General features: G+C 44.2%; 2 protein-coding genes across 2 annotated transcripts in view; both read left to right on the top strand.

Annotated features, from left to right (window-relative positions):
* Positions 1-11632: 11632 nt before the first annotated feature.
* On the top strand, positions 11633-38609 carry LOC129387568 (uncharacterized). The gene is made up of 4 exons (XM_055076644.1): positions 11633-11967; positions 26681-26748; positions 36450-36536; positions 38405-38609. The coding sequence occupies exons 1-4, from the start codon at positions 11714-11716 to the stop codon at positions 38539-38541; spliced, it is 546 nt and encodes a 181-aa protein (XP_054932619.1). The 5' UTR covers positions 11633-11713; the 3' UTR covers positions 38542-38609.
* A 17011-nt stretch (positions 38610-55620) lies between these two features.
* LOC126541289 (uncharacterized) overlaps positions 55621-72089 on the top strand; it is a 22258-nt gene continuing 5789 nt past the window's right edge. Inside the window, exons 1-3 of the mRNA XM_055076645.2 lie at positions 55621-56306; positions 57960-58111; positions 67634-67701. Coding sequence (XP_054932620.1) covers positions 56190-56306; positions 57960-58111; positions 67634-67701 — 337 coding nt within the window. The 5' untranslated portion in view covers positions 55621-56189. The remainder of the gene's footprint in view (positions 56307-57959; positions 58112-67633; positions 67702-72089) is intronic.

Raw genomic sequence — 72089 nt, 5'->3', positions numbered from 1 at the left:
AGAGTTGCCAAATGCGCTTTATTGCGCATGTCTGTTGCACTGTCGTGCCAAGAATACTTTGAATAGACAAACCTAAGGGCTCTATTCTGTAATCTTTCAAGTTTATCGCGAAGGTACTGTTGATGAGGGTCCCCCACTATACTTCCGTATACTAAAATAGGTCGGACCAGAGTTTTATAGGCAGTTAATTTTACGGCCTGAGGTGCTTTACTCAGTCTTCTGCGTAGATACCCTAATGGCATGAATGCCTTGGCGCATGTATCGGTGATGTGCTTATCCCATTTTAAGTCTTGCGAGAATGTGACACCCAAGTATTTTACTTTGCGAACTTCTGTAATATTCAAGCCTATAAAATTGTACGTAAATGATAAAGGTCGTTTTTTCTTGGTTAGGCTGATGAACACTGTTTAGAGACATTTATTTCCGTTCCCCACGTATTGCACCATTGGGCAATGTTTTGTAAAGAAGAATTAAGTTTTAGTTGGTCGTCAGTACTGCGAATTTCAGTATAAATGACACAATCATCTGCGAAAAGTCGCAATGTTACACCTGGTTCTGCACAAGAAGAGATGCCCTTAACGCATATAAAAAACAATGTCGGCCCTAAAACAGACCCTTGGGGTACACCGGACAGAACGCTTAGACAGTCAGAATCTACATTGTTTAAACTGACATTCTGGGTACGATTTGTAAGGTAAGCCGAAATCCATCCTATTAATTTGCTATTAATACCAATCGATTCAAGTTTTGCTATTAATTTAGAATGAGGTACGCGATCAAATGCTTTCGCAAAGTCTATGAGTATTGTGTCAGCTTGAAGTTTACAATCAATTATGCCAGAGAAGTCATTAGTTATTTCCGCAAGTTGCGTTACCGTGGACAGCCCTCTACGGAAGCCGTGCTGTTTAGGGTACAGTATATTGTTAGGCTCTAGGTAGTCCATAATAGCTTTGTTGAGGGTATGCTCCATCAATTTGCAACAACAAGTAGTTAGTGATATGGGTCGATACGTTTCCACGGAAAGTTTATTACCGCTTTTATGAATTGGGATTATTCTAGCGCGAAGCCCGTGTCGGAACTGCACCATTTTTCAGGGAAAGCGTAAATATTTTATGCAAAAAGGGGGTAAGTTGTTCTGCATAACGCTTAAGAAACGCATTTGGGATTTTATCTGGGCCCGGGGATTTTTTTAACATCTAGTTGTAGAAGCAGGATCAAGATATCTCGTTCAGTTATCTCGATTTCCGGCATAGCCGAGTCACGTTGAACGAGCGGTACTTGGACCGGGCACGGTTGGGTGAATACGGATTGGAAAAAAGAATTGAATGAGTTAACTATTGTGTGCCTATTTTCAGTAACGATGCTGTTGATTTCCATCTTACGGATTGGACTGTCCGGCTTAGCAAGGTAACGCCAAAATTTTTTCGGTTGCTTTGTCATGAAACCTGTTAAAGTGTGTGAAAAAAAAGTTATTTCTTGCTTGCCGTAACAAGCTTTTAAATTCGTGCTAATACTTATTTATTACTGTTGGATTGCATTTATGCATCCGGATTCTTTTCAGCCTCCGTTTCATATGAATAATTTCTCGCGTTATCCAAGGATTTCTTCGCCTTGTCCGCTACGTTTCGTAGGAATATGTTTTTTCACAGTAAAATATTTCCGCTTTAAATTTTAGCCACAAGTTCTCAACATCATCGGAAGGTTTAGCGTAAAAATCGCCTAAATTCATTTCCAGGTAATCAATAATGCTTTCATCATTTGCTCTGCAATAATCTATAATAACTACATGTGAATTTTCAGTGTTACTTTTTACCAGGCTAAGATTGGGAAAATAAATTAGAATCAATTTATGGTCAGATATTCCATCTTCCACCTTAACTTCAGTATCTGCTGTGCAGGAAATCAAAGCAAGGTCTAAAATATTAGAAACAAGCCATTGGACGCGTGTCGCTTGCGTTACACGTTGGGATAAAGAAAAACTTAGCATAGCATCAAAAAGTCGTTCGCTGCTGTTTACTTCCCTATTCCTGGCGGTCAGGTTATCCCAGTCAATTCCTGCCAAGTTGAAGTCGCCAACAAGTGCTAGCTTCGTCCAATCATGCATTTTCTCGAGGAGGTAGTTGTGTAATTCCGTAAGGTAAGTAAGTTTCAGGTGCCCCAGGCTGTCTGTATACTCCACCTATTAGTAAATGTGTGGTTTGAAATGTGACAGTGCACCAGAGACTCTCGTGGTTAGGTAGGCCTTGTTCCTCTTGGAACTTTAGACCATTCTTTATAGCGATGGCCACTCCGCCTCCACGACTATCACGATCTTTGCGAATTAAGCTACAGTCTTCTGGAATTATTTCTGAATCGTGGATAGAGGGATGAAGCCATGTCTCTGTAATCACTAAAACGTCAGGCTCGTAATCCAATAAAATCTCCTCTAGTTTATCTGTTTTGTTTACTATACTTCGAGCGTTGAAACACGATAAAGAAAACGACGGCTTACTTTCTTGGCATCGGATAATTGGATAATTATCGGCATTGGACAATTCACGAAAGAGAAAGCGATATCGGAACGCGCGCCACATTTTTTATCTCGCCATGGGTGACAGAGCAGCCTTATGAATGTATTTTTTTTTCGAGTCCGCCTGCAACTTCTGTCGTCAACAGAACCGAATAACCCTTTGATAAACTGAAGCTAAAGTACTGAATTTAATGTATCAAACAGTTTCACGCATGATAATTCACCCATATTTCGTACCCTTTGGTTCCAGATGTGCTTGCTGTGCAGTTTGGTTTACCTGAGGACATTTATTTTTGTAGTAGTGAAGCGGTGCATCACATTCATGCCGAAAAAGAATGCATAATTTTTATTAGCTTCATGTCGTTCATGCATTTGCTTGTGAAACCAGCAGAGTGATCTTTTCTAGTGCATAAATGAGCGTACAAATGTTCTCATATGTGATATTAATAATACTTAAGCTGTTGACATGCATTGTAGTTAGGCAGACATCAATTTTATGGAGAGTAGCAATATTTACTTACCATGCTGCTAAGCACCCTAGAACAAACAGCGTACATTTGCATGTGCTCTGTAGTCACAAACCATTACAAGGTATATGTCACACCTTTTCGCATATCATATTGCAAAATTGTGCTTATTCAATTTCTGATGCAGCCAAAATTTCTGTTCCAGACATGCAGTAATGATGACGGCACCAGCATAAAGCAACAAACTCCACGCACTAAAGAGAAGTTGCTGTCTGCTACAACAAGGTCATTGTGTAGACTTTGGATGCTACCACAAGGTAAACAACACCTGGTTCGGGAATAAATATGCTAGATATATGCTGTATTGGCTTGCTAGTCCTTAGATACATGTAATTTGTGTGTAGCAGATCATATGAACGTTTGTTCGTATTTACAGTTCAGTATGATTTGTTCGAAAATAAGAGAAAACACTACATGACTTTGAATAATCTGCTGTATCTCATGTGTCACTGTTCTGCCCCAACAGAGTCTGTGCCAAGCCCATCTTGGTCATCGCGGGATCCCCCATCGACATCAACAGAAAGGGGCTGAAGCCGAATTCGCAAGGCTTTACACCACGAACAAAGAAGTCGTTCCAGAAGTATTTGGATGAGATATCAAGTCTACAGACGACTGTGTCAAGAGTGAAAACAGCCTCTGCCATCATTCCACCCGCACAGATATTGGCCGAGTCATCCAGGTACCTCAAAAACAAAAATTATGTATCTCCAGATGTACCTGCAAACTCTGAACAAGCACAGACGACGCTGGCTAAGCGAGTTCCGTCAGCTTGCCCTTCCTTAATGAGCTTCCTGGCCTTGTCAAATACCATTTGTGCCAAGTATATTTTTTTCCAATGAATGCGAGCTTTTTCATTCCACATTCTTGTTAAAGATCATTCCTCTTCTTCATCCAAACATTAAAGGTACACTAAATCATTGCTCATACTTAATACCAGTCACTGTCTAGTAGCGTAACATATGTGTAGCAGTATATTATAGTGTACGTAGCCATGTGCAATTCCTCTCCTGAAATAGATGATGTGGCATTGACGTGTGTCTTGCATTAACAGTTGCACTGTGTGCTATGTAGCACTAAACTTTGCTTAATGTTTTTGGCTTTCAGTGCTTGCAAGGTAAAGTGGCTTCTTTCTTGAATGCAAGCTTTCTCATTCCTGTATTTAATTCCTAGCCTCACTCAGAACTGCTATTCTTGCTCGGCAGCCTGTGTTTTTGCGCAAGCTCAATTGAAGTGATCTATTGCGGAATCTTGTTTCGCTGCTGTCCGACTTGGTACTCGTCACCGTGTTATGTTTCTCATATGTGGGAGCCTGGTCAGTTGCACTGGGAAACCGTCTCTCGAGGTGAGTGCCTGCTCCTGCAGTCAGCGCAGCGACATAGACTCCGAATTTACACACACCGTGATTGGTGCGCCCCATTCCGTCCTTTCCTGCTGCTGCCGTGTGCAAATTTTGCTTGTGGCCTTCCTCGGCCATGATTTGGCGTCAACGGACACTATCATACGTGATTATATGGGCCGAAGTGTATGAAGTTGATATCCACAAGGGTGTAAAGGCCTACAAAAGTGGCTGCAAAATGGGGATGCCCACAAAACCGACCATGTCCATATTTGGAGAATGTGGGGCACCGAGTGTGAGTTACACATTAGCGGCCCGCGAAAGAACAAAAAGAAATGTGCAGGTTACAAAGGAGGTAACGCTGGAATGCCGGCTACTTCATGTCGCTATGTTGGCTGCGGCAGCAGATGCTTCCGTCACCCGATTGCTTTGCAATGCAAGTTGTTCATCTTCAGTGGCGACGGTCAGTGCAAACAGGTAGGACACACTGTTCAATCTGCTTGCGCTGCTGGTTGTTGCTTGTTACCAGACCACCATGTGCGACGCAGGCAAGCACTATGCCTGCAGTCGGACGGTTGAATGTGCCGTAATTGACCAGTGTGCGTGTATGCTCAATGTTGTCATGTGGATAATAGCCAATGTATTGTGTACAGTCTCGATGCGTTATGTTAGAGGTATGCTGAAGTGATTTGATTGCATAGCCTTATTTTAATACTGTACCAATTGATCATGGTTGCCGTGTTACATTTCTCGGATGTGGCGGCCTGGTCAGTTGCAATGGGCAACAGCCTCTCAGGATAAGCATCTGCTCCTGCAGTCCGCACAGCGACATAGACTCCCTCTTTACGCGCACCGTGATTGATGCTCCCCGTTCTGTCTTTTCCTGCTGCAGCCGTCTGCAAATTTTGCTTGTGGCCTTCCTCGGCCATGATTTGGCGTCAATGGGGGCTATCACACATGATTACATGGTCCGACATCGTCCGACTTGGTAAGGTGGGCGGATGAAATTAAGAAGTTTGCAGGCAGAACATGGCCACAATTAGTACATGACAGGAGTAGTTGGAGAAGTATGGGAGAGGCCTTTGGTCTGCAGTGGGCGTAATCAGGATGATGATGATAATAATAATAATGATGATGATGATTCTATTACACTGACAACGACTGTTGTCGTCATCGACGACAGACGAGGAGGAGGACGAGGAATAAACGTTTATTTTGGAAACAGTATCCCGGGGTAAACCCCGGTTCTACTGAAGGTGGGAGGTGTCCTCATTCCAGGAACCCTCTGGCCTTCGCTGCCTCCTTGGTCCTGGCGATGAGGTGTCGTTGTTCCAGGGCGCTGGAGACGAGCTTGTCCTTCCACGTTTCGATGAGGTCTTCGCTTTTTTTCTGGCGTGAGTCTTTCGGTGAAGACGATGCTTCTGCGTCTAGATGCCATGGACACTCGAGGTTCAGGTGCGCCAAGGTGTCCGGTACGCCACACATGGGTTGTCGTGTCCTTGTAGAATTGGATAGAGTCTGTGCATGAGTATTCCGTGGGTGTAAGTGTTACTCTGTAGTCTTGTGAATGTGGTACTTTCCTCTTTGTTGAACTTTCGGTGAGGTGGTGGGTACACCTTGCGTTCCAGCCTCTGATGTTGAAGGATCGCTGAGTAAGTGATGGGTACGGCCTCTGCCCCCGCTGACGCAGACCTGGCATATCGAGAGTAGGAAGGGTCCGGCAAGTGTGGCCTCAGGCCGCGGCGAGTGCCGCTTCGTTCCCCTCCAGCCCCTCGTGTCCAGGAACACGGGTCACGCAGGTGTAAGCGATCGGAGTGCTGCGGTGCTTCAATATCTTTAGTGATTCCGTTGACACGCGACCCTTAGGGCAGTTCCTGACAGCTGCTTCAGAACCGGAAAAGTCGACATCTGCGTCTATGCCCATGGTAATCGCTAAGGCGATCGCCCTCTCTGCTGCAGTATATGGGTTTTGTGCACGGACTGTGGCAGACGCTAGCGCTCTGCCCTTAGAATGTACGACACTCAGGGCTTAAGCGTTTCTTCGCAGGCATTTGGCAGCGTCGGTGAATCTGGCACCAGGATCTTGTCTGTTTATTCGCCGTAGGGCGTCCACTCGGGCTTGTCTTCTTTCCTTATGGTACGTGGGGTGCATGTTGCGTGGAACTGGTGCTATGCAAAACGATTCGCGGATGTTTAGAATAATTATTTCTTTTCGATCCGTGGTGGCTATGAAGGTTTTGCCGTAGCTCAGCCGTTGCGGCACTGATCTTCCGCTGGGCGTGAGCTGCAGTCGTTTTAACTGACTGGGTTTATGAGCTTAAGCTAGTTCTTGTCAGGTGTTGTGTGCGCCCATATTGAGAATTCTTGCAGTCGAATCTGTGGATAGTAGGCCAGTATGATTTTGATAGCTTTGCACATTTGAATGTTAAGTTTTTCTAGCTCTGCATTGTTCAGCGCGAGGTAGGGCGTGCCATATGTTATTCGACTGGTGAAGAATGCTTGCATCACGCGTAGCGTGTCTGGTTCTTTAGGCCGTCTTCTATGGCTTGCAACTATCCTGACGAGATGCGTGACCTGTGATAGAATTCGCAGTAGTCGCGGCAGGGTGGCCGCCCAGGACCCGTCTTTGTGTATGTGTAGCCCTAGAACTTATAGGGTTTTGACTCTAGGAATGGGTGTTCCATAGAGAGTGACGTTGGGATTGGGTTCATCGTAGCCGGGCTCTTGACCTGAGAACGAGGTGTTCCGACTTCTCGGGAGCACAGCTGAGGCCGCATTTTTGCAAGTAGCTCTCGATGGTATCTACTGCTTCCTGTTGGCGCGTTTCTTGCGTTCGGGTGTTTGAGTCCCTTGTCCACAACGTGATATCGTCTGCATAAAAAGCGTGTTTTACGTCTGGTATTGCGTCGCGGAGGCTGTGAAGTTTGATCATGGCGTCGTTGGAAGAGCAACGGTGATATGACCGGACCCTGCGGGGTGCCTTTTCTCGGTAGTCGGAAGCTGCCACTGCGCAGGTTATGTATTCCAACTGTGGCCGCGCGGCCCGTGAGGAAATTCTTGACATAGCCGTATGCCCGAAACCCGCAGTCCAGGTCTTCGAGATTGCAGACGATAGCTTCGTGACTGACGTTGTCAAAAACTCCCTTCATTTCCATGGCTAAAATCGATGATTCTTCTACGACACACATAGACAATTTTGCGTCGTCGTCAGGCAACCTCCGCATTTCCAGCGTTATCACTGCCACAGCGTGAAGAGAAATAAAGCTTTTCGAAAACTGGCTCCACTAGGATTCGAGCCCATGGCAATATGGCAATATGCATTCGTGAAACCAGCGCGCTAACCACGCGCTATCGCCCTACAACAGTGCTATGCAATTAGGGCACGACTTTGCGCACCACGCAGACTATATGGGGGCAGTAGAATCTGTGCATCTATTTTGGTGTACATAACGAGCAATGCAGTACTAGCCGTGGTTTTCATTGTTTCGCATTTACATTGTTCTTTACATTGCTCCCATTCCCTACAATTACTAACAGCCAGTATTCATATTCCACGTCTACCCGTTTCGCTTCTACCAACAGCTATTTACTACCAAAACCTAGAACTAATTATGGTAAATTTACTACTAATTTCTCAGCCACACTACTTTGGAACTCATTACCGTGTCATATTAAGATGTTCTCTCATTTTTACGCATTCGAATCAAACCTTCCTAAATTTTTCCACTCAATGTAACAATTTGATCGTTATCATTATATTATTAAGTGCTTTGTGTCGTTAAATATTTTACAGCGTAAGCTAGTGACTAAGTGTCTTTTGTGTTTGCATATAGCTGCTTTGTATTTACATATCCTACTCATTTGTAATGGGAAGTCCCCTGTACAGTCTGTTGACTGTGGGACCCCTATCTGTATGTACGTATAATCCCCATTTGTAACCTTATTATTATGCACAATAAAGAACTCTCAAACTATCAAACTCTCATAAGATGGTGGTGTGTTTACGAGAGAATCGTATGTGTCATCCTACTGAAATCAGCGTTCGGTGGCACAAACAGGCTACATGACAATGATGACTTAAAGCTTCAAACATGGCACAAACCCACATAGAGCAAGCACCGAGAATAAGGTTGTAAGTTGAAAGTTACTTCAAATGTATCGACAACGTCAATGACAACCATTGTATGAAAAGAGCAACTTTGTTTATGCCATAATACACAGAAGTCACATGCACCAAGTGCTTAATGGCAGTATTGCAATTGCACAGAAAGATATGGAGGAAGTGAGAGAGAGAAAAGACTAAATGAAAGGCCGGAAAGAAATGCAACTGTTCAAACATGTAGGTACTTTGAAGTTGTCTTACTGCACAAGGGAAGAAAGAAAGCAAATAAATATAAACCAGCTTTACCAAAATTATCGGAATGAAACACATTTAACTTGTAAAAGGTTCTAATAGCGCGGAAAATGAAACATTGGAGTGAAGATTTGGTTAAACAATTGAGAATAAAACATCTGAAAGGCTGTGCGTTTTGAGTAAAAAAATATAGCCCACTTAGACACGGGGAGTCTCAGAATAATAAAAAATATCCCTGCACTTATGTTGGATTTTCACAATACAGATTACTATGCAATACTGAAAGGAGGCTGCATACATTGCAAGGAAGAAACGTGAGGCCTTACTTATTGCACGCAACCCTTTTTGTAATATCACAAATTCTAATTAACTTTCAGAAGTTATAATATATATATTTTTTATCTGCAGCCTTCCTCCCTTAAAACTCCCTGACCACAGAAATTTCTTAATGTTCCACGTAGAGGGTGGACGAAATAGTTTAAGAAATAAGCAGTCAATAAAAAAATAAGCAAATAAGATGCTTGTCTTCCCAGCGGGAGAATGCTGCTGTCGAAGTCATCAATGAAGTCTGCTGTCTTCTTTGCACTCTCTCTTCTTGATCATGCTTTAGTGTGCGTGTTCGAGACTACTGAAATTGAAATCTGGCATTCTCAAGGAACTTCATTAGTGCCTTAACAGGAACACTTGTCTCTTGTGAACTACCGAGTCAGTGCTTTTTGTACTCGTGGTTATGAACTTCTGAATTGGTCTTGCTCTGATCTTTACTCTTATCCTTGTGAGATTCGGATTAATCGGTGCGCATCGAAGCAGTACCCGATTTTACCTACGCGTGGCACTACCGCTTTCAGTTCAAAGAATAACAAAATAATAAGCGAGAGAAAATTTCAGTCACAACTGACAACTCCCAAAAGGGTGCACCACCACTTTTTATCACTGCCATTCGCCAACTTCGGCTAGGGTTTTTCTTTAATGCAATAGAAGTCCCCCCCCCCCCCCCCCACCCCCTTGCACGTCTGTTTGAACAATAAGAATAATACAATCAACTAAAATGAAGCGCAGCACCCATTACACACAATAAACAATGTCGTTTCAAGTGTCAAAGACACAACTTTAACTTATCTCTGCAGTTGGGAATTTATGTCCCTCATTCTCTGCCGAATCCAATTATGACTGCAATCTACTGAATCCAAGTGCAGGCTTCCAATTTGGCAGACGGCTAACTAAATCAAATACAGTATTTAGCGCACAGGATCAAAAGAGTGAAAACTTAGATGTAGAGGAAAGCTATGAAATAAATTATCACTGTGACGTCCAGGAGGCGTATGAGAAATAGAGAGCTTGTAATTGAAACTGCATTTGTTATTGAAACTCACTGCAGAAAGAAGGAAAACGCTTCGCTGTGAAAGTGTATGTAAGCACTTCTACTATTTAAAAGGGGCTAAACATGGTAGTTTGTTGTTCGCCGGTGAAGCGAAAGAGCCAAAGGAATGCACGTTTTCAGTGGAAACATGCAGTCGCCGTTTTCTTATATCTTAGTGGTAATTTCAGCTTTATTGATAGAAAAACCTATCGCTTCAGGAAAAGCAAAACACCAGCTAAAACACAATGTCACGGATGCATTTAAGGTGAGTACACAGGAAACAGGGCTACCGTAAGATTTTCAGATATCAGTGGCAAACTGACCATCTGTGCTTGAATTAGGGAACTAAATTAACCAGAGCATATATTTTGTTTTTGTTTGAGCCTTTCTATCCGCGTAAAACACGGCAAGCGCTCCGTTACCCAAAGGCCCTCCTATTTTAGCCAAAATGCTGAATGTTTATATTTCCTGCCTAGAAATGCTTCCAACCAAGCGTTTCACGCTTCGCTGCTTAGGTGATCAATTGACCCGACTCTATTGGGCAGTGAAATAAATGCAATTCCTTTGGCGTAATTGATCAATGGTAAAAGATAGGGCTGATGGGTAATTCCCCCCTAAATGCTAACGTTAGTGCTGGAATTTATGCTGGAAAATATGCGCTCTTAAACGTGGATGTTTAAACAGGTTACGGATTCTGTCAATTCTGCCCCATCCTGCATAACAAGCATCAAATACCAGATGATGTCTTAGTAAAAGTCGAGGTTTTCCACCCAAATTCCAAACACTTGCACACTTTATGAACGGAAGTAGTGTCAAAAGTGCAGAAACATTCCGAAGTGTGAGAAAGCTTCCCGACAATGAGGAACACTGCCGCCAATGTGTTTTTTTTAAATGCACTGTGACTGTAAGTGATTTACTCAGAGACAAGACATCCCAATTATATTTGTGGCCCGTGGACCTATGACCTGCATTGAATCATATATACTACTACGCATGCTGCCATTAAATCAATGAAAACCGAAGTTTTGAGCCTAGAAAGGTAAGCGATGTTCAGCTACCGGCTGTGTATATTAAAAGGTAAATAGGTAGCCTTCTAAAGAAATCGGCTTTTTGGTTGACTGTTTAGGTCTCAGTACAAGAGTAAATATTGCTTGGAAGGTAATTTTAGTACTCTGGCTGCAATGGTTGAAAATGAAAAGTTGGTTTGCATTTCCAGGAAATGAACAAACCGTGATTTTTAGGTCCAGTCTTGGCAAGTACAGGAACTGAATTAGAATTTTATGCCAAAATAGCACAGGACATTCACCGTGAAAACATGGGTTTCTACGTGCAAGAAAAAAAATCCTATTCCCTGCACATACAATTAGGAACTGCTTAGTGGAACTCATACCTTCATTTCATGTCGTGAGGTACACGGTAATACAGCAGAACATTAGATCAGTACTGCTATCTACATGCTATTTGCAAGAGCTAAATAATGTGAGTACTCGCAGGTAGTTTTGGTGCTCTATATAAATTTCTAGCAAGCAGCTGGGGGCAACAACGCAGTTTGATATCTGTAAGAACTTATATAAGCATCTAGGCCTTTTCAAAACTCCGAATAACATACACAAAACAGTTTGGTACAATGCATCTGCATTTCTGCTCCGCCACAAAATACAGAATAATACTACTAATAGTACCAGTAGATTCGGTTCAATGGCACATTTGTCTTCGCTTGATATTGCAGATGTTTGAGGTCTTCCCTTACGCCATTGCCGCGTTTGAGGCGGATGACGATGGAGATTTGGACTGTGGGATGGTGGTGCGGCAAGATGTCGATCAGAACCGTAAGACTGCTGTCTACGTGCTCGTGCTGCCATCCTTGAATGGACGTCAAGCGTGAGTTCACATATGCTGTAAATGGCAAGCACCTGGAATGGTGCTTATATATATATATGCATGCGTGCACATGCATATATATATATATATATATATATATATATATGCATGTGTGTGTGTGCGTGTGTGTGTACGGGAGGGAGCGAAAAGAACTGTGAGACACATGCATTGTTAGATTCCGCAACACCAAGTACGCGAGTTTGACATGAAAATCTTTTATGTAAAACCGAATTGCAATACATGAGAAAAACGACCACGGTAAATTGGATGAAATACTAAGTATTTCCAATTCTATTCAAATTGAAAAATGCTGTTGCAGTGGATTCTGTATGGCAACAAAGCACTTATTTACTTTATTTTTTGCATCTTTTGTCCTTTTGAACTAAACTCCATTTCCGCCCTAAAGCTCGCTAGCGAGAAAATGAAAACGTACACGTATTTTGTGCACCCCAAAATAACAGCAATAAAACAAACAGAATGCCAGCAACCACATGAATGCAGTAGAGCTTAGTGCTCGATGAAAGAACTAAGCGCAGTAGTACAACCCCACACAATGGTTTAAGGGAATTGAAGCATAGTCACGCTGACCAAAGGATCAACGGCTATGCCTAACTCAAGACAGAGAATTCGCAAGGTGCCAAATTTCAGACATGATTATTGAAAAATTGGTAACTACTCTGCTTAAGGTATTTGCTCCGTGTACTTAGGAATTGGTGCACCTGCACAACAACCGCTTTTCTCGTACATTAGAATCATTCGCAAGAGTTCTCACTTGCGTCAGTCTTTGTGCCTGTAGATAGCAAGAAGTTATGTTGTCACTTATAGCACTCGAACGCAACGAGTATGGGGCAAATTGAATTTTTTATTTTGAACTATTTGATTTGTGTTCAAAAATTTATATAATCACATATCTCTAATGCCTGCCAGCAATGAAATTACTTATCTTTATTTAAATGTAGCAATGCCAGCGGACAGCTTCGCTCGAAGGCTCAGCATTGAAAGTGGCAGCAGGGTGAATTCTTGTGATGAAGGCCTCTCATAACGCTGGCGTTATGAGAGGCCTTAATGTATGTCCGTTAATGTATGTCCGCATACCATTCATGGCATGAGCGGATGCATTTGGATCACTTTGCCGAGTGCTTTGCACTCTTACGTTGGCTCCCACAGAGCTGATTCAGTGCGTATACTAGGGGCCCTATAACGTAAAGCTATTCCAAGCTTTTCTATTCCAATTCTGTAATCAGCACTCCGCGATTGGGCGAAAACTATTTTGGAACACCCCAAATTCGCCTGTCACGCGACATCACGAAAACCGTGTTAGCTCTCCATCTGATATGACGCGTGCACACTGATTATGCATGAGTTGATCGAACAAAAGAAAAATAGTTATTTCTGATTCGACGACTTTTCCTCATTAGTCCTCGGCTATAGGTCAAGAGTTTTCGGGCTGCACCCACTTCAACTGCCCTGTCACGCGACGCCACAAAACCGCGAAAACTCACCGCGTCAAAGTGACTTGCACGCGTTAAAGATGCATTAATTTGCCGAAGAAAACTGAATTTTCTTCTGAATAGCCGCAGGCTGCTCCGTTCCGAAATGAATAAAAGATGGCTGCCGCTGATCACTCAGATACTGGCTGTTCGCACCTGCCGTAGAGCATGAGTATATTTGCGCATAATAAAGCTTTCTGCGTGGTCGTGCAACGTTTTCGAGCCCTTTCGGCACGTTTACAACCTCGTTCTACCAGCGTTTCTTGGCGGAGGATCCGTTTTAGTGTCATTCTTAAGCTTCCGTTGCATGTCGCCATGGTTTTCGACCAGCCACCGCAAGCTAATTAAGGGGGAGCGGACCAATCGCAGATTCGCAGTCGATTTTCAGTGCACTGGCTCGGCCCCATCGAATTCCTCTAGATTTGAGTGTGCTCCTCGCCTCTTGTCAGCGAATTAGACAAGACAAGCCACTCAGTGTAGGCAATGTTATTCGTTTTTCAATCAAACAAAAGTGACCTCCTATGATCAAGGAGAGCATTTGATTGGTCTGTTCAGACAAGCCTGCGGGCCACTGCCTGATGCTTGCATCGGCGGTTACGCAAATTTGACGTCAGGAGATTGAAATAAAATGATATTAGAATAGTTTTACGTTATAGCGCCCTAGGCTTCTTAACTTTTGCTAACAAACGAATTCCACATCCAGGAAGGCCTTGTAACCCTCCTCGCGCTATCGCCGCATGCGCTGTCGATAGCAGAACAGGAAAACGGCGCCAACGCCAATGAGCACGCTTCGTGCATCCGTATTATTGCAGTCGCAATTATAAAGAAAAAGGAACCGAAAGTGGACGTAAAGGCAAGTTGCAGCAATGTTAGCAAGCTGTATTTTCGGCAATCTTTATTTACATTTCGTTAATATTTATGCTTTCATTATTATACCAGTTAATTTCTCATGTATCCTCTTCTTAGCTTCAAAACCAAATGACGTGATGTGGTTGTGTATACGTGCTGCTATTGAAAACAGTTGGATATGATAGGCTGTGGGTCTGAAATTTGCGCAACTTCAAAACCTCGATGACAACAAATTGATTGGCTCCCCAAATGGATCTTCTTTTTATTCACGATAGAAATGAAAACTAAAAAAGGACGCCAGACTTGTGTGACGTTGCAAAAAAACAACCCAATTTCCTGCGAAGCAGGTTGTATCGAGAAGTTGGTATTGAAATTTCAGTTATCTGTAACTCACGCACTCAATTTAGACTTTTGCGCCTATGCGCCTTACCCTTGTGAAACCTTTCCCGTATGCGATGCTCTCGAGCATTCATGAGTGATTTTCTGAAGGAATTCATCCACACACTTTTCAATTCACCAAAACATTCGCCGATAGGTACCTGCCAGCGGCGCCTCTTTTTAGCGAACGTTGATTGAACGGTGTTCATAGTTCTCCGAAGACAGCATTGTCACTTCATCATTGTTCGTAAAACACACTTGTGGTTATCCTGATCACTCGCACATAAAATATTCTGATGAAGCCGTAATTACTCCCCACACTTTGAACTTAGCCTGCACATTAACCACAACTTGTCACTTATTTTGAAAAAAAAATATGAACATGATACTTTGTTTAGCTCACCGAGGGTGCCGGGGAAACGTGTTCTAACGTATAAAAACAGGAAAAGGACGACTCAGGAAATACTTGCAATGCTTCTGGTTTTACCAATAAGATAAAATGTTCGCCACGCATTGCACTGAATATGAGACTCGATCTTACCACTAAATATAAACTTGTTGTAACGTACAAGTCTCCCGCGACATGGGGAAGCATAGCTTATCATAGTTGCATGACACTTCGAACTCTTGATTAAGAAAGTGTTCTCAAACTTCGCCCATTGATCTGTCATAGCGTTGTTTCCAGCTACACTATATTTGATCTTGGCGGCACTTGTTCTGCCCCCGGGATAAATTGTGCGCTGGTCCTAAGAGAGGGTCCTAAGAGAGAACGCCGGCTCTTCCAGCTCTACTCATTTTGTGAATTTCTTAGACTTTGCTAGTGGACTGCTATTTCCTCCTTAACTGCGATGGAGATGGAGCCTCACGCGCGTCTGCCGGGCTCGGCAGTGCCCGCGGCGGCTGCCTCCAGGAAGCGCAACGGCACCGAGAGCGACACTGACAGCGACGACACCATGCAGTACTATGTCAGCAGTGAAGATTCTTGCGACGACACCTTCGAGCTGGTGCGGAGTCGTAAAGCAAAGCGAAGATTTCTCAGCGCATCATCGAATTCAACTGCGTCCACCGTGAGATCTTCGCGGGATACCGAGGAGCTCACCATCCTGTTCTCGCCAGTTCTCGCCAGTGACAACCTGAGACGCCTCAACAGACAAGCCGTGTCTTCTCATCTAGAGGCGCTGGTTCCAAACGAAATCAAAGACATCAGGGTGAACTAGCTATTGACGTAGAACACGCGGCTGCGTTGGATTCCTTGCGCAAGGTCACGGAACTTGGCGGGATGAAAGTCCGCCCTTATATTGCGCTCGGCAAACAAGTCCGTACTGGCGTAATTTACGATGTTGATGAGACCATCGTCGACTCCGATCTGTCAATCTTAATCAAGCCAGCTACGGAAAACACCATCATCACAAACGCGTTTCGTCTCGGCACGTCACGGTGTGTGAAGATCATATTTAAGGGCGAATCCCTCCCATCGCACGTAAAAGTGGGCCACTTCCGACACGCAGTTCGCCCCTTTATACCAAAACCGCTGCAGTGCTGGAAGTGCAAGAAGCTTGGCCATGTGAGTAGTGTGTGCAATAACACTACCATCTGTTCTCGCTACACTGGGCCCCACACCACAAACACGTGCGAGGCCAGTGTGCTGAAGTGCACAAACTGCAGCGGCCCTCACGATGCATCTTCGAAGGAATGCCCTTTGATTCAAAAGGAAATGCAAATATTGAAGAAAATGGTTAGAGACCACTCGTCTCACCGAGAAGCAGCAGCATCTATTAAGCGACGACGATCACGTCGCCGACGTCGATCAAGAGCCTCCAAAGCCTCTACAGAACGCCACACACGTATATTGCCACCCACTCTTCCGCCCAGGCCAAACGCAGTCAGCTCAAAGGACAAGGGTGCATCGAACAGCACGGCTGCTGACGCGTGGCCTGCACTCCCGAAGCTACATGCCCCTACTGAGCGAAATGATGCTTCTACAGTAGGGGACACTTCGTCTGTTCCTGATAAATTGTCGGACCAAGATCAACAAATTGTTGTTATGATCAGCTCTCTGGTGAGTGCTATTCGTGTTCTACTGGACAAGCTACAGACACCAACAGCTCGAAGTGCATTGCAAGTGCTGGATGCCATCAGTCCGGTTCTGGCGAGCCTTCAGAAGTCCAGTGCTTGAGAACTTCTACAGCAGAACCATGGCTCATCGACAACAACAAAGATCGTTCCGGGATGATGTGAGAAGTGCCTTCATATTCCAATGGAATGCGAGAGGCCTGAGGTCTCGTATTTCGGATTTCCGACAGTTCGTATTTGCAAACCATTTTCCTATACTGGTCATCTGTGAACCGAACTTATCAGCCTCCATAAGACTATCGGGATATGAATCTTTTCTTTCAAACACGTGTGTCCGTAGTAGTAAGGTTCTGGTTTACATTCGCAAGGACCCTACGTATATTTCCCAACACGTAGCGCCACACGACGGTAACCAATACGTCTGTGTTACTGTGAAAAAGAAGAAGCTGTCTTTTACTCTTATTGGCGTCTACCTTTCCCCAACAAGTCAGTTTGATAGAAAAAGACTGGAAGATATTATGGCTCATACTCCCGGTCCTTGTATAATAACAGGGGACTTCAACGCTCACCACCATATATGGGGAAGCTCCAGCATAAATTCGAGGGGCAGGTCACTAGTATCCTTTGCATCAGGCCACAACCTGTGTCTTCTAAATGACGCAAGCCCGACATTTCTGCGAGGAACTACATACAGTAGCTGCCTTGACTTGACTTTGGTGTCACGTTGCCTGACTTTGAGCGTGCAGTGGTTCACTGACATTGAAACCCATGGAAGTGATCATATTCCGACCTATGTGAGAATCGATGGACTAGACGCCACATTACCGGTAGTCTCTCGCCAAATCGACTGGTCAGTCTTTCAAAATCGCGTAGAAGACACATGCAAGACACATATTGCACGCAGATTAGAAGACATAATTGCAGACGCTATGCAAGATTGTACACGCTGCTTCACACATCCATCAAAGCGTACAGAGAATGACATTGAATTGGAAAGGCTTCGTGCACTACGTCGCCAAGCTGAAAGGAGGTACAGGCGCACGAAGTCAATTCTTGACCTCAGAGAAGCTCAGCGCATGCAAAAGAAGATCAAACGCCGAATGGATAAGCTAGCGGATCAGAAATGGAAATGTTTTTGCGACTCACTAGACCCCCGCAAGCCATTGTCCGGTGTGTGGCGTACCTTACGGGGTCTTTGCTCAAGTCCCCAGCAACGACACCCATTCAACGCCCTTGCTCTCTATCAAAACCGCCGCGAGATAGACGTCGCAGAGGAATTTTGTGCGAACGTCGCCGGCGGCACGGTTTTAGTCCCTGACATGGCTCTAGGCAACATCCCCAGCCCACGAGATGCAAGTATGGACGCTCCATTCTCTATGGAAGAGTTAGAAGCTGCTATGGCGCTATGTAGGTGTTCGTCTTCACCAGGACCCGATGGCATAACATATACTGCTTTGTGCCACCTAGGCAGAGAAGCACGAAGAGAACTCCTCAGCCTTTTTAATAGTTCATGGCAAGATGGTGTCGTCCCACAGGAATGGAAACGCAGCCGCCTGGTACCGCTTCTAAAAGCAGGAAAGTCACCGCTCGAACTGGCATCCTATCGGCCTATAGCTCTTGCCAGCTGCGTCGGGAAGCTCATGGAACGTATGATCCTCATGCGTCTCGAATGGTACCTTGAACACCATAAAATTTACCCTGACTCAATGGCGGGATTTCGACGCGGTCGTTCATCGATTGACAGTGTCATCGATCTAGTATCATCTGTGGAACAACAAAAATCTCGGAAGCGATTATCAGTAGCGCTCTTTCTTGACGTGAAAGGCGCTTACGACAACGTTTCCCATCAAACCATTCTAGACGCACTTCTGACAATTGAACTTGGAGGGCGAGTATATCGATGGGTCAGTAACTATACTTGACACAAAGGTCCTTGTTCGTACGAACGGAAGATGGTCCGACTACCGACCACTACACATGCCGAGGCGTTCCCCAAGGCGGTGTTCTAAGCCCTATTCTTTTCAACCTCGCGCTTCTTGGGCTGGCCGAATCCCTACCGGAAACAGTGAGTGTTTCAATCTACGCCGACGACATCTGCATCTGGACATCAGCGGTCACTCGCCTGCAGGTTCGCGCACGGCTACAGAAAGCAGCAACACAGGCATCTGACTACCTTCACACACAAGGCCTTACCATCTCAACAGAAAAATGTGCATTAGTCGCTTTTACGCGAAAAACGATGACTCCTTATCCAGTATGCATCAATGGTCAGCCTATCTCCTACAAGAGAAATCACCGGTTTTTGGGCGTCATTGTAGACCGGGACCTCACTTGGAGCCCTCATGTTGCCCACTTAAAGAAGAAGCTCACATCTATTGTTCACGTCTTCAAGTTCATCGCCGGCAAAACATGGGGATCGTCAGTGGGCTCCATGCTACAGTTATATCGAGCACTGTTCATCGGATTCCTACGCTATAGCTCCCCCGTGCTTGCTAAAACATGCAAGTCAAATCTTCGAGAACTTCAGAGCGTGCAGGCGCAGGCACTACGTGTTTGCCTAGGCCTTCCGCGCAGCGCCTCGACAGCTGGAACCATTATAATGGCTCAAGGCCATCCGATCACGACTTACATTAGCACCGAAACGCTTAGAGCCCATGTTCGTCATGTTTCACGGATGCAGTCAAGCTGTCTTGCGTGCCTGCCAGAACGACGACCACAGGCGTCCTTCTCCAACAAGGTCAACATCCATCGTGCCTCCTTACCATCGGCTTTCACACCCTCTGCACGTTCAACCTCAGCTTTGTGGTGTTTAAAACAACCTCAAGTGCGTCTTACGATTCCAGGGATAAGAAAGAAGACCGACCTGCCTACCTGGGCCTTGAAGCAAGCAGCTCTGGATTGTTTGCACACTTCCTACTTTGATCGAGTACATATATATACGGATGGCTCTTCCACTCAGACCAGCTCCACCAGCGCAGTGGTTATACCATCCCGTTCACTAAGCATCCAATACAAGATTTCTCACTTGACAACATCGACTAGTTCGGAGCTTGTTGCCCTCCGAGGTGCCGTTGATTATATTAATAACCAACCGGCTAATCGGTGGGCTATATTCTGCGATTCGAAGGCGGCCTTACAATGTCTTCTGGCATCTCTTCGTCGCGGGTCATGTGAACAACTCGTGTCGGAGATACGAGAAATGCACCATCACATGATCGCGAAAGGACACGACGTCGTGTTTCAGTGGCTGCCTGGTCATTGCGGTATCTCCGGCAACGACCTCGCTGACGAAGCTGCTAGAAAAGCTCACGAGGGAGCAACCCTTGTTTCAATACCTTTATCGCGGACCGACGCAGCCCAACACTTAGGCAAGCTAGCGCACTCTTTGACATTGGAGAAGTGGCACACACCTGAATTCACTCACCATCGCTTGCATTCCCTCGATCCCTTTATGCAACTGCGGCTGCTACCAGGTCTTCCGCGAAATGAGGAAACAGTGCTGTGCCGCTTACGTTTGGGCGTCGCATTCACAAATGCTTATGCATTTCTGATTGGAATGGCTGATAGCGCCGAGTGCAATGCCTGCGGTGTCGAGGAAACCATAGAACACCTACTGTGCTACTGCCCATCCTATGACAATGAAAGGCAAGACCTCTGCACAGCTCTCAATCAGCTAGATGGAAAGCCGTTCACCTTGAACAAGATCTTGGGATCATGGCCTCGCATATCACAGCTACAAAAGGCCACAAAAGCGCTGCTGCGATATTTGAAAGCGACCGGATTGAGTCAGCGTCTGTGATCCGGACTGAGTGACCAACTGATGTCTCCAGTGGACTTTCCCTCTCTTTTTTTTAAATCTTTCCGTCCCCCTTTCCCTTTCCCCAGTGTAGGGTAGCCAACCGGGCTCAGTCCTGGTTAACCTCCCTACCTTTCATTTATCATTTTCTCTCTCTCTTGAAGGTGTAACTTAGTAGTTGAGACCATGGCAGAGTAGCTAGCGTGGATGTCATGTGGTGGCGACGCGGTGAGCCCATCCGCCCAGCATCACTTGGAATTCGGTGTCATCCTGAGAGTGTGTGATCAAGATGGTCCTAAAACATATTCATAACACTCAGTAGTGCTTGAAAACGTAATTTATTTCAAGTGCCGTCAATTAACCATCCACTTTGCACTTTGCCTACACATAACCTGTAACGTGACCTATATTTTAACCAAATATAAGCTTAGTGTAACGTAGAGCTTCCATAGAACACTGGGAAAGGCAGCATGAAATGGCTGTGCGACACTTTCTAGCACTTGCTGCAGGTATTTTTTATGGAGGCTGTGTTTGATGCACACGCATTTACCTTGGCAACCAAATTTGCTGTTTATTTCCGCAAAGCTTGCTAAATTTCATGCCTGTAATATTTGTGGTTATGAAAGGGCAGCGGAATAAACTTCACGCTACTTGTAAAATACAAACACAATGGTCCAGAGCACTTGCACACGTAATTTATTGCAAAAGACACAATTAATCCACAGAATTCGAACCGTGTGTACATATTATTCATAACGTCACCCTTAGTGGTGTGAAATATAAATGAAATGGCTTCTTTAATTCTCCTACTGCACCATGGAAACCAACTACAAACTTCGTATACCAAATAACGACAGAGAAATAACGGGCGTTCTGGAATGATTTTAACGCTCCGAATTAAGCGACAGATGTGAACGTTTTGCCATGCATTATAGTTAACGACTACCCTTTTCTAGGTAAAGTAAAACTGTGTGTTTTGAGCTGTTGTTTTAGGACTCTGGGGAACATTGCGGATGACGGCAGTAAGAGTACCTCGAATGCTTGAATAAGTAATTTTCCACAAAGACTATAAATGATTTACCCAGAATGAACGATCATGGGCCTTATAAAGTAAAACTATTCGAATGATTTTTCATACAAATTTCCCGACGTGAAATTTACCCAGCTGCCGACTCAAGCATCGGTTGGTCACCCGCAGCGTTGTATGAACAGCCCAATAAAGAGTTACCCTCGTTTAAAGGTGGTCTTTATTGTTGGCTTTCAAAACTAATAACATTGCCTACACTCAGCGGTTTGTCTTGTCTATTTGTCTGGTAAAAGGCGTGGAGCACGCTCAAATCGAGAGGGTTTTGATGGGGCCGAGCCACTGTAGCTAGAATACATAACAAGATGGAGACAGCAGTGCCCACGTCTGCGATTGGTCCCCTTCCCCTTACTTAGCTTGCGGTGGTTGGTCGAACATTTCGGCGGCGGGCAACGAATGGTTAGAAATGCAACCAAAGGGGATCCCCAGCGAAGAAGAGCTGGTACAGCGATGTCACAAACGGGCTGAAAGGGCCCGATATTATTACACCGGCGAAGGAAAAAGCTTCATTATACGCAAATAAATCCATGCTCTATGGCAGGTGCGAGCTGTCAGTGCCTGAGCGATCGGCCGGCAGCCACCTTCTATTCCTTTCAAAATGAGGCAGTCTGCGGCTATTCAGATATAAATTAAGTCTTGTTCGGCATATTAATGAATTTTAACGCATACATGTCAATTTGACGCGGTGAGTTTTCGCTGTTTAGTGACGTCGCATGATAGACAGGCAAAGTAGGCGCCGCCCGAGAACTTTTGACCAATAGACAATTTTAACCAATGAGCCCATGCCCTACCAGATGGCTCATGGCCAAAAGGCGTCAAATCAGAAATAATGTTTTTTTTGTTTTTATTCAATCAATCAACCAATCAATCAAACAGTGAGCTTTATTTAAACAAGTCAAGGAATGTGTAGAAAAATAGTTGTACCAATAGCCTATGCGGCTAGTAGCTGGTCCAATACACAAACGTACATATACAGGTCAACCAAATACATATCTGTCAATGAGCAAGAACCTTATTTACATGAACAAGTACTTTTTTTTAAGGAAGAGCTATTACGTTTGGCTAGACAAGAAGAAGCGTTTACATCTTTTGTTTGGTCTAGTCATGCATAATCATTCTGTACATGTCATATCAGATGTGGAGCTACCGCGGTTTTTGTTATGTCGCGTTTTGACCAATCGCAGAGGGCTGATTGCAGATATGGAATAGAAAAGTTTGGAATAGTTTTACGTTGTAGCGCCCATGGTTCGTGATTCACATGTTTCCTATTATAACGAGCAAACAATAACGATCCTCATGCATATCACCGTAAAAGACCTTCAAAATCAACCACGCTCCTCATATAAAGCATGATAATTGAGCGAAAACGATTGATCAGTAATTATTTTCGAAGCATGTCCTGCCCAAAGAAATGGGCATGGGCAGGACATGTAATGAGGAGGGAAGATAACCGATGGTCATTAAGGGTTACGGACTGGATTCCGAGGGAAGGGAAGCGTAGCAGGGGGCGACAGAAAGTTAGGTGGGCAGATGAGATTAGGAAGTTTGGAGGGTCAACATGGCCACAATTAGTACATGACCGGGGTAGTTGGAGAAGTATGGGAGAGGCCTTTGCCCTGCAGTGGGCGTAATCAGGCTGATGATGATGATGATGATTTTCGAAGCCCATAATTGATCTAGCCAATTCAATGTTTTCGTTGGCGTTAAGCATACAGTCGCAACATTTTCTCTAAATATGAAATCTATGCCATACCGAACCTCCCATGGAAGCGGAGAAACTTTGGACGCATTTCAGACAACGCCTTTAAACGACCAAGAAAGAGATTTCAGCGATTTTCATTCAAACCTTTCGGCCTCAGTCGTATCAACTTAACCCAGCACACAATTCATGAAACAAAGTAAATAGAAAAAAATTAAACTTTCAACGTGTAGCCAGCGAAGTGGTGAGGCAGCGCTAGAAATTCATGTTGAATGGTGCAAGAGAACGATTGTTCTGCAGAAAAATCAAACTAAGAAAATCACTAATAGCAGTAACACTCTTCGTATCGCTTTAGGACGTCGTCAGCACCAAACAACTTGGGCATCTGGCTTCCTGAATTTATTGTGCAATAAAGATATGTTGAATAGCAGCTCAAGAAAAAAAATAGAGCAAAGTGATTTTCACTACTGGTTTAACCGTTCATTTTGCGGTTTGCGAATTTGACGCCACCAGGACTCAGTAGTTGTCAAATTGAGGTCAGGAGTAGTCCATTCGTTTTATTTCAAGTTTACCAAAGCACTTTCTAGAAGCATCATGGGCTATCTTTGTTATTTTCGACATATTTACTCATTCGGGAACGTCATTTGTTTGAACCATTTATTTGAAAAGCTATAAAAATCACGACTTTACGCCGCATGTGGATGATTCGTCAATAAAAACAACGAAGACTCATTGAAATCTTGTGCCTAACCCGTTCGCTAAATAAAAGATAAACTTCACATGGGCTCGAGGAGCTTGGCTTAGGGATACCAAGTACTCAGTGCGAACTGTGACTTGGTGCGAACTGTGACCTGGACGTCTCAGCACCTGCGATAAGTTTATTTTCATTTAGCACAGTTTTTCCCTAGTTTGAACATTACACGAGCCAGCATTATGTTTTGAGGTACTGAAATCCAAATTTTATCCAACTTTGTCAGCCCCTGCAATACAAAATACAAAAAAGCTGTACGTTTTTCAAAGGATGCATCACGTGTTGATTTACAACATTTGAGCCCTGGTGGTGTCATTTGATATAATGTCCGTAAATTGGCTAAAAATTTTAAATTTTTTTTTTTATTTATGTATCATGCTTCTAAGAGCTTTGGCACACTAAATATGTGAAACAAAAAGATATCTGCCTAAAGGAAAAAATGGCTGTGGCTTAGCTAAGGTTAAGCCCAAGATGCGAAGCATACTAGCCTTTATTTTAGTTGTTGAACCACTGTTTAGCCTGGTGAACTGCTGTTGCTTGGCTATATTTGGTTCGGCTAGTAGAAGAAACAACTCATGCGTTACTCTGCTTCGCCTTCAAGAGTGGAACGCGACAGCGTTCCCGTCGACCCGCCAAGAGGTGTAAGACAATGGGCTACGGCGCAGCGACTACGCGCCCCGCATTGGACGCGGTGAGCGTCGAGCAACGCAGCGTTCGGCGCGGCAACGAAATGTGCGCCTGAGCAAGCGACGCACGCCTGAGCCTTAGAAACAGCTCGTTTCTAAGGCAACACCGCATTCACTAGAGGCGCTTTTGTACCGCTTCGAAGCATCGTACTCGTGGCTCAGTGGTAGCGTCTCCGTCTCACACTCCGGAGACCCTGGTTCGATTCCCACCCAGCCCATCTTGCAAGAGTTGAGCCAAAGCCACCTAGAAACAAGCGCAGCTGCTTATATACCGCCGCGACGCCGCGAGCGACGGCGCGAGTTAGAGCCCCGTTTCTCCTCTGTCGTGACGTCACGGTGTCACGGGGTCAGCTTTGAGGGCGACGCCGCGAGCGACGGCGCGAGTTAGAGCCCCGTTTCTCCTCTGTCGTGACGTCACGGTGTCACGGGGTATTGAAGGCGACACCGCCGCGCCTGAGGAGCTGGGTTGAGCTCTAGTAATATGCTTCGCATAAAAAATTCAGGGCTGAGAGGGTTGACCCCTATTTAACACGCACATTTCAAAATCTGCCGGCATATGGAATATCCACACAACCACAACAAAGGCTAAGGCGTGAGATGCTCGTAGTCCTTTAGCAGATGCATCGAGGCAGCCTTGACACAATGCGGGGTGACCTGGAGCCCGTTATGATTATGCCTGGTGTGCAAAGCCTAACGCTTCAATCTACAATTTAAAACATAGGTTTCGTGCAGTTGCACGCAACATACTAGGTGGCTAGCCTTGGGCGAAGCAGGTCAGAGGCTTGTATGAGAGCAATTTGCGGTAATTGTGTTTGTATGAATGCGACAGCAATGCGTCACATCGCCTTTAGCGTAAGAAATTCGTGCAGCAGAGACAGCCTCGTTTAGAATGCACATCACGTATTTGCACGATGTTGCGGTAGATAGAGGTACAGTATTCGTACAAATAGCTAGAGCATAGCTTGCAAAGAGGCACATGAATAGAGTTACTATTGCTCTGGATGAAAACGGGTAGTTCATGTCGAATACTGACATTTAATGTCAAAGGCCAAATGACTAAACTCAGTCATATGCTTACGTATGATATACCCGACACCACGTGCGCTCTTCAGAAAAAGAAAGAAAGCAAAGTGCACTTCTGAAGCATCGTCCTCCCGAACAAAGCATAACGGATCGCAATGGCGTATTTGAAATTGTTGTGTTGGAGCGCCAGAGCGAAATTATTATTTGCTGTGTCATATAACTTGTACAAAGTATTACCAAAACACACGCAAAGATAGCATAACGGATCGCAAGGGGCTCATTTACAATTGTAGCTTTGGAGCGCCAGAGCCAAATTATTTATTGCTGTGTCATATAGCTTATACAAAGCATTAGCAATACACACTGCAGTAATTACTATGATAAATGAACATGTAGTTGTTCCGAATGGAAGTTCCGGTACTCAAAACATCTGTGAAGGCCGACGGCACCTTTATCGCCATTTAAATTTTGCTATATAGAACACAAAGTTCCTGAGTGTTCTTTCATTAGTAAAAACTATCCTCGAAGGGTCTTTTCCTTAATGCCCAAATTATGTACGATTAAGAAAGGGGGCTGCGACTTCAGTGTCTTCTATAACACCCTCTGATGCGCTAGCATCGGAAAACGGGTGGGGACAAGTTGGCACCTCTAGTCAGGTGCACATGGAATTGTCACAATATGTGCAATGTGCTCAACACTTCGCAACTGGCAGTACCTGCATGAAACTTTCCTTGGGAATAATGAAAGGAGCGAAATGCACAACAATTTCAGAAGTGTGAATGATTGAGTGCTTCGAAAACAAAAGAATTATACTGCGCCTTAAACACACTTGGTTTCGTTTTGCCTTGGAGATGCATGAGGCAGAAATTTTCTACATCTTTCAGAGAGAACCAAACCATGTATATAAAGGAAGGACCAACAACTGACAGACTTGTCTTCACAACGGATGACGGTAAATATGTAATGAAGATTAAAATAAGACCAAGAATATTTTTCTATAACTGGAGTGACCTGGAAGGTGTAGCGCTCAATATCGCTGATATCCTCTTGAACACTTGTTAACGACGTAAACGCACCCTTATCGATACGAAGTTTTAGTGGTTGCTGTGAATAGTATACTTTACGCAGATATAGATATGGCCATGCATTTGACTACGTGGTTTGACGTGTCATATGTTTTCGCGCAGAATTTCAGAGAAATTCATTTTACAGCAAAGCTGTTAAGGGGAGCACTGCAACAGTTTTCATAAGGTGGTGGTGAAGTCCGACGGCGTCATTCAATGGCGGGACCCACATTAGCTGTCAATCAAATAACAGCCAGCAACGCAGCCTGCTTCGCAGCCGAGATTCGCAGCCCAGATTCGCTTTGGAAATTAATTATAAAGAGTTGAAAATAAGGGCGACCTTGCGTATACCTCACAGAAATGAACAGCAACTTCCTTGCACAATTTATCTCAGTACGTAAACTGTAATTTCGGTTTCGCACGTCGGGTTTTACCACCTCCCCGTTGAAGATTAGCTAGGAGGAGCTGAAGTCGACCATTGTTCATTTATTGTTTGTCGCGTCTTGGCCATTTGGCTAAGATAATTTTTGGCACATCTCCAAACTAGGAACTCAGGCCACTTTTCCTGATTTTGTCGTTTTTAAAGTGAAGCTTTCTTGCTTGTTTCGATAGAATTTTTCATACGCATCTTGATCCTAGCGCTTAACGCGTTTAACGGGATAATGCTGCCATCTCGGAACGCTGAAGCGAAGTAATTTGCAGTTTCAAGCATAGAGTTTAATACAATAATTACTAGAGCAAGCTGTGGCACTAAAGTGTGAACGGTAGCTGCAAGCAGGGCAATTAAGCCACCATGGGAATGTTTATTACATGGATTTGCAACACGTTAGTCGTTTGTGCTTCAAACGGATTTCCGACTTTGGAAGCTCATCATTGCGGTACTACAAAAAACTTAATAAACCTTAATAAATTAACACTAATAAAATTATCCGACAGCGTAATTCAAACGTTGGATCTATGGCGCAGAAGCCTGATATTGAAAGCATTAGGCCACGAACGCTTATTTTTGTTTATTGTCTTATTTGCATGTTCACTCATTATCAGTATCCGTGTTCAGAGAACAAGCGCGTGAAAGGCACATGTAAAATTTGCAGGACGCTTAAACTTCGCCTTTAAGAGTGAGACGCGATAGCATTCAAAGATTCCTGACTGCTTTTCAAGCTTCCCGGCAACTGCAGCTTATGTAACCCTAATATTTACCGGGAGAGATACAGAGATAATTTATTTGAATGAAGGCAAAGAGGTCGGCCTGAGCTAACGCACCCTAGCCTGCTACTCTGCACAGGGGGAGGAGAAATAAGGGCATAAAGGGGTGATGAGGGATGATGATGACATAGCTGGCGATGAACCCTATTCACGAAGGCAATATTTCAGGCATAAACGCGGCCTCTTGTGTGAGAGGATGTTGTGCTATTGTTTTGCACTTTTAATATTTCAATGTGAGTAGATTATAAGGGCATGTGCTTTCGGTGTTTTGTTTCATGACATTTGTTTGTGAGCTGTCATTCTCAAAATTCTCAAGAATAATTTTATAAAGAATGTAAAACAAGATATGAGCAACTTTAGTGATAGAAGAGCAACACCAGAGCCGACGCCAGACGCCGACGCCGAATTTTCTACGACACGTTAAGGGGGGATGGTACCCGGACAGACGTCTTTAAAGTTTCTGGCAAATATCTCAGCTTCTACTCCCTACAAACAATTCAAAATTTGCACAGCTATTTATATGTGTATCTAATTATATGTGTATTTAAAAAAAGAATTCATTGAAAAATTATGTTTTTAGTTCAGTCGCAGTAGCGACGATTCAGCAATTATTGGTTGAAATTTCAAAGAAAAACGTTTATTCAATACAGAGAAAATGTTCGTTATACAAGTCCAAACAGTATTTTGAGATATATTGTTTTACATTTTAGCGGTACGATCATCCTAGTTGCACATGGGGCATAGTCTGCCGCATCATCTGCGTCTGATTTCTTTACGATACCTTTTCTGGCACTTGCCATAGCCTGCCTTCGTTTTTCGAATTAATGTTACATTACTTTATAGTGAAAATTGCAACATCAGCATGCTTTTTAGAAGTCATGTCAACTTTCACGAGCTGATCAGATGCGCGATTTAAAAGCGACGCTGGATACATCTACCGTCCCAGGAAATTTTCGTGCCGTAAGCAAAAGTCTTCCCATGCACCTGCCAATCCCGAAGATAGTGCAATGCCGGACCGACATTTACTGACAAATAGACTGGATAAGCGTTGATTACGCGTCCGCGTAACAGTGCGGATGAATTCGCGAAAGAGAAAAGAAGTCTACAAACATCGCCTTGATAAATGAGTGTCCATTCAAGGTTGACCGCATCGTACGCGCAGAGCTGTCTACCCATCGTGGTCATCACAATGAAAGCACGCCGTAACATACTTATGGTGAATTCTACTGGTCGATCTGGAGCATGCTTTCTTGCTCCGTGGCAAAGAAATTCAATTCCACTAGTCGATCTAGAGCAAGTTTATGTTTTCCACTGCTAATTGGTATCAACCGGTGACGCGACGAAGCACTCCTCGTTGATCCTCCGAGCATATACGGATTTCACCGGAACTTCAACGAAGCATTGGCGTCAGTTCCGGATTGGTAGGGTGGCTTGGCTGCTTTTTTTGGGGTGTTGTTTGGCTTGGCAGTTGTTTACATTCACGGGATTGCGTCGTTCAACCATGCGGCAGTGCTTCTTGCCTTGATCGATTCTGACAGCAGCTCTAGTTCCTAGGAAAGTAGTAGCCGGGACGACAAGGAGTTATACGTGCTTTACGATATGGTATTAAGGTGCAAATGATCAAATCGCGATATGGCTGGCGTATATGGCGGGCGCCCAACTTCCACTCAACTCCCTGTCACAGCACGTTTATTTTAACTGGCCGATCTGAATTGGGTCTCCCCGTGCCGGATTTTTTTAATCTCTCGTGGAAACGACACCCCGCTCTAGATCAACCAGTGGAATTAAACATTAGAGCCTTAGCGGTACTAAGGTCTGGTCATTTATTTTCCTCACAGGTGTAGTGGATATCTCTGTCATTTTGCACCGAAGGAGCGCAAAAAGAAGTTCTCTGTTACGGACTGACTCAGGGGAAAAACCTTATTGAGATAAGCACCTGCGAAGATGCCAGCCTGGACTCAGGCCACCCGGGCATTATGTGTGCCGAGAAACATCATTTCCACCGCTGCCCGGGCCCACCGGATTGCCCATAGTTGGTCGTATAGACCCAAGCTAGTCAGAGCTCTTAGCCACCGCTCATTGAGAAGGTCCGGTTCTATGTCGCCCTCTATGCATATTGATCTGATCTCAGCTCATTTCCAAAAGATGTGGGATATGTATGCGTGTTCGTGCTTTAAGAGTTTGCAGCTCGCTTCTCGGTATTGTTTGGAATTTACTCTGTTTAAATGTGCTCAGTTTCGGAATATTCTGGTTTGCAACCCTCTCCAATCTGTTTCCAGAGACCTGTTGATTTGTTTGTGCGGTTGTGGTTATGCTTCTCTTTATTTCGTATAGTGTATCAGTATGCCGCAGTACGTGACTAGACGTTCCCTGTCATCTTGTATCGCTACTTCGTCGTCGTTCCTCCTCCGTGTTTTCCATACCTGCAATGAAGTTACAGGGCCTAATCTAGTCTACACTTTTCGTTCATAAGTCCTGTTTACCACTGGCCAGCACGCTTCAGTTGAATGGCGGATGCCTGTTGCTACGTACGGCTGCAATGTGCTAACACAGCTACTAAGTGCTACGGTCTGCTTTATGAATACCACACGGCTAGATGCGAACAGTTCTAATAAAGTGGGAAAGAATCACGGCAACCAGCTCTGAAGAACAAAAAGTGACGCGGTACTACGTGCTTTTTTTTAGTTACGTCAAAACGAAATAATTTGCTTCACTAATTTTCTGGGTGGCCATACCTTTCTCAGTTCCTCAGCGAAGGAAAAAAATGGTCATACAAACTAGCGCAAATGCAAATAAATTGCCTGCGAAAATATGCTTACAAAGTGTTCGGAAAGGCGGCATATTCAGAAATATTCTGTTACTAAGGTAACGCCTACATAAGACGGGTGCTCGAATTATTATAGCGGAGATTGCTGTCACAAGCGGCTGACCCTCGAATGCGGGCCAATGAGAAAAAAAATTACGTAAACCAAAACCTTGGGTGTTACATAGCAAAACCACGATCTGATTGTTACCGACGGATGAATGGACTATTTCAGATCAATAATGAGCGCCTGAGGTTCTTTGGCACCCACATAATGCATGACAAACAAGTGGTCTTGCATTCCGCGGCCATCCAAATGTGACCAATGCGACATGGTATTGAACCCACGACCTCGTGCTCTGCAGCCAACGTTTTTGACAATGAGCTAACGCGGCGGGTCGCTGGCCAGTGAGGGGGCGCTCTTAAGCAATGAAATGCGGGCACAGTTTATCTAGCAGCCGGTCACCTTGTAGTATTAATAAGATTTACACCCGTTTTTTGTTTTCGAAGCAGTAGCTGTATTCTGCTTGAATTACAACGGAATACGTGACTGATATGGGGCCACACTCAGGCGCAGGCACGGGCGCACACAGATGTAGAAAATAATTGCAAATGTTTTAAGGTTGTTATAAGCGGTGGTATTTACGCGCGGTAGCTCAAAGCACTTGCTTTTTGAGTGTAATTGACATTTATGATAAACGAAAAAAAGCAAGGTGTAGGCCGATATTTTTAATTGACATTTATGATAAATGAAAAAAAAAAGCAATGTGTAGCGAGATAGTCTATATAATTTTTCGTATACTCAGGTTTGCTAGACGAAGTGCGGTCGACAATGAACAGTGGGTGCCTGTACAGGTCCACTTAAGAAATGTTCTATAAATATACTACGTCAACAAAAAGCTTGATTAGGAAAATTTTATAGTGGAATTGCCAGTGAGACGTACAATCACATGCAAAAAGATTTGTTCTGCGGCCCGCATGTGCCTAAGGTGTGTCTGGACGAACAAGCATTTGCACTCGATGTCTCAGGTGTCGGCGTCCGCCAGGTGTCGGCGTCGACGTCCCGCGTCGGGCTCCGTTTCGGCAAATAGATTTTCGAAGCACCTATACCCAGGCTCTAGATGTTGCGTAAGGAAGTTAGTGAGCTAATTGTATTTCTGAAGCTAAAATACGTAGAAAAATCGTGAAGTATCACTCACACGCAACCTACACACATGGTAGCACCGGATTTTAATTTCTGTATAGGAGAAAGGATAATTATGTTACACGAAAACTCCAACAAACCCCTTTTACAGCGTTTCTAGCACTGATAGACCGGCGAGGGCGTCCGCCATTTGCGTGCGCCGGCGCATGAATATCTAGGAGTCAACGAAGCGGTTGCGACCGTTTCCTTGAAACACTTCCCGATGGCGCATCGCGGCCCACGGAAGAGGCCGCGTTTCCACCAGAAAGCTCGTCTTCAAGCTTAGCGTCCGCCGCAAGCTTTTCTCGGTAAACATTACGGTTACATACGCTGCATTTGCCGGGAAGCGTGAGAAGCAGTCAGGGATCTCTGAATGCTAGCGCGTTCCACACTTAAAGGCGAAGCTTAGGCATTTTTATGATAATTACGCGTATTTATGATAATTTTCAGTGAACGCCCAGGAACATTGTATATCAGTGACCAGCTAGCTTGTTCGATGCAGTAAAAGCGTGAGAAAAGCTCAGCGCTAGTGAAAAATATCCTTCCTTCGTTTACATCCGCACTGGTCCTGATCAAGTTTCTACTTCCTATATATATATATATATATACATATATATATATATATATATATATATATATATATATATATATATATATATATATATATATATATATTTATTTATTTACAGATACTGCCAGCCCTTACACAGGCTATAGCAGGAGAGGTGTACGAACAATTATACATCACATATGTTGTACATGGAAAATTGTACATTGACACACAAAAAGGGACAAAAAATTGAAATTAATAACACCAAGAGGTAACAGCATAAACCGCTGAAGATACAAAGATACAAAGTAAAGTATATTACTGACAAACAAGGATATTTCCAATGTGTTTTGCGAAGAAATCAATTGATGAGGATGAAACGGCTTGTTCCGACAGGGAGTTCCATTCTTTGATAGCTCTTGGAAAAAAGCTATACTTGAAACAATTGGTATGAATAACAGGGGGACGAATAAACATTGAATGACGATGTCTAGTGGTTTCACCAGAAAGAATTTCAGAAAAGTCTGTATACCTAATATGAACATGATGATGAATTATTAGGTAAATATATTTAAGTTTTTCATATTTAGATCTAGCCTGTAATGTCGGTAGGTCTGCCTGTACACAAAGTTGAGAAGGGGAGTCCGTCCGCCGATATTTATTGAATATGAATCTGACTGCCAGTCGCTGTATTCGTTCGATTTTTGATATATTTATAGCAGTGTAAGGGTACCAGACAACCTTAGCATATTCAATTATAGGTCTAATTCATGTTTTATAAGGTAGAAGTTTTGTTTCTTGAGTTGCGAAAGGTAAATTACGCCTCAGACACCAGAGTGACTTGTTGGCCTTGGCACACACATAAGCTATATGTTGGTTCCAGCGAAGATCACTTGTGAAAATCATGCCAAGATACTTATGCTGATCAACTCTTATAAGTTCATGATTAATAATAAAATAAGAGTAGTTTAAGAAATTTAACTTTCTGGAGACTGTCATACCTACAGTTTTTAACGGATTTAGCACCATTTGCCATTCATCACACCATTTCCTTATCTTCTGTAAATTTGCTTGTAATTTAGCCTGGTCTCCTACTGTATTAATTTTATTGTATATAATGCAGTCATCTGCAAAGATCCTGATGGAAACGTCTATTTCATTCGGGAGGTCATTTATAAACAAAAGAAATAAAAGGGCGCCCAGAACACTGCCTTGGGGAACTCCCGATTTAACACATGAAATCTGAGACCTTGTACCACTAGTTTCGACATATTACTCGCGAGATATAAAATAGGATGAGAACCATTCTTACTGTCCCGACGTGGGAGCCGCCTGCGTCAACCTAAGGGTTGATCTTCAGGACATTAAATAAAGTTCATCATACCATACCATACCATTGTGTAATAGTAGCATTATTGAACATAGCATCAATTTTTCTTAGTAGTTTATGGTGAGACACTTTATTAAATGCCTTCGCAAAGTCCATGAAGATCATATCCGTTTGTCCCCGAGAGTTAATATTTTCTGAAAGATCATGGGCTAATTCGATGAGCTGAGATGTGGATAGGCCTTGACGAAATCCATGTTGGTGGATAGCTAACAGGCTATATTCATTAAAGGGACCCTGAAACGATTTTGGCGATTTTCTACAAACGTACTGAGTCGTTAGAGTAGGTCCTTCTGATCATTAATTGACACATCTAAGTGCTCTGCGTAAAGCGTGTAATTTATTATAAGATTTTAAAAATGCACATCGCTGTCGATCGCAGCGCTCTGCTCGGCGGAATTTTAAGCCGCCCCTACTCATATGATGCAAATAACCCATATGACGTCACATGGGCGAGCTATCTGATTGGCTGACCAGGGCGCGTGGTCGATAATTTTTCCAACTTTATGGTGAACAAATGATGCTCGTAATAGTTGGAATGTTAGTTACTTTGTTTTTGTAAAAAGAAAATAACTTAAAGAGAATACACAAGAATAGTTTTTTAGTACACTTGAGCACTTCCGGCACACAGCAAGTGTCGTCTGCTTGTGTTACAACGTGCGCAGTCTTTGACGAGAGCTCCGCCGTCAGTGTCGATCAGTCTTTTCGTGAGCACGATGAATCACCCTTGTTGCGTTGTGGGCTGCAGACGTAGCGACTGGAAAGATGTGAAGTTGCGAAATCGTGTCCCTCTGCAAGGCAGCATACGAGCGAACTGGCTGCTGCGCATCGGACTGCGGCTATCCGATAGGCGCCAGGGTTTGCGCGTTTGTGGCCGTCACTTTACAGCGGAAGATTACTATTGCAATAGCGTTTCGCAAGTCCGGTATTCGGGCAAACACAAGCGCAAGGGGACAGGGTCTGGCCGCTTGACTGTGCCGGGATGAGCCATGAGATGAGCAGAAAGGTAAACGTGAATGGTCTGCACGGTGCAGCCACCTGGTGGCACAGAGCTCAACCATACACAGTAGCAGCAACGAAGTGCATTCTTCTTTGCTGCTGGTGTGTATTTTTCGCAGGAGTGTAATCATCAACACGTTGTTCTTATAAATGTTTAAAATGTTTTACACTTGGTTAGAGCAATATTAGCGCTTCGTTTGACTGGTTAAGCGCTGCGCCAACAAGTGTCTGGACCGTGCAGACCGATCAGGCTGCTCACGTACGTCTACTCTGAAGTTCCTTCATCAGCTTGAGTTTATGCCTCCAGTCATTTGTCGAAATGACCAGCTTGCCTGTGGTTACCGGAATACCGGCCACCTTCGGCGCTACGACAGAATGCTCGCAACGCACGCTGCTTCGATGGCTCTCGGCCGACGGCCAAGCGGCCAGCGGAGAGGTCTCGCGCGGGAGGAGGCGTGCTCCAACAACCGGAAGTGGACGATGTGACGTTGCATCGTGACGCAGGACCAGTGAAGGACCAGCTTAGGACCAGCTTAGCGCCGCTCGCTCGGCGAGCGAGTTGAGGAGGAAAGGCATGGCTAGGGAGGAGGGTAACTTCTAATCGCTTGTAACTCTATTAATACGTAACGCTTCACTTAAATTGTGGTGCGAATGTTCTACTTAAGCTGTACCCTATGCGCCTACAAAATGTGTCCAAACCGTTTCAGGGGCCCTTTAATATTATTTAACAGATGTTTCGAGATGATATGTTCAAGCATCTTTTAACAGGTACTAGTTCTTGATATAGGGAGATAGTTTGCTAAATTGTCAGCACCGCCGCTTTTGAGGACAGGAATCACTTTAGCTTGCTTCCACACCTTTGGTAAGAAACCGCTATGAAGTGAAGACCGAAAAATTAATGCAAGATATTTAGAATTCCATCCGGCGTATCGATAAAGAAACTCGTTAGGGATGCCATCGGGTCGAGGGTTTTTCTTTATGTTCAAACTAAGCAAAAGGTTGAGCACACCGTGTTCAGAAATTTCAACGTCAGCAATATGCGGCCTGTCAGATGGAGTTTCAATACTCGGCATAATCCCGTTATCTTCTGTGAACACAGATGCAAAATAATCACTGAAACTTTCGGAAGAAAGATGCTCATTAGATTGTGTCGTTGAGCGAGCATTCGATGATGGCTTAATATATCTCCAAAATATGCCCGGTTGGTAAATATATATATATATATATATATATATTGCCGAGCCACTGGATTATTGAAGTTGAAGATATAATTCATAGACTGTATTCGCAAAGCTTTTGTCTGTATCGGTCATTTAATATTGGCTAGTCAGCGTCATTGACATTCTCTCTGGTAATATGAATGGCAGGAAATTGTTCTTACGAAAAATGATAGCGCGAGACCTCATTGCTAATAGGACACAAGAAGCGCAGTTCTTTGCACGTTATCTTTTTTTTTTTCAGGTGCCGATGGCGGGGGAATTTTGAATTACATATATACCAACAACAAGAATTGCGCCGTGGTGGACTTTCCGTTCAAGAAGAGACAAAGTAAGAATCTGTATTCAACTAGGCCAAGTGGTACATACTGTTCATTGCTTAACAGGGAGCACATAGAAGGGGCATCCCATATTACACAATTTCGTTACAATCACATGAAGCCAACAACCTATGAGCTGAACGAGAGGATGGGATGTACTAATTGTTCTTATTGATTTGTTGAGTTAGTTACGGGTGATAATTAAATACTGCGATGGACTTCGTATTCCTAACAATGAAAAAAGGTCGCAGTTTTGACCTAGAGACGAAGCATTCATTGCGAGAGCGAATTTTTACACAGTTACACGAAATAAGACTAGTAGCTTTATCAATTTCATAAGCTGCTATATACATTCGCTTACTAACTAAATTAACAAACGCACTCTCACACCTGCGTGAACACATCTCAATCAATGACCGTGCACACTCCTTGTTAGAACGCTGGCGTGATGAAGAGCGGCAGCAGTGGCGAGCGAATTCATTGTCGTGCTACCTCTCCCTTCGGTGCCAACTAGACGAACGAGGACTCAGCGCTCTCAGAGCTATCAGCTATCTCGGGCCACGTAGCCTTCCGTGCCATTGCAGGTAGCTTCCAAGTTAGGGTTAGGACGGCCGCGCTCAGCCGCCGCTGCCAATGCAGAAAAGGAGTCGTACACTAATCTGGCCAACTTCTTCATCCCCTGGTTGCGCGCGCACGTCTCCCCTATCCACTGCCCTCCCACGTGCGTGCCCCTTGCGCACGTGGGAGGGCGTAGGAGCGCGCAATCCGTTACGCATACAGGATGACGCTGCTGCATGAAGCCAGCATCCTTCTCGGCCCACGCTCGCAAGCTATCCCCCGCACCTAGAGCGTACGGCACACCGTCGCGATGTTATTTTCCTTGCATCTAATAATCAACTTCACGATGCCACCGACGCCGACGGTGGAGGTTAGCTGCGAGCGGCCACGTAATTGGTATCGCAAGAAAAAGCGAATAAAATGAAAGAAAATCCATTTTGCCGCCGTTGGAAGCAGATCCCAGAATCTACGCACAATGATTACAGCCCTCTGGTAATTGAGCCATGGTGGTGGCTGTCTCTGGGTCAACTTTCTTGGGTACCTTTATCAACGTGTATATAACATGTAATAGTATGTTTCTCCTTCTAGTATTAGGTAGCGCCTATAGAGACCAAGGCAGTGGAATGGGGAGCATCGTCATGGCACACGCGTCACGTAGTACCTGACATTTGTATGGGGCAACAGCATGGCGTATAAGCTGTTGTATGCTGCCTTCAGGCATCGAGATTGCCACAGTCAAGATGTTTGCTGTAATGAGCAAGACTCATGGTAACCAAAGTCTCGATCTCAAGTAACTACATTGTCCAGCCAGCAGAAAATAAACTCAGGAGAGGAATGGCGTAAATTTTCTAAAAAGGTGGGCGACTGTGTTAAAAATATGCACTTTCGAATGGCCTAACATAAAAAATTTCCGGTTAAGACATGACGTATCTTTGAACTTTGAATTCCGCCCATTATCTACATGGGAGAGAGACAGGAGGGGAAAGATCGGCGCAACCAGCTTCCGCTTACTCACGTTATACATCACAAACAGCAACCACGTAAAAAGAATGCAGTGTATGCGTAATCACATTTTGTTGTCTAATAAAATCAGTAAATCAGAAATGGGAAACGTCCATGCAATGATGGTCTCAGAGCGAGAGAGAGAGAGAGAGAGTAGTCATGAGAGAAAGGCGGTAAGGGCTTGTAGGAAAATGCATTGGAGCAAGGTGTGATAACGCATAATTCACGCATTCGTGTCGTCACGAGGTCATGTATTCATAATTTTTTTCTCTTACGCTCGAGCAGCACTCAAAGCGGGAACCTTTTTTTTATTTTGCAGGCTGTGGTCTATGGGTCACCAAAGATGTGTTGCACAGTTTTCCGCAGGAATGCATGGATCAGTTCGAAGACAACTGCGACAAGGCGGTCGCGGTGTTCGACGACGAAACATGCAAGGGTGTGCTCGACAATATCTAGAGCACTTCTCACGCGCGTGTATTTTCGCGAGCGTTCGGTATTACAACCGTATAATAAATTGCCCATCACAGAAAGCTAAATTCTTCTGTCAATTATTTATTTCTAATCCGTGTCCCCCTTCTCCACCCAGTCCACGCACCCCTCCGAAAGAAAGATGACACGCATATCCAACGTGCTGTCAGAAACTAAATGACGCGAAGCTAGTTTAAATTAGCAACGTAGCAGCAGGGTAACTCGAGAACAACCACGTTGCTACCTATCTGCGTTGCGCCGACGAAGGCGATGTACGATGCTTGTATAGAGAAGAATGCTGATGAGAGGGACATGGCATAGTGTAGTATGACACATATATGGATATATTTAAGGGTTTGGGTCTTCGCATGACTATGGCACATTCATTCAGGAGGATTAGGCGAAAGTGAGCACATATACAGTGGCCAACATTGTAGATAAGAAGATAAATAAAAAAAACGGAGGATTAGCCTTTTTTGCGTGAGTTTACTTCACGCATGCTTGGAACGACGTGAACATTCGAGTTTTCATGATGGCTTTATGCACTCAAGTGTCGCGGAGACAAGGGGTCGCATGCACCCCAAGCGTATCGTAAAGATACAGCGAGTCGTAGTGCGCTTTCAGTAGTCAGAGGGAGTCAAAGCAGTGAGCATCCACCGTAGGCTGTTGAAGCTTCCCCTTCGTCCGTACAGCGCTGATGGTGCCTCATCGAATTACCATACTTTCGGCTCTTTTATTGAGGCAGTGCATGGTCTTTGGTTTAGGTCAGAGAACGAGTTGCCGCTAAGTTGTGAACACAGCTTCACGAGCAGCCAAACAGTTCCCTGCTAATAGGGTAAAGAATGATAATAGCTATGCGCCCATGGCTACACGGCCTCGAGGAATGTTCTACGGCTCTTACACTAGTGCAAACTCTACTAGATAAACAGAGGTAAAACAGGTGACTGAACGGTTACGAATGTGTAACGAGAACGTTGTTTGTACGAGAGGATGGAACTCTCTGTAGACATGTTCACTTTTGTGGCGTTTATTTATTTTATTGTAGTAATGGCGGTCTTTCGATCACTAAAGTGAGTCGTTATATGTTGAATGGGCTAGATCAACTCGCTGTTTTGAAAGCGAGGTTGATGCACGCTCTTGTACATGTGCTGGCGATTCTCAGCAGGATGGTTGTTGCTCAACACAGAGCTCTAGGCGGAACTAAATCTCTCGCCTGTGCAGGCACAGCGAAGAGACCGTTTTTGAACAGCAACTGATGGCCCGCCGAGCAGCTGCAGCAAATGGGTTGCCCAGAAACTTTTTTGTCAGTGCCAGCGTTGAAGCGTCTGTTTTTGAGTGGTGTAATTGCTTGCCGGCTCCGGCACCTCGCTTCTGCCTCAACGAATCCAACCGCAGGCTCTTTAATTGTCCTTGTGCGCTGCGGCCTCTGCGATGGACACTGCTGCTCGAACTGCAGGGTTGTAGAGTCTATGTTGATCTATGTGTGCTTCTACAGCTCGATACGATCAGTCGTCTCGCTTACGTCGCTGTGCGGATGCTTTCGCCGCACGTAAGGCACGACTGTTCTGGCACGAGAGGCCTTTCCCCTCCCGATCTCGAACTCACCTGACCGCGTGGGGGTGTGAGGCTCCTGCTTGCTCCATGAAATTCGACGACACTGTGGCAAAAATCGGTTGGCTTGTTAGATTTATTCCGTTTAGGAATCGCGAATACTCACTATGCACAAGGTCATATTAGGGGTGTTCAAGGCAACCGAGCATTGCGTCCCGTAAACCGAATTGTCTTTTTTCATTGGTGGAAGCGCACGCGTCAATAAATGAAAGCACCTTAGTGCGCTCCAAAAAGCTACCCTCTGGCGCGCTAGCAAAGTATGCCCATGTGAACGGTAACATCAGCGAGCAACGCGACGCCTCGTGCTGTCTCAGGCACATTTCTCGCAGCAGATGGCGCCGACAGCTCGGCACTGATTAACGAGCTATAAAAGGTAATGCTTTCATAATAAATACTTCAATATTGGATCCCTATTATTCTATATGGCGCTCTCCATACACACAAGGTAAAGCTGAATAAGGCCGTCATGTTGACAAAAGATCCTCTCCCTGGCACTCATTGCTGAGCGTTTGTCGCCTTTTCAGGCCATATGATCACTTAGGTGCTGAGCTGCATAGCAAGGTTTTGCTTTGACCGGCCCATCTCGACCACAGCTTTGGGACCGTGCAACACGTGAAGCATATGCCTGTGAGAAAACTCATGATTCAAATTATGCGCATGACAGCTTATCACGACTACGTTTGTGCTAAGCAAATGATTTTAAACAGCTGTTACAAACAAACAGCAAGGTTTGGCTTTGACCTGCCCATCTCGCGCGCGGCTCTGCTACTACTACTGATTATGGCCCCAAGCCTTGCTACATGTGAAGCGTATGCCTGGGAGAAAACTTATGATTCAAGTTATGCGTATGAGAGTTTATCACGGCTAGTTTTGTAACGAACAAATGATTTTGAATAGCTGTTGCAGACTTCCTTCGGACGACAGTGCTGACGGAGAGCCACAGGGAATATGTAGCCACTGCCACGTGGAACATACGTACAACGCAAGCAGCCTCAACTGGAACACATGTGTCAAACCCACCGCGACATTCATCTAACAGGAGCAGATTACGGACATCAGAGCAGTGGCTGTAGTCGTGCTAATCTTTATTATTGTGCTCACTCAAGCCATCGGCAGGACTTGCCCTGAGCGGTAGCACTTCCCGTTGCTGATTTTATTGTACTACCAAGTGGTAAACATTGGGAAAATGCCGTAAGTGTTTGAAGATGAGCTGCTGCATGCATTGTCGAACCAACTGCTTTAGTTCACGTGCACGTGTTGCAAAGTCGCGGCTTGTCTAAGGGCCGCGGAGCTCTTTGTTACGGTGTGCATGGTTCCTGTCAAATACGATGCGAACAGAACAGTGCCCTGTTATGTATGCCAGTGGCAGACGCTAATTTGAGAATACTTGAGTACACTTGTATAACGGTTCGCAAAGCGAACCGTTCGCTTGCCTTTAGCAGGGTTGGTTAGAATGGTGCTTTCACTGACTTAAGCAAGGTTCTGACTAATGACGTTTGGGCAAGCTGGATAGCACTGTTCTGAGCAATCCCCCTAGGGCAAGTGAGCGGTTCGGTTTCCGAACCGGTAGAGGATTGAACTTCTGTTCCAGCTGTAGCCTACGTTCATCTGCACAACATGCAAGAAGTTTTATTCTCTTTCTCTGAGCAAATAACAAAAAAAGGTTCGCTTTGCATGTATTTCTACCGTGACTTGGAGTCAATTAGATAGTCCATGGCAGCCCTCTCGTGCAATAAGAGCTGGCAAAATGGCGAATACGAGAAAATAGCGGAATTATCTGTTGTCCAGAATCGCACCCTGAAAGTGACCACCTGAGAGTATCGCCTCGGCCAACTGCTGCAGGCATGAGTGTTGTTCGCACCTACGCTCTCCTTCTATAAGCGCACAAACGTTAGCGCACAGTTGCTGTGTTTATGCATGGCTCTGAGCGGAATGAAAGAGTAAACATCAAGCTAACGTTGCCTAATATTTCACTGGGGGCTGGCAAATAACGCTGTTGGTTTCCCGTCAGTTTGATCTCGTGTACCCTCGACGGGCCTTCATGAACACCGACTTTCATAAACACCTTTTAACGCGACAGTGTTAAGGGCTCCGTGCCGCAGAATATGTGGTGTCGGCGTCGGTGCAGTTGTCCGTGAGCAAAAATTGCCGCATATATTTAGGTATATGTATATATGCCACACTTTGCTATATGACGTCTGGTATATGTTGGTGATATTGCCACAGAATCATATCGCTAAAGTTGTTCATACCTTGCCTTACATTCTTGATAATGTTATTCCTCCGAAATTTGAGAATAACAAACCCCAAACAAATGTAATGATACAAAAGACCGATAGCGCATTCTTTTATGTTAAATGTTTCATCGCCGTTGTTGCAGCGGCCACACACACAGTCGTCAAATAGTCATCGTCTTAACGTCGTCGTGAAGCTGTCGCGGTGGTTCCATCAACGTCACTGTAACGTCACCATCCGACTCTCGTCATGTCGTAAACGTCACACCATTGCCATTAGACAATTGTTGTCACACCATTGTCATCATGTCGTCATCGTCACGCTGCTTCTTTACCGCTTTCTTCACTGCAGTAACGTCATCTCATTGTTTTCATGCCGTCGTCGTTATACCACCTTCGTTGATCCATCGATGTAGTTCCTTCTTCATCATTCTATAGTATTTATGCTATGGCGAATAAATTGCTATTTTTCCGCTCTTGTCAGGTTACCATCGTGACTAGAACATCATTATGTGGTGATTACTATGAATTTCTTGTCGTACCGCCGTCGTCATGCCATCATGTTCGTGCCATCGTCATCATGCCAGCTCTATCATTCATCCGCCGTCATACCGCCGTCGTCATGCCATCGTTGTAACAGACTCGTTGTCATCTCAGTGTCATCATGTCCTCCTTACGCTGTCATTGCTAAACCATCAACATAAGATAAGAATAGTCATTAACTTGCGGTCATGTCATCGTCATCATGCCGTCCGTTTTCCTCCTTCGTAGCCATTACTTCACCATTCCGTCGTCATCACTGCGCCGGCGTCATAGAGTCGTCATTATGGAGCCATGCTCATGGGCTACCTTGGCAAGTAAGTACAATAGCAAAGTGGGAGAATAATGGAGTATGTCGAATATATAGGAAACATTAGAAGTCTCAGCATGATCACTACATTTGTTAAATCAACGTAACTCCGGAAATACGGTGCTATAGTTACAGTGTTTTAATGCTAATCTCAACACCATCGATCGTCATCGTGAGATAAGTTCAACCCTAACTTTTTTATTGCGATAGCAATTATAAGGACACTCTAGGCACATTTCTGCCATCGCCGTCGCCATGATGTTCCGCATAAAGTCCAAAGACGATAACATCGTCGCCGCGCTCCGTATGCTGTATGTGCGAGCGAAAGCTTGCTAGAGTGAGCCGGCGATGTGAACTCAATCTCGCACGCGCGAGAGAGGAAAGCGGGGAGGAAGCGCGCCGTTTTCTGTGGTGCGCAAGGCATCGGGAGGAGAGGAAGTAGGGGGGGGGGGGGGCGTTGTACTCCAGCGGCTGCTGCGCATGGCGTGGCCTGGCGGCCCCTATCTTGAATGCGATCCACGATGGGGACAGAGACTATGGGTTCGACGAGGGCGTATAGCTTCGTGTGCGCTGTGTTCTAGGCGCAAAGTTCGCGTTAAAGCGAGAGGCAGCATGAAGGTCAATTCGCTCGCTGCTGCTGCCGCGCTTCCTCACTCCAACGTTCTGACAACGAGTTTCCGCAGTCATCGACTAAGATGTGATCACGTTTGCTTGTGTGCGCGTGACATCATGCTTGTTAATTTAGTTAGTAACCGAATTTTTACCAATTTATACTGCTTGTAAAACTAGTATCCATTCTTCGTATAACTGTCTACTAATTTGCTATAGCAATGGATGCTTCGCTTTTGGGCGAAACTGCGACCCTTTTCTTCCTGGTTTTGGTACCCTCCACCGTAGACTAGTAGCAGCGAAGCAATGCGAAAGAAAACATTGTGGAGTTTATTGTTCCAAATGCTCACAGCGGCCTATGAGGGACGCGGAAGTATAGATGTCTGGATTAATTTTGACCTCGTGGGTTTCTTTAACGTGCCGCTAAACCTTAACTAAGCAATTTTGCTTTTCACCCGTCGAAATGTAGCCGCTGCGGTCGGGAATCGAACTTGGAACTTAGAGTTCAGCAGCTCAGCAGATTAAAAAAGCGGCAAGGCATCTTAGAACTTTTAATAATTATCGGGAATCTCTCATGTCTTGAGGATCGGTCCATGCCTGTAGTCGACTTTCAGTGAACAGAGCGAACTCTAAAGGTGGGCAATGAATGACCGAAGAAAACACAGGCTAAACCATCATTTCTCGTGTTATATACTGACTCTATGTATGTCCGCTATTATAATAGTGCAAGTGTATTGTAAGTGTATTCTACATCATTATGATAATGTGAAGTGAAGAATCATTCTGGATCGCAGAATTGTCATGACTTAGCATTCGGTGCATCAAGTTCGGAGTAATGCTTATGTCGGTTGGGAGCATGTCATATCTTACTCCCGTTTGAAGGGGTTTAACAGCGAAGTTTGCTGCTCAGAAACAGTCCTTTTATTCACTCACGAAGGAAAACAACACTTTGCTATGCAGCGTTTTTACAATAGACTGGCGGTTTATTGGAACGTTTTGCATAGGGTGCGTTCTGTACGCTGTAAAATCGATGTTAATGTAAAGAAAATTTACAGAAGCTTTTTGTTAATGTTCTATGAAAGAAAGCTATTAAAAGTAAAAACAGAAATTTGCTGTTATAATTAATCTCAGCAACATATAAATCGAGTCAAAACTAAAATATAACCGTTCTGAATTATGGTAACTGCATGAAGAACTATACAATAAAATTCTAGATTTTTTTGTCATGCACGCCGTTTTTTGCATATACAACGCAAAACTTGCTGTTTGCGATGCTGCTTTGATGCCCCGTGCCATAGCCAAATGGCTGCTCTTCGAGTGAACAAATGTCGGCGCTGCTCCGTTTCTTCTTTCGAAAATGGTAAGAGGTGAGTGGTTTTATCTTCAAGAACATTAGACACAGAGCACGACCTATTCTCTTACCCAATATTTTCCACGTGTTCATGGCATTGAACAGGATTATAATGTAGACCGAAATTAGCATTCACGCGGATAGTGCCAAAATTTAGCAATTACGTGTTGCGACATTTCAGCGTACGTTGCATTTTTGAGGCAACGTGAGGAATTTGAGTACTAAATTTAGCTTCACGATTTTTTTATATTACACGTAAGAGCTAGCCAGTGGGCTTTGCAAATGTGTTATTGTGTATTTTTGCCTGTTCGGAATGTACTTTGTTTTTGCTGTGGCTGCTAGGAAGGAAAGAAGAAAGCATGTTTGAGTTCTCAAGAAAGCTGACTCAGCCACATGAGCTCTTAGCTAAGATCATGTGATCAGTTTAGTGAAGGGACTAGAAAGTGGGACTTACTGTTGTGTAATATTTTATTTCTCTTGGTGCTGGCATGTGAACTACCGCATATGAAGGCTCATGGCATCCGGTATTGATTTTGTTTCTTCATTAGCTGCTGTTCGAGTGCTTTAAGTGCGTTACCGTCGGGAAGTGATTTTGCCTGGCCACTGACTAAGTCATTCGGATCTGCAGACGGCTCAAACCTTCGTGCGCGCTGTGTTGTCGCCGCTCTTGCACTGAACCGATATCACGCACGAAGGCCACTTCGCTCGCTGCTGCTGCTGCGCTTGCTCACACCAGTATTTTGACAGTGAGTGTCGGCGCTCATGTGATGCGTTCATGCTTGCTTGTGTGCACTGACACCATGCTTGTTAACTCAGTAAGTTAATTGTTTGCAAGTTTATCTTGCTGATAAATCTACTATCCCTACTTCGTATAGCTGTCTGTTCAATTGCTTTCGCAATAGATGATTCGCCTTTCAAAAGAAGTGTTACTTTTTTGAGTTAAAAAAATAAAAAAGGCGCATGGAGAATATAGCGCAATTCGACCAATTGATATGGTTACATAAAAAAGAGGACTTTACTTGAGTGACAGGTCGCAATGTTCAGGTTGCAAATAAAACGATTCACTGAATAACTTCACAAGTACTATATTTGAAGCATAAGTAAAGATTACGACAGTGAGGCAAAAAGTAATCAAGTCATTGATTTACTTCTTCACTGATGGGCTTCAATTCAGAATTTTCAACTTATGCCCTCAAGGGAATAGTAAGATTATTTTAGAGGAGTTATAAAATAGGAAGCCATGACAGAATGCGCATATTTGTTTTAATATTACATTTTAACTGGCTGCGTGGTTTAACAATCTTTTTCAACCATATTTGCACAGATGGTATGTTAATATTGTCATGAATAGGCGACACGCATAAAAAGAAAACGAACAAAACAAGCAAGATTGTTGGAGTCTGGTAATTACACTCGTACCTAAATCGGTGAAGCCCACCCTGGGATCTTTTTCTTCCTTTGTGTTCATTGACTGTGGTTCCATTAAAATGAAGCAATGGTAATTGTGATTGTGTCCTCTTTTGTATGCCTAGCCACACCTAAAAAGAAAACCACAGACGTCTCAGTTCCCCTGAGGTTGACACATCCTTTAGCTTAGTGCGTATTGGCAATAATGAAATGAAGCTTTTCATTGCAATGTTTTCTAGAGGCTTCTAAATTTTCTAAGCAAGCAGCGACCACCAACATGGAGCTGCGTCAGTATGGTATGTGCATTCTGTGCATTTGTTTGTTTTGTAGGTGTTGTGTGCGTGTGTGTGCTTTGTACCTTTGTACACGTGTGGTGTACGTGTCTGTTGTGCGTCTGGGGGCGGGGGGCGTCTACATTTTGCCCCATGGTAAGTGCTGTTCGTTTCAAAGTCTCTACTGTGCGAGTGACTTGACATGTACTCATATTCTGCAGTTACCAGAAAAGAAATAGTCGTCCAGCTGGTGTGAACATTATTTGGAAGTGGCCTCCTACAGGGTACTCATATACACACATACTGCAGGGCTTTGTTGACCCCTCTTCCAAAAAACTGTTTCGTGTTAAAGCGCTTCACTGCGCTCTGTACAATCATGTTACTGACATATATACAGGGTGTTTCAGCGAACACTTTCAAAATTTTTAAAGGTTGCCTGTGGCAGACAGCTCAGCTTTAGTTCATGGGCCGGTCTACTCGAAGCGGCGGACACTATTTGCACAAAAAATTGAAATGCAAACTCAACTAATTAACAAGAATTCACTAATTAACTTTTTAGCTAATTATCCTATGACTCATATTGCAATTTACAAATTCTAGTAGTGAAATACGCAAGGCCAATCCACTTGAAACAAATTCTCTGGACGACACCAGGTTCTACATATAATTTCCCGAACATTGCGGAGAAATGCATTGGCGTTCCAGTTACTTGTATGCTTGAGTGCATGAAACTACGTTTTGTTAACAAATTATCTTTAATCTTAAATGTTTACTGAGCATTTACTGCATATACTACAGCTTACTCTATCACCAGAACTCTTGCCTCATTTCAGGTATATATGTGGGCACTGCTGGCTTGTACAAACGTTAGTTCCGTATGTGCCGTTAAGAGTGTGTGCACGTGTCAACAACTCATCATATCGTAAATTAAGACATCAGCAGGCTAATATAGGCACCCATATTTTAATTAGTAAAAGCAGCAACAGCAAATGGTGACCTGCCACACAATAAAGCCTAACTTCATCAAGAGAAAATATTATATTCATGGTGTATTGCGACTATATGTGCAGTGGTTCAGCTCTCGAGCACACAGGAACTACAAACATGGGTGAGGGAACACATGGTATAGTTTGAGAAAAAAAAAGGCAAATGGTGAAAACTGATTAAGAACTACATCACAGAAAAAAAAAACATGTGTAGTGTAAACAAATTCGTAGCAAGTAGTGAGTTAAGAGAACAATATATGATACCAACGAAAATGGCAGGACGTGGCACAATAATATACTACTCGAGGAGGATAACTCGACAGCAAAGACGCCCTAAATCAGATAGATAATAAACACGAGTGGCGTAATATATTTTAGACATTTTGGCTAAATAACATGAATATGTGAAAATGATAAATGTTCCGAGGCTTTTACGTACCAAAAGAACGATATGAATATGACGCACCCCGTAGCAGGGGTACTCTGGAATAAGTTTTTAACACCTGGGGTTCTTTAACGCACACCAATACAAGGTTACGTGTTTTTTTTTTTTGCATTTCGCCAACACCGACATGTGGCCGCCGTGGCTGGGATTTGATCCCGCGCCCTCGGGCTTAGCAGCACGACACCAAAGCCACTACGCCGCCACGGAAGCTTATCGCAAAAAAAAAATTTGTCAACTGAAAAATTCACGAAGTAAACGCAAAGGTTATTAGAGGTTACACAGTTTGACATGGAGCTCAGTGCTTAGAAAATGAAAGACACGAGACACCATGCAGCATATGTCTAAAATAATGGAGCCACTAATTTCCTTCTTGTAAAAACCAGCGTTTCACAAATGTTTGCACGTAACCCTATATGCCTGAGCAAAAAGTATAATGTTCTGCTGGTACTAAGTCAGTGACCTTACAGCTCTGTACTCAGTGACTGATCACGCACAAATATGTTGCTGCATATGCAACTTAAACTAAGATAACGATTTATCTCTGGCCACGGTACTTATAAGGCACACATGACAGTACGCATACAAATAGAAGAAAACACATAAGTAAGTCGCATTTGCTACATGACATCATCAGGACAGGTACAGGCATGAACCTTTTTGTCAATAAGGCTTCCTTTGAAAAGTTGCACGCTGAGAGTCAGGTTGAGAAACCTTGCTATCAACATCCAGTGCAAGTGGTGAACTACACAAGCCGCACCGATTTCGCAACCTGCACGGTGACCAATTTGAAAGTTATGAGAGGCTCCTTGCGAACACAACTAGTTGGACTTTGCTGTAGGTTAGATATAATATCTAGCATAAGTGAATTAAGAAATATCATGATGCTAACATAGAATGTTTTTGAACTTGTATATGATCTAACGTGAAGAGAATCACTAGGCTGCAAAAGAAGCCACAAGTCAGAGAAAAAGTTAGAGTGGTACGATGTGTGACAGACATTTTGGCTAAGGACACTGGTAAGTGTGGGCAAATTGGTATCACAAATTGTCAACCGGGCATTGCTACTGTAAAATAAGTAAACGGACATGTCGCACTTTGACATGGCATATATTTCACCGGCTTGAAAACTGAGCAGTAGATCCTCACTAGCTCGCTGTGGAACCAAAATGCGAGGTAAAAAATACCAAGCAGCAAAAGAGCCATGTATTAGAGTGATACAAAGTTTAATGACCCAATTTTTTTCGTCTTTCCTAATTACTTTTTTTAATGAATACGCAGTGCCTCTAAACCCCAGAAAGAATACCGCCAAGCCTCAGAGCGCCCTAAATATTTTAATGTAATAGCTTTGCGACCGCTTGTCGCGGTTTCGTTTCTACTCTGTTGTCACATCGTGACATAGAATGTAGCCACAAAACAGCAGGACGTTGTGATATTTTGACACTCGCTTCGGCTCACTCTGCCATCCACTATGCTGTTACACCGTTTCTCAGAACGGGTAACAGCATACGAGGTGACCAAGCAAGCAAGAGCGACTGTCAAAACCTCACAATGTCCTGCTTTGACGTGACCCCCTAAAGTTTCATGACAACAAACACAGTATCCTCCCGAGAGGACAAGGAAAATGGCTAAAGAAAATCTACTGTAACAAAGTAGCTAAAACACACGGAGATTTGTCCCAATACTTTCTGGAATTTAAAGGTATAGGTCCTTCACTTAGCGCAAAAGAAGGATAGCTGGCAATACCATGTCAGTACCGCTTTAATGCCGACAAAGCAAAAAAAAAATAAATAAGAGAAACGCTTGACAAGCACTTAAGTAACGACACCTGCTTGAGTTTACCATAATGTCTGCACATTTTTTTTTTCTCTGCTATGTCTTTAGACCTTTGTGAAGGAATGTTTTTCTTGTGTAAGATAGAAAAGTTAAATACAAAGCACTAAAGGCATTTTACTTTTTGACAATTTCTGTACAGACGTTATGAGCCTTTTTCAAGTCTAGCTCGGAGATGCTCAGGAGCACGTTGCAGCCATGATATTATATGTGCCACTACCCTAGCTGTTGTTCCATGCGGCAGCCAACTCACTGTAGTTGATATTGACTCGAGTGGAAAACAATGCAGTACTTCAGGTTGAAGTACCCGGAAATAGGAGCCATGTGAACACTGCCAATGAAAATTAATAAATAACGGGTCCAAACTCAGTACACGGCTATGTTCCGGTTTTTATTGACTGGCAATTAGCGGCATCGCCCAAAATGTATTTTTCAGTATGTTTTTGAATATGCCTGTGAGCAGCAATTCATGTACAAAAGATGGAATCGAGAGACCTGCACATGCCCCTACTACAAATGGTGCAATATCACCAGTCATGAATGCCGCACTGAATTGAACATAGTTGTATTTTGAAGCATTTGGTGTGTGGAATCCCATGAGCAGGACGATAGGAAGAAGGTTTTCTACGTGCCTTAGCGCATGCGGCTGGCCAGACACGAATCCAAAGTAGATTAACTAGCCTGCTCATGGCAATACTTGAAAATTTGACGCTGCAGGTTTTGATGGAACCTCTAAGGAGGTCACCCATGTCGTTTGCATCGTACTGACAACCCGAGAAGCCCTCTGGCTGTCTCAGTAATCTTGAGCGGCCTCCTATTTAAAACAAGTGTCTTCTGCCCAGCGCCTTCAGGAGTCTCTGCAACTTTGGCCAGTCACTGCACCATGCTGCATACCGAGTGCGTGATTGCGTGGCGCTCGGCTCGAAAATTGGCGTGGCGCAATCTATTATCGCATCGGCGCTGTCGCGGCTACTATCACTGACATCGTACTGTCCGCTTTCGGCACACTGCTCGCAGTAGCCGTTGTATAATCTTTCCTCTAGGAAGTTGCCGTGGCTTCCGAAGATCAGCTTTGAGATTTTTATTAGTCATATCATAAGAATCCAACAAACACTGACACCGAGGACAACAGAGGGGAAATTACTCGTGCTTAATAAATGAAATAAATAAACGATAAATTATTACAGATGAAAGCGGATGAAAGATTAGCTTGCCGCAGCTGGGACCGTTCCCCTCCCGCGGCAAGGTCTTTCATCCACCTTCATTTCTAATAGTTTGTTTCTTTATTTAATTTACTAAGCATAACTAATTGCCCCTATGTTGTCCTTGGTGTCAGTGTTTGTTCAATTCTTATGATGACTAATAAAAATCGGGCCCCTCGGTTAATCCCTCTTCTTCTCGTTTAGCACACATATTTGATGTAATGTGCTCCGGAATGTTACTGTCTCCCCTTGTGCATATTGGAATCACCTTGGCTAGTTGTAAGACATTTGGATAAGTAGCCGCGTAAAATGCATGATTAAAACTTCTATCCAAAGGAGCGCCCACAATGTCCATGCACTGCTTTAGTAAAAACAGCGCTGCTTTATCACACCAAGAGCTACGCTTGCATGAGACAAACATTCACCAGATGTCATCTGCTCCCGCGCATTCGGGTGCCCACGCGCCTTCATCGTCGTGCCGTCGTTTCGTTCCATCACGGTCAATGCAGTGCCATCCTGCCGTCGTTGTCCCATAGTCGACATCATATGGTCATCGTCGTTCTGGTGCTGCCATGCATGGGATGCATATGTTCGAGCACCACAATTTTATGCTGAGCTAGGCGTTTCCCTGGACATTGTGTCTAAGTTGGTTGTGTGCTCCATAAACAAGAACAGCAAGAAGCAAGTAAAGCTCGCTTACGCCGATTCCGACAGAATGGGATCTGCAATTTTAAACAGTGAGAGAAGTTAAGCGTTCGAAATTGGGTTTGCCTTGTCCGTTGGGCTGTTCTGTTACACTAACCACGACTGTTGTCTTCATCGACGATTGACAACAAAGATTTTTCGTCTACGTCAGGCAGCCTCGTCCTTTCTAATGTTGTCACTGCCACAGCATGAAGAAATATAAAGCTTTTCCTCAACCGCCTCCACTAGGATTCGAACACATGCCATTACGGCAATATGCATTTGTGAGACCAGCGCGCTAATCACGTGCTATTGCCTTGCGACAGTGCTGGGTCATTAGGGCAAGGTTTTGTGCTCCACAGAGACAATATGGATACAGTAGAATCTGTGCATGTATTTTGGTGGACATAGTGAGCAATACTGTGCTGGATGTGGATTACATTGTTTTTCACACAGACATTGTGTTGTTAAAAGGTGGTGGTGTGTTTATGAGCGATTAGTCTTTGTCATGCTCGTGAAATCAGCGTTTGACGGCACAAATAGGCTACATGACAAAGATGACGATAAGCTTCAAACATGGTGCATAACCACGTAAAGTATGCGCCGAGTAAAAAGGTTGTTAGTTGAAAGTAACGTTAAAAGTATCGACAGCATCAATGCCAAGCCTACCGTCGCAAGGAAAGCGCCACTTTGTTTATACAGTAATGCAAAGAATTCACGTGCACCAAGTGCCTATTAGCCGTACTCCAAATGCACGTTAAAAATGTATAGAGAGAAAGAGAGAGAGAGAGAGAAAAGTATGAATGAATGAGCGGCAAAAAAGGAATTGCTCGAACCTTGTAGGTGGCACTGCATGGTTGAGCTTGTGACATCAGTTGCAGAAGTTTGGCCTCGGAGTCTGTAAGACCAGGTGAGACATTCGAAACGAGTTGTCGTGGCTTAAAAACATGAAGCCAATAACAGACCAACTGCCTCTTCACTTGCAGCATAAAGTTTGATTTACAGAAGAACTGAATACAAAACAATGATGCAAGGAGACAAATTCTGGATAATGAGAAATACCCCGCTACAGTGAAAGTCAAGCATGTGGGTGCTCTGAAATTGTCCTACTACACAACGTAAAGAAAGAAAGGTGACTGTTTCACATAAAGCAAATAAAGATACACAGGCTTTACTAAGGTCCTCGGAATGAAATACATTTAACTTGTAAAAGGTTCCACAGGTGCGAAACATTAAATATTGGAATGAGCATTTGGCCAAACATATCAGAATAATTCATCGCAAATGCTGTGTGTTTTGTCTAAATAAATATAGCATTCTTAGACAAGGGGAGTCTCACAATACTAGAGTATGGCCCTGTACGTAAGTTCGACTTTCACGGTATGGCATACAGAAAGAGGTTTCGTTAATTAGAAAGATGAGAACGTGAGAACTTATTTATTGCACACAACCCTTTCTCTAATGTCACAATTTCTAATTACTTTTCAAATGTTACGTTAAGTAGTTTATCCGCATCCTTCCTCCATAAAACACACCCCAACCCCTGGGGTCTTTTACTGTTCCGCGTATTGGGTGGACGAAATAGCTTAAAAAGAGAAGTACGCAACCAAAACAAACAAGCAAATAAGATCCTTGTCTTATCTGCTGGTGAATGCTGCTGTCGAAGTAAATGAGTCTGAGCCGAAGAAATTCATGAAGTGCGCTTCTTTTTTGTACTCTCTATTCTTGATTATGTGTTTGGTTATCTTTGTCTGCTTTTACATATTTAGTGTGCGTGTTCGTGACTTTTGAATTTGAAATGTGGCATTCCCGATGAACTTTACAATACCTCCACAGGAACACTTGTATTTTATGATTTGCCAAGTAAATTTCTTTTGGCCATGCGTATAAATTTCTTCATTTATTTCGCTTTAATTGACAATCTTATCCTTGTGAGATTCTCATTGTTTTTTTCGCATGAAAGAGCAGTAGCCCATTACACCTACACGTCGCCATAGTAATTCAGTACAGATAATAAAAAAATATTGGCTAGGAAAAATCCAGTCACAAGTTATAAACAAGCTTTGATTTGTTTTTATCCATTGCTAAGAATCGTATTTTCTCCTTACTTCACAATATAATTTTAGCTAAGATTTTTAGGTATGTTAATGACTTTCCTGCTATGCTGAAAGGTTTGAAGGCTGAGGGGAGTGGCCTTGCTATTAAAGATGTTCTGGCTGTGTTTGAATAGTTTCCCGTGGGACTTGAGTTCACACATGAGTTGCCAGCTGATGGTCGCCTACAATTCTCACATATTCGTATCATTCTAAACGATAGATCCCTTTGTTCGATGTACTATCCTAGGAGCAAGAAGCCCTTGATTCACTGCCGTTCGGCACACTCCAACTTTCTTAAAAGAGGCACGACTACGAACTGCCTGGCAGCTGCTCTCCTTATATCATGTGTGCACCACGTTTCCTGCAGCGTTCAGCAACAAGCGAGCCGTTTATGTTGGGCCGGGTATCCCGATGTGTCAGTCACTGCGAGCATGATTGAAGAGGTAAAACCTGACCCGGCAGCCTCTCGGTGCAACAACGCATGACCCATTGGCCGCCCTGTGGCTGCGCCATACGTACATGGGGTGCTCCACCGCCTAATTAAGGTGCTGAACGAGTGCGGTGTAGGTGTTACAGTTTCAATGACACTAAATCTCGCAAGAATGTACATTTTAGTAAACAACGCCGGAAGTACATGCACTAAAAAGCATGTAACCCGCTTTGTTAAGTGCAACGTGGGGGTGGTACACAAAATTACACTTCCCTGTGGAATGTGTTATATGGGACAAACAGGCAGGTGCCTGAATTACCGGCTTAGGAAGCACCGGAACGCAGTGCACGCTTTAGCAGGCGCTGGCCACTTCGCTGACCACTGCCGAATATGCGAATATGTAATAGTAAATGCTCCCCGTGTTTTCATAACACGCAAGTGCTCAGGCGGTTCACTAGGCTAATATATCGGGAAATATTCCAGACGGTTTCCATTTAAAAGCTGCCGATGAATGCGTAAGTGATCCATCACTCGCACTCAATGATAAAGAAGTGTTGTACCTCGAGAAGAACCTGTCGTATGCTTCAGAATGGCTTGGTGCCTGCGCTTGTCGTTTGCTTTGGGCATTTGGTTGTCTCGTACGTGACACATTCGTATATGGTTCTGTCTGCGCATTTATTTGAGCATACAGGGGTCTCATTGCATGTTAAAACTATAGGGTTTTACGTGCCAAAACCACGATTTTAATATGAGGCACGCCACAGAGGGGAACTTTGGAAATTTGGCCCTTTGCGTTCTTTAACCTGCATCTAAATGTAAGGACATGGGTGTTTTCATATTTCGCCACTATCGAAAGGTGGCTGCCGTTGCCGGGATACATATTTCTTTAATAAAGCTTGTCGGTTGAAGTCTAGCGCTCTGGTCTGTCCGACCATTTTTTTTTGCCATAGTCTTGTCACTATGCCACAACAAACGCATCAACACGAGCTAGCCCACCTTTTTCCGTTAATTACCACTGACAGCTGACAACTATCAAAAGGGGGCACCACCATTTTCTATAACTGTCCAGCTGGGAACTTCGGCTATTGTTTTTCTTTATTGCGATGCAACTGTTCCCTCTTGTGTGTATGTGTTTGACCACTAAGCTTGTTTGACCAATCAAATAAAACAGAAAGCAGCACCTATTAGACACATTGCACGAGGTTTTTTCCCGTATAATTGACGCAGCTTTCGCATACCTCTGTAGTTAGGATTTATGGCACCCATTCTCTGCTGAATCCAATTATGGTTGGAATCTACTGAATCCAAGTGCATGCTTACAATTTGGCAGACGGCTAATAAACCAAATGCTGTATTTAGCGCACAGGATGAAAACAGTAAAAAGATAGGAAACGTAGAAGAAAACTATAAAGTAAATGACCACTCTGACATCTAGGAGACATATTAGAAATTGAGCGCTTGTAATTGAAACTGCATCTGTTATTAAAGCTATCACGCAGAAAGAAAAAAAAAAAGCTTCGCTGTCCAAGTATGTAAGCCCTTGCCCTCAATCGAGGCGGCTGAAATTGGTCATTGGTTGTTCGCCAGCCAAGCGAAAGAGCTAAAGGGACGCGCGTTTTCTGTGCAAACATGCAGTCGCTGTTTTCTTATGTCTTACTCTTAATTTCAGCAGTATTGCTGGAAGTACCTATCGCTTCAGGCAAAGCAAAACACCAACTGAAACACGATGTCACGGATGCATTTAAGGTACGTACGCAAGAAATCTGGCTGCGGTGAGACTTGCAGATATCACAGTAAACTGACCGTCTGTACTTGAATTAGTGAGCTTAATAAACCAGAGCATCGATTTTCTGTTTGTTTGAGCCTTCCCATTTTTCATAACAAGCACTATGGTCAAGCGTAAAACACGGCAAGCATTCCGTTACCCACAGGTCCTGCTTTTCTAACCGAAATGCTCATTTATTCTATTTCCTTCCTAGAAATGTCTACAACTAAGCGTTTAACGCTTCGCCGCTATATTGATCAATTGACACGACTATATTGAACAGTGAACAAGTTGCAAGACGTCTGGCGTAATTGATCAATGATTAAAGGTAGTACTGATAGGTAATTCCGACTTAAAATTTATTGTTACCAATAGTATTTATGCTGGAAAATACGCGCACCTAAAGATGGATGGTTTAAGGTTACGGATCCTGTGAATTCTGTCCCATCCTGCAGAACAAGCTTCAAATACCAGATGATTTCCCATTAAAAGCAGAGGACTCGCAGACACCCCCGTACTTTATGCACGGAAGTAGTGTCCAAAGAGCGGAAGGATTATGAAGTGCAGAAAGCACGCCGAAAATACGGGGCAATAAAGCCAATTAGATTTTTAAAGTGCACAGTGACTCTAAGTTATTTAGTTAGAGGTTGCCGCGGCGGCCGCATTTCGATGGGGGCGAAATGCGAAAACACCCGTGTACTTAGATTTAGGTGCACGTTAAAGAACCCCAGGTGGTCAAAATTTCCGGAGTCCTCCACTACGGCGTGCCTCATAATCAGAAAGTGGTTTTGGCACGTAAAACCCCATAATTTTTAATTAATTTAGTTAGAGGTTAGACACCCGAATTATATTTGTGGCCCGTGGTTCTATGAACTGCATTAAAGCATTACAATAATGCGGATCCTGCCAATAAATCTGTGAAAATATAAGTTTATGAGCAATGAAAGGTAATGAATATTGAGGTACCAGCTTTGTAACTATAAAACAAGTAGGTGTTCAACTGTTCGGTGTTCGGTTAGGTGTTCGACTGACTATTTAGGAAGTCTCAGTACAAGAGCAAATATTGCTATCAAAGTGAATTCTGTGACTCGTTGAAAATGACAAGTTGGTTTGCATGATCAGGAGGCGAACAAACCGAAATTTTCGGGGCCAGTCATGGCAAATAAAAGAGCTGAATTAGAATGTCGGGCAAATAACACAGGACATTCACCGTCCAAACATGCTCTTCTATATGGAAGCGAAAGATCCTATTCTCTGCATATACTGTTAGGAACCGCTGAGGGGAACTCATATCTTCATTCCCTGTCATGAGGTAGACGGTCATACAGGAGAACATTAGATTGATACAGCTATCCACATGCTATACCACTACGCCAGACTTAAATACTTTATGAGTACTCGCAGGGAGTTTTGACGCTGAATCTAGATTTGTCGACAGTAGTATGGGACAAAAGCGCAGTTAGAGATCTGTAAGAATAAACATTTAAACCTTTTTAAAGCTCTGATTAACATATGGAACACAGTTTGGTACAAGGCCTCTGCATAGCTGCTCTGTCACAAAATACAGAGTATTGTTACTACTAGTACTCGTATGTTCGGTTTAATGGTGCATTTGTCTTCGCTTGCTATTTCAGGTATATGAGGTATTCCCTTACGCCATTACCGCGTTTGATTCGGATGATGATGGAGATCTGGACTGTGCGATGGCTGTGCGGCAACAGCTCGATGAGAACAAGAAGACTGCTACCTACGTATTTGTGCTACCACCCGTTAACGGACGTCAAGCGTAAGTTTACATAGTGTGCAAATCGCAAGCACCTACAAGGCTATGTGGTGGTAGTACCTTTATATACGTTAGCGAATAAAACTGTTGGACAGAAGGTTTGTGTGATTCAACAAAAAATGTAGGTGAGTTCGAAAAAAATTCGAATAAAACCGAATTGCGATACGAGAAAAACGACTTCTGATTATCGGATGAAAAAATTAATATTTGCAATTCAAAATTGAAAAATGTAGGTTCAGTGAATGGTTTTAGGCAACCAGAGGCTTATTTACTTTATCTTATACATTTATTGTCCTTATCAACTACACACCGCCTGCGCTTTAATACTTGCAAACGAGAAAGAAAGGAAAGGTACTCGTATTTTGTGCACCAGTAAATAAGTGTAATAAAACAAAAAGAATGCCAGCAACCAGATTAATGCAGTAGAGCTTAGTGCTCGGTGAAAGGACTAAGAGCAATAGTACAGTACCACATATCGTTTTAAAGGAATTCAAGCATAATCACGCGGACGAAAGGATAAATTGTTAGGCCTAAATCGAGACATACAATTTGTATAGTGCTTAATTTCAGACATAATTATTGAACTAATGGGAAGTACTGTGCTTAAGGTATTTCCTCCGTGTGCTCAGGAACTGGTGTGCCTTCACAACAACCATGTTGCTCGTGCGATAGAATCATTCGGGAGAGTTCTGTTCTTCCTCTAGATCGCAAAGAGTTCTGTTGTCTCTTATTTCACTCGAACGCAGCGATTATGACACACTTGAATGGTGAATTCTGGAATAGAGTACGAAGAAAACAGCAAAAGTATTCGATTTGTATTCTAAAATTTAGATATTCACACATCCCTGAAGTTAGCCAGCAATGAAGTTAATTACTTGTTAATTTTATTTAAATGTAGCAAAAGCAGCTGACAGTTTCGCCGAAGGCTATAAGCACTGAAAGTGGTAGCAACGTATACCTTTGTGATGAAGGCCTCTCGGAACGCTAGCCTTATGAGTGGTATTGCAATTGTTCTGCCTCGACTGTGTACGAGAGGAGGCCGAACGAAAGATCTCGGCTTTTGCCTTTGACCAAAGGAAAGATTACATATATTTAGTTTGACGTTTACTGTCTGTTTCGCTAAGAACAGTCTACAACCGTGAGCAAAAGTATACGGGCCGCAGGGTTGCCAAAATAAAATAAAAAAAAACAGAATTTCTTCATAATTAACACGCAAACCGGAAACTGACGAGTGCAATTGAAAATTTGTAATGCTAACTTTGGACTGCAGTCCAGAATGTTCAGTCGCGTTCCCAGAGAAATGAGAAAATGAGTTTTATCGCGTAATCGCTGGTCCGTCCATGGTGCCGTATCCACACATGCTCACAGCTTGTCAACTGCAACGCTAATGTGCGTTCGCACACTATTATTCCAGGAGCGGATGCATTTTGATCACTTTGCCAGGGAGATTTGTACTCATTCCTTGGCTCCGGCAGAGCTGATTCAGTGGAGCGTGACAGTGCGTATACTAGGCTTGGTCGCTTTTGCAAATAAACGCACTCCCCATTTTGGGAGGCCTTGTAACCCTCCACACGAAATCCGCGCATGCACTGTCGATAGCAGAACAGCACAACGGCGCCAACGCCAATGAGTGCGCTTCGAGCACCCGTATTATTTCTGTTGCAATTATAAAGAAAAGGGAACTGAAAGTGGACTGAAAGACAAGTTGCAGCAAGGTTAGCAAGCTGTATATTCGTCAACTTTTATTTCCATTTGCTTAATATTTTTGCCTTCCGTTATTACAACTGTTAATTTCCCATGTATCTTCTTCTTGGCTTCAAAAGCCATTGAGTTGATGTTGTTGCGTATACGTGCGGCTTTTGAAAACAGTCGAATCTGATAGACCGAGGGTCTGAAACCTGCGTTAGTTAATGACAACCTTGATGACAATGAATTTATCGGCTCGCAAATGCATCTGCTTTTTATTGACTATACAAATGAAAACTAAAAAAGAACACCAGACTTGTGTGACGTAGCAAAAACAACCCAATTTCCCGCGAGGCGGGCTGTCTCGAGAAGTTGCAAATAACATTTCGAATATCAATAAGTAGTGCACATAATTTAAAATGTTGCCCTTAGGCTACTGGTCCTTGTGAAAGTTTTCCCGCATGCGACGCTTTCGAGAATTCGTGAAGGATTTTCTGAAGGAATTCATCCACACACATTTCACATCACCAGAACATCCGCCGATACGTCCCTGCACATGCCTATTTTTTTGTGAGTGTTTATCTCGGTCGTATGCGTAGCTCTCCCATGACAGCAGTATTGCTCCTGCGTTGTTCGTAAAACAACCTTATGACTTTCCGGATCACCCGAATATATAGTGCTCTGAAGAGGTCATAATTACTCCACACACTTTGAACTTCCTCGGCGCACTAAGCACGACCTCTCACTAATCTTGAAAAAGAAAATGAACACTGTAGCTTGTTTAGTTCAGCGGGGCTGCCGGGGAAAACTTGTTACAACACATAAAAATAGAAAAACGACGATTTGGCAATTATCTGCAGTGATTATAATTTTACCGCTTACGTTAGATATGCGCCATGCGTTGCGTTGATGATGAGACTAATTTCCACGATATATTAGCTTGGTGTCACGCATAATCTTCCCTCAACGTTGGGAAACGTAGCTTATCATGGGCGCATGACACCTCGCACTCGTGATTAAGAAAATGTTTGGCAAGGCTGTATTCATACCGCACTCCTTTAATTAGCCCACAGTTTTGCCATAGCATTCTTTCCAGTTACACTTAATTTGAACTTAGTGGCACTTGTTCTTTCAGGGACGCGGGATAATTTCTGTGGCGGTCCTAAGAGAGAGAGGCGTAAATGAGTATTTGAGGCCCTGGCAGAGGACCTAGCGTGGATGCCATGTGGCCGCGACACCGTTAGACCACTTTGCCAGCATAATTTGGCATTCTTGGTCATCGTCGGAGCGTGCGATCAAGACTGTTCTTAAACACATCCACAACATTGAAATTAACAGCGCAATATCGACGAGGACGAAGGGAAAGAAAAACACGACACTTTCCCTCCTTTGCTTTTGTCCTCGTCAGTATTGCGCAGCTAATTTCCCAAACATGAATCACCACCAACTGGCTCAAGTTTCTCTTCTAGCACATCCATAACACTCCGTAGTGCTTGAAAACCTAATTTATTGCAAATCCTGTTAGTTAACCATCGACTTTGCACTTTGCCCACACATGACCTATATTGTGAGTTTGTTTTAGCCAAATATAAGCCTGGTGTAACGTAGACCTTCCTTGGAACAGTGGGAAAGGCAGGCTGAAATGGCTACATAACACTTTCAAGCACTAGCTAAAGGAGTTTCTTCAGGTGGCTGTGTTTGATGCTCACGCATTTAAATTCGTAAGCCAACTTGATATGTACATTCGCAAAGTCTGCGAAATTTTTATGTGTGTGGTGTTTTATTTAAGCCAGGGCTGCGGGATTAATCTCACGTTACTCGTAAAATACAAACATAATGATCCAGAGCACTCGTGCACGTAATTATTTGCAATAAACAAAATAACCCACACACTTCGAACTTTGTGTACGCATTACCCATAACGTCATCTTTATTTGTGTGAAATATAAATTACAAGCCTTATTTAGTTCTCCAATTGCACCACGGAAAACAACTGCAAACCTCGTATACCATATGAATATAGACAAATAACTATTCTGTATTTAAGCTCACGCTTCTAATTAAGCGACAGACGTGAACGTTTCGCCACGCATTATAGTTAGCATTTAAGTTTTTCTAGCTACGTTTTAATTGTGTCCTGTACTGTTGTTTTAGCACTGTGGGAAACATTGCGGGTGTCTCCAATAACAGCATCTGGAATTCTTGAATAATTTTCCACAAAGGCTGTGAATACTTTACCCAGAATAAGCCATCATGATTAATGATTGACATATGTCCCATTATAACGAGTAATAAGTACCGCGCCTCGTTTACTACACCGTAGAAGAACTGCAAAACCAACTACACTCCTCGTATAAAGCATAAAAACCTGGGGAAAACGCGTAATTAGTAATTATCTTAGATGGCCACAATTGATCACCGAACTCTACTTCTTCGCAAGCGTTAACCATAGAACTGCCACATTTTCTCTAACTTTGAAATTTATGTCAATTTCGGCCCTGCCATGGTAGCGGGGAAACTAAGTATTTCAGACAATGCAAATGACAGAGAACGTGTTTTCAGCCACTTTCATTTATCCCTTTCGGCCTTGGCGGTATCAACTGACCAGAGGACAGAGAACGTCCCACACAATTCTTGAAACAAACTAAATAGAAAGGGTTAAGCTTTCGACGTGAAGCCAGCAAAGTGCTTAGGCAACGCTAGATGTTTACGTCCAGTGGTGCAAGATGACCATTGTTCTGCGGAAAACTAATAAAATCAATAGTAGCATTAACACTCTACGTTTCACTCTAGGACGTCGTCAGTGCCAAACAACTTGGGCATCTCAATTCGTGATATTATTAGTAGAGGAGGATTGGAACGGTTTAGTGGGTTGCCCTCTCAACCTAACGACTTTCTCACTCGGAAAGCTCTGCTCCCAGATTTTGAAACAGTGGACATTGGACAGGGCTCCAGCACCATTTCCGTTTGCAAGCCGTTCCGATACCCCGTGATGGTGCTCCGAGGGGAATGTGTTGGCAATGTAGAATCGATTGAGGACGTGCAAGTTATGGACCTTCCAGCTGGCCATTACTCTACTAGTTCCAGTGCGCTCAGTGCTGTTTCTACGTGTGGCCTATCGCCAGTGATGTGTTCGGTTCTTCTATTGCCGATTACCTTACACCGGTGCAGCGGTCCCACATTTTGTCGCTCCCGAAGGCTGATACGAATTTGAGGCAGTGCCTTTTGGTCTTTGTAATGCACCGGCAACTTTCGAGCGCATGATGGACACAGTTCTATGCAGCTTGAAGTGGTAGACCTGCTTGTGCTATCTTGACGACATTGTAGTTTTTTCTCCTGACATCACCACGCAAATTCGCCGGCTCTGGTGTGTTTTGACGTGTTTAACAAGCTCTCGCCTACAACGAAACCTGGGAAAGTGCCGATTCACAGCTCCGCAGCTGACAATTCTATATTACTTCGAATCCAAGGATGGAATACTCCATCATCCAGCCAAACTTTGGGCCGTCGCCGAATTCCCTAAGCCAACGTCTGTCAAAAAATTGCGTAGTTCCGTACGTCTCTGTTCTTACTCGGACGCTTCATCCGCAATTTCGCCGCTATCATATCGCATCTCTTGAAGCTACTTAGAAGCAATGGACGCCTTACTCCGCGGTCGTCCGAGTGCAACGAGTCCTTCACAAAGTTCAGTCATTTGCTAACGTTTCCGCCAATTTTGCGGCAATCTGACACAACAGCCCCTACCGAGGTGCACACAGAGGCCAGCGGTGTTGGCCTCGGTGCTGCGCTTGACCAGTGCAAACAAGGGTTTCCTGAGCATGTCGTGACTTATGCAATTCGTAAGCTTACGAAAGATGAGACCAATTTCACTGTGATGGAAAAGAATGCCTGACAATCATCTGGGCACCTACGAAGTTCCGGCCTTATTTGTATGTCCGTGGCCGTCCAGTTGATGTAGGCACGGGCTATCATGCACTATGTTGGCTCTCGCCCTTGAAATATATCTCGGACGGACTTGCCCGATGTGCATTTCGCCTAAAGGACTACGATATTGGCGTACTGTACCACATCGGATGCCAGCAGTCTGACGCCGACGCCCTCTCGCGCTCTCCCTTACCTGACGAGAATGCCTGTTGCTCACTATCCCAGTTGACCGTTTCTTCGCTCGACTTTACCACCACCGCTTCGGAGCAGCGCAACGACCATTGCATTTCCTCCCTTATAGATTTACTTTCTTTTCGATCAGCACAGCCAACCACTCGCACATTGCGTTACCAAGCCCACAATTTCGCCATTCGCGACAACCTGCTTGATCGAAGCAATTATAACCCCGACGGTCGCCAGTGTTTGTAGTGCTTCGCAGCCTGCGTTCCGAGATATGCGAAGCTTTCCACGTCGATCCAAAGTGTGCACACTCAGGAGTTTTCAAAACGTACCAGCACCATCTACAGTGGTACTACTGGCGAGGTATGTACAGCTATGTTCAGAAGTTCCTTCACTCTTGCCCCGATAATCAGCGCCAGAAATCTTCGCCCCGTCTTTCGGCAGCCAATTTGCTGCATTTACCTTTCCTTACCCGGCTGTTTCGGTGTGTCGGAATCAATTTGTATGCGCCCCTTCCTCTTAATTCAACTGGAAACTGCTGGGCCATTGTGGCAGTCGACCACCTCACGCAATACGCCAAGATTGTCGCCCTCCCGGCAACTACAGTGCGCGATGTTGCGTCCATCCTGCTTCGTCGTTTCATCCTGCGTCATGCACCACCTCAGGAACTGCTCATCGATTGCGGACGTGTCTTCTGTCCGAAGTAGTAGCCAATCTTAAAAAGTCCCACGTTGTTCATCTTACACCTACGGCGTACCATCCTCCAATCAATGGCCTTACGGAACGCTTCAACCGTACGCTCGGCGACATGCTTACCATATATGTCGCCTCCGACTACACAAATTGGAACGTCATTTTGCCCTTCGTGACCTACGCGTACAACACCGCTAATCATAGCACCACCGGCTTTTCACCCTTTTTCTTACTGTACGGTCGGTACCCGTCGCACTCCGTCGATACAAATCTACGATACCGGCCGGATACATCTGAATGTGCTCCCATTTCAGCCATGGCAAGACATGCTGAAGAGTGCCGCGATCTCGATAGGGCCTTTACCTCCAATGACCAAGAGCGCCAGAAGAACACTCAAGGTGACACCGCTTCTGCGCCCACCTTCCTTCCTGGAGCGTTTGTATGGTTCACGGTTCTTTCCGCTGCACCTGGCCTCTCATCAAAACTACTACCCAAGTATGAAGGGCCCTACCGTGTCGTCGAACGCACATCCGCCGCCAACTGCTTGATCGAACCCATTGAACGGCCTTAGGACATGCGCTCTTGCTCGTGAAACGCTGCTTGTGGTGGCAGTCCGTGCCTTGGTCTAACGGGCGGTCCCAAACGCCGGTGACTAACAAACGCCTTTACAGTAGAATAAAGATATGTTGAATAGCGGCTCAACAAAAAAAAAAAAAAAAAGAGCAAGTGATTTTCGCTACCCATTTAAAAGTTCATTTTGCGGTTTGCGAATTTGACGCTACCAGGGTTCAGTGGTTGTGAAATTGAGGTCCAGAGTAGCCAATTCATTTCTTTTTTCATGTTTCCCGCAGCGTTTTCTGGAAGCACAGTGGGCGTTTTTGTTATTTTCCAAACATTTACTCGTTCGGGAATGTTATTTGTTCGAAATGCTAAGAGATCACGGCTTTAAGTCGCATGTTGAGTATCTTTCAATAAAAACAAAGAAGAATCATTGAAATCGTGTGCCAAACCTGTTCGTTAAATAAAAAACAAATCTGAAGAATCCTTCGAGAAACTTGGTCTACGGATATGAAGAACTCCACGTGAACTGTGACTCAGATCAGTATGTCTCAGCACCTGCGATTCGCCCATTTTTATTTCTTACAGTTATATTTCCTAGTTTCAAGAGCACTCAGCAAGCATTTCGATTGAAGGTCATAAAATCCAAACTTTATCCAACCTTGCCGGCCCCTGCTATATAAAATATTACAAAGCTATACGTTTTTTCAAAGAATAGATCACTTGTCGATTCACAACATTTGAACCCTGGTGGTGTCGTTTCAAACAATGTCCGTAAATTCGCTAAAGATTCCTAAATTATTTTTTTTCTTTTTGTATCTTGCTTCTAAGAGCTTTGTCACACTAAATATGTGCAACAAAAATATATCTGTCTAAAGGAAATAAATGCAGGGGTGACAGGGTTAACCTCTAATTATTTCGCACATTTCAAAATTCGCCTGCTCATAGAATATCCCCACAAAGACAACCAAGTTTCTGGTGTAAGATCCTCCTACTTCTTTAGCAGATGCATCTAGGCAGCCTTGACATCATGCGTGGTGACCCGGAGCCCCTGATGCGTGGTGCACACAGCCTAACGCTTCAAGTTAGAATTTAAAACATAGGTTTCGTGCAGTTGCACGCAACGTACTAGGTAGCTGGCTTCACGCGCAGCAGGTGAGAGGTTTGTATGAGAGCGATTTGCGGTAATTGTGTGTGCATGAATGTGACAGCGATGCGTCACATCGCCTTTACCGTAGGAAATTCGTGCAGCAGAGGCCGCCTCGTTTAGAACGCACATCACGCAATTGCACCATGTTGCGATAGACTGACGTGCAGTATTCGTACAAATGACTAGAGCATAGCTTGCAAAGAGACACATGAATAGAGTTACGACTGCTCTCTCACCAGCCTGCCACCGATGCCCTGGATGGAGACGGGTAGTTGGCGTCGAATACTGAAATTTAATGTCAAATTCCAAATGAATAAACTCAGTCATTTGCTTACGTATGATGGAGACGACGACATGTATATTGTTAGGGACAAGAAAAAGGGAAAGCGCTCTCCCGAAGCAACGTCCATGCGAGCAAAAGATAACGGATCGCAAAAGGTGCTTATTCGGTCCACGTTTCGGATCGGGAGAACCAAATTATGATTTGCTGCGTCAGATAACTTGCACAAATTATTAGCAAAGCACATTGCAGTATTTATTAAGCTTAATCAACGTGGAGTTGTTTCGGGTAGAAGTATCGTCATTCAAAGCGCCTGTGAATGCCGACGACACTTTTGTCGTCTATTAACGTTTTCTTAGCTAGAACACCAAGTTCCTGATTGTTTTTTCATAAGTAAAAACTATCCCCGAAGGGTCTTTTTTCTTAATGCCGAAGTTATGCACGGTTAAGAAAGGGGGCTCTGACTTGAGTATCCTCTGTAGCACCCTGTGATGCGCTAGATTAGAAAAAACGGGGGGGACAGGTTCGCGTTTCTAGGCAGGTGCACATGGAATTGGCACAATATGTGACGTGTGCCAAACGCTTCGCAACTGCCAGTACGTGCAGGAAACATTCCTAGGGAATAATGAAAGTATAATTAATTAATATTTAATTACGGGGTTCTTACGTGCCAAAAGCACTTTCTGATTATGAGGCACGCCGTAGTGGGGGACTCGGGAGATTTGGGCCGCTTGGGATTCTTTAACGTGCACCTAGATGAAAGTACACGGGTGTTTTTGCATTTCGCCCCCATCGAAATGCGGCCGCCGTGGCCGGGATTCAATCCCGCGACTTCGTGCTCAGCAGCCCAACACCATATCCACTAAGCAACCACGGCGGGTAATAATCAGTGAGCGAAATGTACAACAATGAAAGTGAGACAGACATCTCAGTTTACTTGACAAGTGTGCATGATTGCGTGCTTCAAAACAAAATAATTATTTTGCACCTAGAACACATTTGGTTTCATTTTGCCTAAGAGATGCATGAGACGGAAATTTCGTATATCTTTCAGAGAGAACCACACCTACCATGTAAAGGAAGGATCAACAACCGACAAACCTGTCTTCACGGTGGATGACGGTAAATATGAAATGATAATTAAAATAAGCTCAGAAATATTTTGCTCGAACTGGAGTAACCTGGAAACTGCAGCGCTAAATATCGCTTAATGCCCTCTTTACCACTAGTTAACGACGGAAACACACCTTAATTGATAAGAAATTTTTGATTGTCGCTGTAAAAAGTGTGCTTTGCACAAATATCTATATGTCTAGGCGTTTGACTAGATGGTTTGACGTGTCCTGTTTTTGCGCAGCTGTTTAGAGGAATTCATTTCACAGCAAAGCTGTTAAGGGGAGTGCCGCAACATCTTTCTTGCGATGGTTGTGAAGTCCGACGGCATTATGCGATGGCGTGACCCGCATCACGCGTCAATCAGAGAACAGCCAGCAACGCAGCCTGCTTCGCGTACTTAGCTGCCCCTTTCCCTTCCCGCTTGTAGCTAGCGCACATCTCCCTCCTCGCTGCCCCGTCCCGTGCTCACTGTCCCCGCGTTCCTGCCTTTTGCGCGCGCGAAATGACGCCGCCGCATCAAGCCACCATCCCCTCCTTGGCTCTCCCTCGCAAGCTTCTTTCCAGTGCACCTAGCTACAGCATACGATGCGCGGTTGCGATGTTATAACAGTTGGACTTTATAGGAAACATCATGGCGACGACGACGGCAGTGACGACAGCAACGGCGGAAATTCGCCTGGGGTGTCCATATATTTACTAAGAGATAGACTGGCTAAGCTTTGATAACGCGTTCGCGTAACAGCGCGCATGTAATCGCAATAGAGATGGGAATTCTAGAAACGCTGCTTTAATAAATGATTGTTCATTCAAGGTCGACCGGAACATACGCGCGCGTCTGTCTAGACATCACGGTCATCACAATCAACATACGCCATAGCATACGTAGAGCGTTACCGGTGCTAACTTCTGGTAAATTCTTTTTCCTGCAGGTGTCATGGATATCTTCATTGTTTTGCTTCGGAGAAGCTCGCATAGAAATTTCTTTAATACTGTGTTAGGCATAAGCTATTCCTCACTTTTGTGCCACAAGCCCCGTTTATCACTGACCAGCACGCGTCAGTGGAATGGCGGATGTCTGTTACGTTCGGCCGCGATGTGCTAACGCGGCTGCTAGGTGGTATGCTCTGCTTTATGAATATCAGACCGTTGGATGCGAATGGTTTTGATAAAATAAGAAAGAATCACGGCAACTAGCTCTTCAGAAAAAAGTGACTTGGTAGTACATTTTTTTTTACCGACGTCAAAACGAAATAATTTTCTTTAGTAATTTTCTGGGCGATCATACATCTCGCCCTTGGTCAGACAAGTTATAGAAATGTTCATACAAACTAGCACAAATGCAAATAAGATGCCTTGTTGCGACGCCGGTTACTCAAACCTCGACCGGCTTTACTATTGAGTAGCGTCGCGTTGTCGACAGGCTGCAGGCGTCCGGTAGACCAAGGCGACCAGGCAGGGACCAGAAGATTTCCAGCGCGAAACTTACGCAGTTTATTCAATAGTTGGTGAAGGATATAGAAGAAGAGAATTGGATGAATGAATTCAAAAAGTACATTGCGTTGGCGCTTAAATAGTCCCACTCAAGTCGTAGGCGGGATCTTGCTCACGTCAACGTCACGTGACATGCACTGAGTCTGGTCGGGGATGGGCGGCTAATCGTTTCTCCAAGGCGACGTTGCACATGCTTGCCTCCTCTGGCGCCAACCCGCGAGTGCTGTTTGGTTCGCGGAAAGGGTCTCCTATAGAGTCGGGCACACACAAAGGTGCCTGTAATCACTGCGGGGCGCCTGCCAGACCGGCAACGGCTCGAGACAACCGTAGTAAATTAGAGATCCATCCTCCCTTTCGATTAGGCATGGTATTTGAGCATCCTTTTTCCCGGGGTGTTACACGTCAATCGTAACGCCCTGCAAGAATATGGTTTCAAGGTGCTTGGTAGGGCCCCGTATTCACAAAACTTCTGTTACCTAAGTGGTGCCTACATAGGTGGGTGCTCGACTTGCTATAGCAGAGATTGCTGTCGTGACTGGCTGATGCTCGAATGCTGGCCAATGAGAAAAAAAGCGTCAAGCCTTGAGTTTTCCATGACAAAACCACGATCTAAATATGAGGCACGGAGTAATGGAAGACTTCAGACTAATATTGAGCGCCTGAAGTTCTTGACGCATGACAGACAAGTCAGTGTTCTTGCATTCCGCTGCCAGCGAAATGTGGCCACCACGGCAGGTATTGTACCTATGATCTCGTTCTTATCAGCGAGCGCCCTTGGAACCTAACTTCCTCTGGTTTGCGTGCCAGTGAAAGAACGCTCTTACGCAAAATAGATTTTGGGAATGCGGGCACAGTTTATCCGGCAGCCGGTCACAATCTTGTAGTAGTAATATTTCCACCAGTTATTTCGACGCAAGAGCTGTATTCTGCTTGATTCCCAACGGTAGACGTCCCTGATATTGGCGGCGAGGACTTGCAGAGTCGCCATTTCTCGGAAGAGCCTCACTTGCGTAGTATGAGGGATAAGACAGCGCACCCCTCGCATATGTTTGGCTGTTGGCGCTCAATAAAAGCAACATACTGGAGCTCTCCTGGACATTTCTGTATGCACTCTCGAAACGAAAGAAGTTCTTTCCTGTCAGCACAATAATCTTGGGCAACAGAAAGCACCAGAATGCTTCCCGGACGCCATATTTTTTACCGAATGCGTATCCCGGCCGCGTATAAGGCAAACATATCCGCTGGTCGCCGAAGAGTCGGAGCTGCGCGCCTATTGGCTCTTGCCGAAGGCCACTTTTGCCAGCATGGAGGCACCCAGGAGCGCGGCCTCCGACGTTGCCTCCGAGATTTAAGTTCGTTTACCCTCCGACGCTGGGCTGTCAACGCGGTGAACGCGATGCACCAGTGGGCACTGAAGCCCATTCGGTGAAAGGAGCACGCATTACTTGCACTATGGTGTATCCGAGGCACGCGAAGCAAATTGAAATGCTTCAAGAAACGCCTCTGCAACGTTGCGCAAGGGTTGTGTGCAGGCCTTTGTCAACGCCACGCCTCACTTTCGAAAACAGCGTCGCTCGCTTTTCAACGACACTGAAAAAGCATTCAAGCGGAACGTGGACACGAGCCACATCGTAAAGGAAGAAGACGGCGGCGGCATGGTCATGGAGCCATGACATAGCCGATTCCTCAGCACGAGCTTCTTTAACAGGTCCGGTGATATCTGTGCTTCCGGCCACTGCGCAAATCGCTGCAGCCAGATATAGGCATTTTTCTTTGACCGAAGATAAAAAAAGGTCTGTCATTAGCAGATTTCGTGCATCTAAATCATTCTTGGAACCGACAATGGTGTCCTAGCCGGCAATTCGAAGTATAATTTACAAGGCTGCGTCGCCGTATTGCAAAACTTAATATTTAGTTGCACAGTTGTAGTCTGGCGGTATTCCCTTTATGCTACCTCTGCAACGAGTCGGAATCCATCGACCATTCTTTATTTTCGTGTCGGCAGTTTTCTACTCATCGAAAACGATCTCTAGAAATTCCCCTTCGAAATCTAGGACTGCCTTTAGGCAGTACTGTTATACTCTCCCTTGGAACAACGGTATTAGGATAGAGCTCCAGCAACGTTTGCCGAGCCATTTTTAATTTCCTGTGTGACACAAAAGGACTGCCTTATTAATATTTCGTAGTTTCCATATTTGATTTACATCTACTTCATATTAAAAAATTCAAAAAGAAAAACACAAATTCACAGTTATATTATTAGTAATATTATTATTCAAAATTTAACTTGCTCGTGTTTAAATATATCCTTTACTTTATGTATTTCAGTAATAACTTCTTGTTGCTACTCCTTTAAAGGCAAGGCTGACTATCGTATTAAAAACTACTTTATCTCATTTATTAATTGATTATTTCTCATTTTAGATTATTCATTGATTTTCGTTTTTCTTGTGTTATTTATTTATTAAGTAATTTTTTTTTCAATCGTATTACCACCCGATTTGTGGCCTATCCGCCGTAGTGGGTTCGTGCCATTAATTGAGGCTTCATCATCATCACCATGTGTTGAGGCCACAACAATAACGACGACGCGGGATGTTCTTGTTGCAGTTCAAAGTGCATATTTCCCAGAACGCTAGTACGATCAGGTAAGACTTAGAGCCGCATACGTTACGCGGAGCCCGCACTTGTCCGAAATATTTCGACACCGCGCAGAGTGACTGCGTGCATGCTACGCGGAACGATAAGCGCGCACATATTTGCAGATGTGCGTCCATAAGCCTTGAAAGCATGCTTCAAACCATAAACTTTTCTGCTGCCGTGCGTGCGGCTTAGCTCTGAAGCCCCATTTTTCGTGGAACATGATTTTTTTATACCCGCTATGCGTGAAGGAAAAGCGCGGG

This window comes from Dermacentor andersoni, chromosome 2 (assembly GCF_023375885.2).
Source record: "Dermacentor andersoni chromosome 2, qqDerAnde1_hic_scaffold, whole genome shotgun sequence".
In the NCBI taxonomy this organism is placed as follows: Eukaryota; Metazoa; Arthropoda; class Arachnida; order Ixodida; family Ixodidae; genus Dermacentor; species Dermacentor andersoni.
This window is presented reverse-complemented; position numbering and strand designations above follow the sequence as displayed.

Coding starts and splice junctions, on each gene's coding strand:
- LOC129387568 (XM_055076644.1), top strand. CDS start 11,714: ATGCATCTGCATTTCTGCTCCGCCACAAAATACAGAATAATACTACTA. Junction 11,968..26,680: donor TCCTTGAATGGACGTCAAGC/GTGAGTTCACAT, acceptor TACATCTTTCAG/AGAGAACCAAACCATGTATA. Junction 36,537..38,404: donor TCCGTTCAAGAAGAGACAAA/GTAAGAATCTGT, acceptor TTTATTTTGCAG/GCTGTGGTCTATGGGTCACC.